Source organism: Marmota flaviventris, chromosome 1 (assembly GCF_047511675.1).
Source record: "Marmota flaviventris isolate mMarFla1 chromosome 1, mMarFla1.hap1, whole genome shotgun sequence".
NCBI classification, from domain to species: domain Eukaryota; kingdom Metazoa; phylum Chordata; class Mammalia; order Rodentia; family Sciuridae; genus Marmota; species Marmota flaviventris.
The window spans coordinates 209,005,487-209,077,575 of NC_092498.1; the positions used below are offsets into that span (position 1 = coordinate 209,005,487).

At 40.5% G+C, this 72,089-nt stretch overlaps 6 protein-coding genes and 1 pseudogene across 6 annotated transcripts in view; 6 read left to right on the forward strand and 1 right to left on the reverse strand.

Moving 5' to 3' along the window:
- The window catches only part of LOC114107825 (olfactory receptor 7A17-like), a 926-nt pseudogene extending 351 nt beyond the window's left edge, over positions 1–575 (forward strand).
- Positions 576–11,177: 10,602 nt separating this feature from the next.
- On the reverse strand, positions 11,178–12,146 carry LOC114107702 (olfactory receptor 7A17-like). The gene has a single exon (XM_027955067.2). The coding sequence runs from the start codon at positions 12,144–12,146 to the stop codon at positions 11,178–11,180; it is 969 nt and encodes a 322-aa protein (XP_027810868.2).
- A 15,071-nt stretch (positions 12,147–27,217) lies between these two features.
- Positions 27,218–31,410, forward strand: LOC139707743 (olfactory receptor 7A40-like). The gene is made up of 2 exons (XM_071619551.1): positions 27,218–27,249; positions 30,438–31,410. The coding sequence occupies exons 1-2, from the start codon at positions 27,218–27,220 to the stop codon at positions 31,408–31,410; spliced, it is 1,005 nt and encodes a 334-aa protein (XP_071475652.1).
- An 8,981-nt stretch (positions 31,411–40,391) lies between these two features.
- LOC139707747 (olfactory receptor 7A40-like) lies at positions 40,392–41,348 on the forward strand. The gene has a single exon (XM_071619601.1). It carries the CDS (start codon positions 40,392–40,394, stop codon positions 41,346–41,348), a length of 957 nt encoding a protein of 318 aa, XP_071475702.1.
- An 8,987-nt stretch (positions 41,349–50,335) lies between these two features.
- Positions 50,336–51,292, forward strand: LOC139707748 (olfactory receptor 7A40-like). The gene has a single exon (XM_071619655.1). It carries the CDS (start codon positions 50,336–50,338, stop codon positions 51,290–51,292), a length of 957 nt encoding a protein of 318 aa, XP_071475756.1.
- Positions 51,293–61,178: 9,886 nt separating this feature from the next.
- Positions 61,179–62,147, forward strand: LOC114107701 (olfactory receptor 7A17-like). Its single transcript, XM_027955066.1, has one exon. The coding sequence runs from the start codon at positions 61,179–61,181 to the stop codon at positions 62,145–62,147; it is 969 nt and encodes a 322-aa protein (XP_027810867.1).
- Positions 62,148–71,729: 9,582 nt separating this feature from the next.
- LOC114107700 (olfactory receptor 7A17-like) overlaps positions 71,730–72,089 on the forward strand; it is a 969-nt gene continuing 609 nt past the window's right edge. The window contains exon 1 of the mRNA XM_027955065.2: positions 71,730–72,089. This exon is cut by the window's right edge and continues 609 nt beyond it. Within this exon, the coding sequence (XP_027810866.2) occupies positions 71,730–72,089 (360 nt within the window).

Genomic DNA, 72,089 nt, shown 5'->3' on the forward strand with positions numbered 1-72,089 from the left:
ATGGCCTATGACCGGTTTGTGGCCATCTGCCATCCCCTGCACTACACACTCATCATGAACCCCAGGCTCTGTGGATTTCTGGTGCTGGCATCCTGGGTCATGAGTGCTCTCCATTCCTTATTGAACAGCTTAATGGTGCTGTGACTACCCTTCTGCACAGACTAAAAAATCCCTCAGTTTTTCTGTGAACCTAATCAGGTGGTCCACCATGCCTGCTCTGACACTTTCCTTAATGACCTGGTGATATATGTTGCAGCTGTGCTGCTGGCTGGTGGCCCCCTCGATGGTATCCTTCACTCCTACTCTAAGATAGTGTCCTCCTTCTGGCAATCTCATCAGCTCAGGGCAAGTACAGAGCTTTCTCCACCTGTCCATCTCACCTCTCTGTGGTCTCCTTATTCTATTGCACACTCCTGGATGTGTATCTTAGTTCTTCTATTGCCCAAAATGCACACCCAAGTGCCACAGCCTCTGTGATGTACACTGTGGTCACCCCTATGCTGAATCTCTTCATCTGCAGTCTGAGGAGTAAAGACATCAAGAGCACTCTGAAAACACTCTTTGAGAAACTATAAAAGCTCTCATTATCTTGGACCTTCAAAACTATTGCTAATTGCAAGGTTTGCAACCTCAGAGCAAGAAAATACAATATTTTGACCAGATTGTGGAATGAGACCTGGCTCCTATTTACTTTCTGGAATCTCCATTTCTTTCATTTTAACTTCTCCAAAAAATGTATGTAAATCACCTTATGAGATTTCTGCTCTGACATCTACACAGCATTCACTGTTATTTGGTTGCACACTCCTTCAAATTTGTTTTCCATCATGGGTTGGAAAGATTGGAAAATCTCATTTATTTATGGGACAACATGAATTTCTGAAGAATGGTTTCTTTTAAGGACATAGATCATATCAAGTTAACTTTGGTTTAATTGTACAAAAATACTTTGCCATGTGCTGTGCTCCTCAGGTGGAAAAATCCCACACTTGACAATGAAGGTCATGTGCATAGTTTTATCCTGGAGGATATGTGTAAGGATCAACAGTTTTATCTTGGGTTCATCATTCCTTTGTGCCTCACTGTCTTTGTCTGCTTTTCCTAAGAATGTGAGTTTTTAACCAATTCATTTTTTTAACTGGCAGAAGCTTTTCTTCTCTTTATTGGGATTCTGTTTTCTTATGCAGCTTGCTGTCTGCTGTATCTACGATTACCACGAGAAAAACCAGTTATGTAATCTCCATCTCCAAGAGAAGGCTGCAACAGAAAGTAAATGAGAAATAATAGGTTGATTTATCTCACTTCAGAATCAGAGAGGACCTTAAATGTGATGAGATAGACTTGTGCATTGTTTATTGTATTGCTATGCAAATATGAATTTTCATACTGCAAACGTAATCACTGAAGAGTGGAAGAGTACTCTCCATGTGTAAGGGGTTTTGCTCACTGAATATCGGTGAGCAATACTTATTTTCCATTTCTACTTGAAAATTTCTAGTTTTGTCTAGAAAAAAAATGAATCCTTCTGTTGTTCTAAGTGAGCTATCCACAACTTTCAGAATTTTTTTATAATAACTAAAGGGGTAGTGAATGAGCAATATCAATATCATCCATTACATGGATGTCCTTCATACTCAAGAATCACTTCAATCATCATGACCAGAGCATAAATTGCAAACAATCCTGGATTCTTGCCCAGTATTATGATAGCAGGCGACAGCTCTCCTGCACAAACATGCATATACTTTTACTGAATCAAGCTCAGAATAAGTCCTCCCATCTGGTCCTATTTGAATAAAGCCATTACATGAAACTGTCAGCATTTAAGAATGTTTGTTATTCAATAATATCTAACCATCACAATAAACAAAGGATACAGAACAGAGGGCATTTATAATAATCAGCTACTTCATTTTTTGGCTTTCACTATAATCTTTAAAGACAACATGCTTTAACAGTTTTATGCTAAAGGTCAGGTAACAACACAGATACAGGTTGCAAGGATGAGCACTTGGACACCTGTGCTGGACTGTCATCTATCATATCTAACATCCACCAAGGAGCTCTTACCTAGGAAAGTTCACACACACACACACACACACACACACACAGAGAGAGAGAGAGAGAGAGAGAGAGAGAGAGAAAGAGAGAGAGAGACATTCATTAACATGGTTCTCACCTTGCCTACTTGCTTGATGGAGGGTCCAGGAAACTTCTGTGAAGGGGAAAATACTTTCCAAAGTATTTTCACAGGCCAGAAGGTCTCGCACAGTAACTCAGCTCTACCATGAGGGTGGCAGCTGTCATAGACAACACACAGATGAGCAGGTGTGACTGACTCCAAATAAAACCTTACTTATGAAGACCAAAAGTTGGACTTGATGCAAATCAAAACCACAGTGAGATGCACTTCACACCTCTTCAAATGAACATAGGAAAACTAATCAATTTCACTGACAGAAAGAAAAAGTGGATCTGAAAAAGTGGATCTCATGGAAGCTGAAAGTGATTAGCAGGGTCTGGATGGAAGAGGCAAGAGGGGTAAAGGGTAGAAGTTAGTCAATGGATATGTTAAGTGGCAGGAAGAATTCTGGTGTTCTGCTGTATACTAGGGTGACAAAAATTAATAATATATCATATGTATTTTTAAAAAGCTAGAAGAAAAGACTTTGATCTCATCACAAAGAAATGATACATATTGCAAGTGAAATATGCTAATTATCTTCATTAATCATTACATAAAGTCCACATTTATCCAATATCATTGTATACCCCAAAATATATACAATAATGAGTCAATAACAACAAAATTAAAAATGAAAAAAGTAATAAAAAAATTTTAAAGGAAAATATCAATGTTGGTGAATTAATAATTTGGAATCCTCATCCATTATTCCTGGAAATGTAAATGTTACAGCTACTGCAGAAGGGTTTGGCAACTTCTCAGGTTAGACATAGAAGTGTTGTATCACTTAGCAATTCCACCTTGTGTGTATACACACAATAGAAGGGAAAACAGGGTCTCAAAAGAGACTTGATCACCAAGATCCAAAGCAACATTACTCACAGTAGCAAAAAGGTGAGAAAAAAAGGTGTCCATCAACAGACAACTGCATAAGCACAACGCTGTGTACTTAGGACAGAAGGTCAGTCAGCCAGGAGCAGAAAGGACCTTCTGACACATGCCACAGCCAGGGTGGATTTGGAGGCACCGAAGATCACCTGGGGAGTGTGTTGCTGTCATCTGCAGAAAACAAACCACCCTCCAAGTCAGAGTGTTTTCCTGTGGACAAAACCTGGGCCCCTTCATTGCAGACCTCAAGGTGTGTGGTTCTGACCCAGCTGTGTTTGCCCCAGGTGTGTCATCATTCTGGGAGGGTGGCTAAGGAAAAGGCCCCCACATGAGAGGAGCCCACCCTTCCAACACAGAAGAAGACAAGGGAGTGGCGGAATCCCCCAAGCCTCTTACAGCTTCTTCCCATGGAGCAGGTCATGTCTGCCCACATCCTATTACCTGATGCAGGTCACTTTGGCATTAGGCTTCTCCAGAGGAAGTGGACAGGTGACAGATGGAAACACAGGTTCAGATATGCCATGGACTCCCGTGATCCCAGAGGCTGAGTGTTTCCACAATAGTGTCTGCAGCTGGAGAGCCAGAGAAGCCAATCACGTGACTCAGTACAAGAAGCCAGAGGCCTCAGAACCAGGGAGGACAATGGTGCAGCAGCCAGTCCAGGAGGAGAGACACCAGGACCCAGAGGGATGCTGGGGCCAGTGCTAGAATCCAGAGGCTCTAGGAACTGGAGTCAGATGTCCAGCAGCTGCAGCAGGAGAGAATATACCTGCTCCAGAGGGAAGAACCAGCAGGGATCTTCCCCTTGTTCTGGCTTCCTGTTCAGTGCAGGGCCGGACTTCTGGATGGATTTGCTCATGGGGAGGGAGAGTCATCATTCTGTCCAGTGACTCAATGACAGTCATCTCTGGAAACACTCTCCTAGTTCAGAGACAGAGAAATAAAACTTACCAGTTCTCCTAGCATCCCTTGATGCACTCAAAGAGATACCCAAAATTAGCCACCACTTGACCATGTCCAAAGTCCCCCAAGAGGGATGTGCATTCATATCAGGCAAGGCAGGGCCAAGACCCAAAGAAGTGGGTAGGGTTGGACAGTCTCCTGCAGAAAATGGAGTAATATCTAGTCATAAATATAATTTTTCCGTGGGGCAGAATTAGAGAGGCAAACATTTTATATTTCCAGTGTCATCAAAAGTTTATGGATTATATTCTATGGATTTGAATGAGGAAAGATGAGAAGTAAGGGAGAAATAATTTGATGCACCAAGAAACCAGGTTTATAGATTTTTCCAAGAGTGAGACATAGTAAAACTGCTTAAAGCTGGGTGTGGTGGCACATGCCTAGCAGCTCTGGAGGCTGAGACAGGAGGGTTGCAAGTTCAAAGCCAGCCTCATCAATCAAGGGTTCAAAGCCAGCTAAGTAACTCAGTAAGACCCTGTCTCTAAAGAAAATATAAAATAGAGCTGGGGACATGGCTCAGTGCTCAAGTGCCCCTGAGTTCAATCCCCAATAAAATAAATAAATAAATAAGTCTGAAAACCCTTACTGTGCCTACTTGGAGCTATCATGAGTGGGCCAGGGATGGCACCTATGAGTCCAACACCACACAGGAAGGTGGACTCAGGACCTCAGCTGCCTGCCCGGGTCCTGGGAGGACATCCCCTCCACCACCCCTCCCTGTCTCCTAGGAGCAGCTCAATGCTGGACTCACTTCCTGTCCCAGGAAACCCTTATGATGTCACAGTGACCTGAGCCAATGAGAAGCAAGGTAATGATCACAATGGCAGCTCTCTGGAGCATATGCTGTGGGCAGGTCATTTCCCATGAGCATATGGCTTAGTTCACACAGAAACTCTATGAAGAAAGGGGCATTTTATAAGTTTATATATATGAGGAGCCAAGGTCAGTATGTTTGATTTCCTATCATGAAGGAAGTATAGAGGTAGCAAGAAGCATCAACTTGTTTTGGCAAAAGCTGAGCTACTGAGTCCACATCTGACCACATAAAATTGGAACAGAGCTGATGGAGGTGTTCATGGTGCAGAAATCCTCAAAATGCCTAAACCTGATTCTTATTCCACATCATACCATCCATGATCCCAAGTGTGGTGCACAGACCAGGATGGACTACATCAACATTAAGCCTTATTAACAAATTCAGAGTTTCTGGGTGACCCTAGACCTGCGAAATCACAAATCACAGTCTGTATTTGAACAAGACTCCCAAGCAATTCACATGCACATCAAAGATGGAGAAGTTCTGGTCTCCTGTCCTCAACCTCTCCCTTGTGAACTTTTGTGCTAGATAATATCTTTTGATGTGGTGTCCTGTCTCAAACAGGGTGTGGAGCATCCCTTGCTTCAGCCTGCTAGGTTCAGTACCAATTCCCAAGCTGTTACAATCCAAAGTTTCTCCAGACACTATCAAGTGTCTCCTGAAGGCATAATTACCCCTGGTGGAGCTCACTGACCTGGAGCAGAACTGGGAACATCTTGAAGAAGTTCCCACCAAAGATCAACTCAGGGAAGATGGATTAGCATTTTGAGCCACATTTCCACAAAGGTAAAATGAGCCCCTAATAGTAATGAATTATAATGGACACCTGTAAAAATTAAATGAGACTATAGTAGATTCCACCTTCAGTCCATGATGCCTTAAAACATCAAGTGTACCTCTTAGACATATCAAATGTTTCATAAAGGAAAGAGGAAATGACAATGCTTAATTTGTGATCCAAGCATGAACCTCCTAAGTGCTTATTAGAAATGAAGCTAAGAGTTGTAGAAACTTATCATGGTTTTACAATAAGTAAACACAAATCTCTCTCTTGATGAAAGGGAAAAGAAATTTTCTGAATACATCAGAAAATCAGGAGCTGTGTTCCCTCATAAGCCAGGGCTTGGGAGTCCCAAGTAATCTAGCAAAGTCAGATATCTTGGACTTTGGGGGAAATTGTTACCTAAGGATTGGGCAAAAGTGCTCTGGAGGTTAGACTTCTGGGGGAGAGGCAGGAGGGCTTTGTGGAGAAGGAGCAATCATGACTGGATACCCCTGATTTCTAAACTTCTCTCATGAAAACAGAGAATAGGCAGGACAATTATCCTTCTTCCCTGACCAATATCCCAGAGGGACATCAGGTGCACAGGGGTTGCAGAAACAAGAGGAGATGTAGCTAATGAGTGGAGAGAGGGAGCTATAAATTCACTGTTTCCCAGAGTTTTGCTGTTGACTGTTTCCTCCATGCAGGACTAATTGACAATGGGGGAAGGTTAAAGTTTAGGGCCCAGCACTCAGTATCCAAAGTTAGGAAGAAGGAAGAAGTTCTGTCGATCTCCAGAACAGCAGGGTGGCTCTAGTTCACAGGAACTCATTATATATTTTATGAATAAATAGAAAAGTCATTTAAGTCTCCAAACAACCAGCAGTGATGAGATCGAAATGTTAATTTCCTCATGAGATCAGTATCTATGTTTTACATGTATTGAACTATTCCATGGTACCCAAAACTATGTAAAATCATTACATGTTATTCAAAAATTATAAAAATTGCTTAAGGCAATAGAAATACTAACTATCCTAATTTGACAAATACACCATATATAATATATGTATATATACACACACACCTATATATAATTATCATATCTTACCTCATAAATTGGTACAATGATCATATTTTTTTAAATAAAACATTTTTTAAAGTTTACATCAGAAACATTGTTACAAAATAAAAAGCAAATGAAAAACTGGGGTAAATATGTAATATGTGGTATATTTTGGAAATCTGCCTCATCATAGCAACCATTTTCCAACTATATGTATCTGAGAACATGATATAAGCCTCACATATGCAAAATCAACTTTATTTTAAAAATAAAATTAAATCCAAAATATCAAACAGGTAGATACATACTGTTTCAAACCAATTATCACAAAAGACAACAAAAATGACCCAAGTGTATGAACCACAGATTTAGAAGAAGAAATGTGAGTGACTCATAAACATGAAAACGTGCTCCAGCTCATGAACGTACAAAGGAAAATCACATTGAAATATCAAGGCAAGCTGTGGAAACCTTACCTTGGTGTCTTCTATATTCCTGAGACTGCAGCACCCAGAGACAGAGCCCTTCTTTGAAGACAGAACCCCAGAAGCAGGAGTTTGTATCAGAAGCTTCTACTTCCTCTGAGCTTTACCACAATCATAAAGCTTCTCTAGAACTGATCTAACTTCAGGCCTGAGAGCGTGGCCTGGTTTACCCAGAGGTGGGCGGGAGCCTCTTCATCCTATCTGTGACCTCGAGCTTGTTGGCAAGTTACCAGAAGCTTCTGCTTCCTCATGAAGGAGTGACTAGGAACGTTCAGAGACCATTGTATAAGATGGTTCAGCAGTGCTAGCAAATACTGAGTTTAAAATGTTTAATGGCATGTAATGATTGCATGTGCTAATGTGTGCTATGTCAGCCCAGGCAGAGAGCATGCACTGATCAAATCAGGGTAATGAGCATTGCCATTCCACACCATTTTTATTCTTGTAGTCCTTACATGACTTCCAGCTGGATCCTCATGATTTATAAAATAAACCCTATCCCATCTATCTCCCTGGATTGTGCTTCCCGTTATCCAATCTACCATCTTCCCTGCCAACATTCCCAGCCTCTAGGTATCTCTATTTTAATTCAACACAGCTGTAGTTTAGATTCCATGGGGAAGAAAATACTTATGGAATTTCTGTGTGATTTCAAGGGACATCATACCCAAATCCTTCCATTTTTTCTGCAAATGCAGAATTCCATTTTTCCTCATGACTGTGTCTGTGTACACCACGTTTTTCTTATCCCTCCATCCACTGTTGGGAAACAAGGCTGGTTCCACACATGAACAAAGAGAAGTGTCCTGATAAACTTGGTGGGGCCATTGTCTCTTCTCTGTTAGGATTTCATTTTCTCCGTGTTGCTGTTACCATCAAGGATGAGTGTCACTGAGTCTGGATTCTTTTTCTATTTCAAAGTCTCTTCTTAATTCATTTATACTTTTCCAATTAAGGCTCTACTTTCAACCACCCCTGTCTGAATTTATACTCCATTCAACTAAAATTCACCCAGCTTTTCAGTCCATAACTTTATGAACATTTAATAGTACAAGAAAGACCCCAAAGAAAGTCCGGAGGAAGGAGTTGCTTTAAATTTTGTATAAGCAGAAGTAGTCAGGGAGTGGATGGAGGAGGCCAGGCTCTGTGGCCCTCAGGGTCATTCACATTTCTCACATGGCTATTGAAATGGCCCTTCACTGAGAAACTTCCTGAGGAGTGTCCCCAGAGCAACTTTCACACCCATGACCCTCAGACTGTAGATGAAGGGACTTGGTATGGGGGTGACCACGGTGCACAACACAGAGGCCTTCAGTCTTGGCATGGAGGAGAGAGTGGCTGCAGAACTGAGGTAGACTTCAAGGCTACTGCTACAGTTTGAGCCTATGGGTCCCCCAAGGCCTCAGTGTGAAAGGTGAGTCTCACAGATTGGTGCTGTTAGGCGGTGGAAAAACTGTAAGATGTGGGTCCAAGTGTTCAGTCCCAGGTAATTAGGGATGTGCCTTGAAAGGGAGCAGGGGACCCCTGTTGCTTCTTTTTCTGTTTAAACTCCTGCCCACAAGGTGAGCCATTTTGCTCTTCCAAATGCTCCCAGCCCTTAATGATGTGACCTTTGTCACAGGTGCAAAACCATGGGGCCAACCTATCAGGGACAGCAACCTCTAAAACTATGAGCCCAAATACACCCTTATCTTTATAAGTGAATTTCCTCAGGCATTTGGTTAATGGAAAGTGAACTCATTCTGCCAGTGCCAAAGCACAAGGAGACCACCAAGAGGTGAGACCCACAAGGGAAAAGGCTTTGGTCTCTCCCCTGGAAGATGAGATTCTCAGGGTGGAGGTGAAAATCTCAAATAAGAGAAGAGAGTCTCAGTAAGAGGCGAAACAGATTGTGTGACTAAAACTAAGCACATTGATGTTACTGGGGAGGTTGTCTGAACAGAGAAGCTCAAGACTGCGGGATTTCCAAAGTTGTGTGGAAGTTAGAATGTGTTCACTGATGTAAAAGCCATATTTCTAGGTCATATTTCCATCTGCACTGCCATCTCTCTTAACCTGTCGACAGAAGATGGGGCAATAACAATGGAAGGCTGGATCTCAGCGCTCCTTACTGTCCCAGATCTGTTGATTCCTTTAGCTAACTTTTTGCATTGACCTGGAAAACAAGTTTCTCGAGGTCTTCTGCACACCTCCACGGTCCCAGCCCGTCTAGAACGATGCAGAGACATTCACACTACGGGCTGGATGGCAGCCTCTTTGGTTTGATTGTTTTCATTAGCAGAATGTTCATAAGGGTCCCTGGAAGCGCAAGAGAGCTAGAGACAGCATGCAACCATACGGGCGGGGAGGAGAAGTCATGATCCCAAGGGGAAAGAGAAAAGGTGGACATTCAGACTCCTCGCAGTCAGCTATATTAGATAACTACTACTTCTTTCCTGTATAACCTTTAAACATCTCAAGATTAGTTGTCGATTAACATTCAGCAGTGGGAAAGGATGCAGAGATCCATGGGCCCTCCACTCAGTCTCCACAATGGTAACCTCGACATCAACCATGGAACACACCTCAGCCAGGATGCTAACACTGACAATGAGGAAATCAAATCAGCTGCCCAACGGGATACCTGTGTGCCTGTGTTTCTCCTGACTCGTTTCAGCCTAAGTGCCTATCGCCTCCCTGATAAAGAAAATGGGGCAAACATACACAATGCGGTACTATTTGGCCACAAAAACAGTGAAATCTTGCCGGGTGTGGTAGGGCATGCCTCTAATCTCAGCAGCTCAGGGGCTGAGGCGGGAGGATCGTGAGTTCAAAGCCAGCCTCAGCAACTTAGCAAGGCTCTAAGCCACTCTATGAGACCCTGTCTTTAAATAAAATACAAAAAAAGGGCTGGGGGTTCTGGCTCTGGGGTTAAATGCCCCTGAGTTCAGTCCCTGATACCAAAAAAAAAAAAAAAAATTGAAAATGAAATCCTTTCATTTTTACCAATGTGCATGGAACATTGAGCAGGTGAAATAAGCCTAACAGAGAAAGACACGTGCTGCATGTTCCCCATGATATGCTGAAGTCCAAAATAAACAGTCTACTTGAAACTAGAATAGCTACTGCTGAAAGTTTGGAAGGGAGTGGGCAGAAGGCGGATAACAGAGGCTGTATGCAAATAATGACACTGTGTGCATACGCAGTAACATGGACACCCAAAACTGCTAGTCAGACACAAAAAGATCAAATTATTCCATCAACTCAGGGATACTGCATTCCCTTCTACAGCCACATCCACCCCGCTTCCTCCCCGGTGCCTGACCCCCAAGGACCTCGCATCCATTCACATTTCTATCTCACTGTGCTGGAGAAATGCTGTCTAGAATATGAAATTACCTACTGAGAAAATGCTGGATCCAGTGCCCTGGGGTCTGATTTCCCTGACTGCAGCAGGCACTGTGGACACCGATCTGAGCAGAGGCAGGTCCTGATCACGAGCACGCAGCCATGGCCAGCTAGGAACAGGCTGGGTGTGAAGCCACGTTGTCAGGACGAGTGTGGAGGGAGCCACACAGGAAGGAGACACACAGAGATGAGAAAGTGTCACCACACTTTATTCCACTGTACATTACGCACATAGCCTGGGTTGTCAAATTGGGATTTTTCCCTTAGGAGTAAAACGTATGTTCATATTTAGTCCAATATTAGTAAAATCATTTGGAATAATTTATGTCACTTGAAATGAAATTATTCTTAAAAATATGTCCTTTGGGCTAAATAAGAATTTCTAAGTATTTCTGATACAAAGATGGAAATTATTTGGGGAAAATTAGAAAGCAGCACAATGGAGAGGAGAGGACTGGGTGTCAGAGAGTGGAGAGTACAATAAAGGGACATATGGAATGGAATTGCATGCAGAAGTTGAAATCAGGAAACAGAAACTTCAGGGATAAAATAGAATGACCAAGTTCTGCTTCTACCTTCTGGTAAGACCCCAGTTTCTGGCTCTGAGGCTCTGAGCCCTGAAATCACGGGCACTTCTTCAATCTCAGCACAACTGACGCTTTCACAGTTTCTCTCTCACAGAGTCTTCTCAGAGCACTCTTGATATCCTTGTTCCTCAGACTGTAGATGAAGGGGTTCAGCATGGGGGTGACCACGCTGTACATCACCGAGGCAGTTGCAGTGGAGTGTGAGTTTTGGGTCACAGCAGAACTGAGGTACACACCCAGGCTTGTACAATAAAATAAGGAGACCACAGAGAGGTGAGATGCACAGGTGGAGAAGGCTTTATACTTGCCCTGAGCTGAAGAGATTGCACGGATGGAGGAGACTATCTTGCAGTATGAGTAAAGGATGCCAGCGAGGGGGCCACCAGCCAGCAAGACAGCAGCAAAATATATCACCACCTCATTGAGGAAGGTGTCAGAGCAGGCAAGATGGACCAGGTGATTAAGTTCACAGAAAAAGTGGGAGATTTCCAAATCTATGCAGAAGGACAGTCTCAACATCATTAAACCTTGTAACAAGGAATGAAGAGCACTCATGATCCAAGACACCAGAATCAGCAACCCACATCGCCGGGAGTTCATGATGACCATGTAGTGCAGGGGGTAGCAGATGGCCACATACCGGTCATAGGCCATCACAGTCAGAAGATAGATATCCAGTCCTGCAAAGAGTATGGAAAATTGCATCTGGGTGATGCAACCTGCGTAGGTAATGGACTTGTTCTGTGTCTGGATGTTCACTAGCATCTTTGGGACAGTGTTGGAGGTGAAGCAGATGTCCACAAAGGACAGGTTAGAGAGGAAGAAGTACATGGGTGTGTGCAGGTGGGAGTCTGAGATGGTGGCCAGGATGATGAGCAGGTTCCCCAGCACAGTGACCAGGTACATGGACAGGAAAAGGCCAAAGATGAGGGGCTGCAGTTCTGGGTCCTCTGAAAATCCCAGAAGAAGAAAGTCTGTAATTTGTGTGTCATTTTCTGGACCCATTTAGTTGATGGAACTAAAAAAAAGATGAGAAAAGGAACATGATATGATTATGCACTAGTACCCTGACATACATGCTATCATTTATGTTCTACAGTCAACATGCAAATTTCTGTGTTTCATGTATGAATCTGCTCCCCTCCAGGGATCCCCTTGCCACTATGATTGAGAATTCCTATATCACTTTTAGCTTTTCCCCAGGAGTTTATTCAAAATTTTGAATTTTTTTCATGTATTGGAGGAATACAATTTAGTTTTGATCATATTCTAGGAACTTTCTAGGTGATGAAAGAGCACAGCCAATAAATAAATATTTTTTTTTTTTTTAGAAAACTCAAATGTTCCTAAGTCTGATGAGGGAGAAATAGCACAAGCCAATATATGAAGGAAGAGAACTAATCATGTGGCATGCAAGAGGAAGGGAAAATAAATGCAGCTGTGAGGGAGAAAGCAGAGATGGAGTGCTTGGGTGCTCAGGCAAGACAAGCAGATAGGTGACACTTGCAAAGAGATCCCCAGGAAGAGGGGGAAGGAGCCACAGAATATCTGTATAAGTGTGCACCAATGCAAAGGCCCCGTGGAGAATCAGACAGTCAGAGTCAACAGGGAGCCCATGTGACAAGCAGGATGAGCAAGAGAGAGGGACCCGAGCAGGTTTCAGAAGAACAGAGTGGCCTCGGTGGTGCTCAAGACACAGGGAGACTGTCCAGACGTTGTTGTGTTCACAATTTAAGTTGTCTGCCAAGGCACTTTGTGGGTGGGAAGGCACCCTGGTTTTGATCTGGCCTCTGCACTTTGAGTTATCTCTTAGAATGTATTGAGTCCAGGTCCCCTTTCTGTTAATTCCCCTCTAACCCCTAAAGACACACACACACACACACACAGACCACTTAAAGGTAAGCCATATGCTGGGTCTCCTAGGGCCGTGTTAATGCCATTCTCACCTCCAGCCACTCTGTAAGAAAGGAAAGGACACCAGGAAAGCTGTCAATGCCAAATGATCTTTCTTCAAATAGATGCACTAGTGATAGCCAGAAATTCCAGTTTATGAATATTTCATACACATGAAAACTAGGAGTTTCCTTTCAGTGTGGCCATTTTGATCCCCTGGGCATAAAGTGATACAAAACACCAGGTGGAGAGTGGCTCAGCGGTAGAGCACTTGCCTGGTGTGCAGGAGTCCCTGGGCTCAATCCCCAGGGCTGCAAAGGACAAAAAGAAAGGAGAGAAAGAGAAAGGAAGGAATATAAAAACCTGCTCAATAAACTGAGACGTGAAATGGCTCTGAGCAGGAAGAAGGCTCGTCACCTCTGTGGTCCCCCAGAGGTGATGGGGAGAAAACGACTCCCCACTTCTGTCATTTCAAGTCTTGCCTGCTTTCTTGAGGACTACAAATAAATAAAATTTAAAAAGCAAAAGATCAACAAGAGTCTCAAAAGGCAAGTGTTATCACATATTTTTGGCACCATGACACCTGTATAATAAGCAGATATACAAAAACCAAGGGCAAAGGTAAGAAAACAAAATAAAAATATATATATAAAGCACAAGAAAATTTGCACAAATTGATATGAAGCATTCCTGTGCCATTCGATATTGATTTGACTGACTGGAGTTTTGTTTCATTTCATTGTTTACTGATTCAGGAATAGTACATATCTAATGTATAGAATATGGAATTTCAATACCTATATACTGTATAATGAACAAATCAGGATATCCATGTCCATAATTAACTCAAGTATTTTATAATTTTATTTTGCTAAGATTACTGAAAACCCTCCCTTATAGGTTCTTGGAATTACTCAGTCACGCTGCTGTGGATAGAATACCAACATTATTTATTCCACTTATCTACCTGTAACTTTGTATCCATTAGTCAACTTTGCCTCCTTCTTATTCCCCTTTGTACCACCCCAATTCTGGAAACTTCTCTTCTTCTCTCCACTCCTGTGAGATCATAGTTTAAGATTCCACAGTGAAAACCAACTGGCATTTGTCACTGTGGGGAGAAAGCTAGACCCAGAAAGGAACTATGGAGTCAGGCTTAATGTGCACAGTGGCAGACAAGACAGGCCCCTTTCTTGATTTCTTGTGTGGTATATTTTCCATTTTATTTACAGCCTTTCAGTTTTGAACTCTTAAGACAAAACCAATGAGCCCAACTCAGTCTTGTTGTGGTCTTCATCCAACAAAGAGCTGTTAAGAGTATATGTTATAAAATCTTCCACACGTGAATATTCTATCTTTTACATTGAATAACACCCTGGCTAAGGCTTATCCCTGAGAGCATTACATCATGCACACATTTCTTCCATCACATTGTCCAGGATTGAGGATCAATACCCACAGGAACAGACTGCACCAGATTTGGTTGTGTGTCTGTGTTCATAGCAGTATGTGAATAGGCGTTCATGGTATAGAATAAAATTACAGAAAAGCAGAAGTTGTGGAGTAAACAAAAGACAGCAGGGGGCAGAGCAAGGTTAAACTGAGTGACTGAAAAACAACTGTATTTAAAAATTGAACAGAGCCTCAAACATTCAGTGAATGAAGATAGTAATACCAATAATTTCATAATTAAATTTGCAAAGACTTAGTTGTAAAAGAACATAATGAGGAACGTTCCTCAGGTGCTAAGTTAGTAGATTTGTTGAATGAACAGGGAATTCTGCCTCACTCTTTAGGTGGAATAAAAGACAGTCATATTTCTGTTTTTTTTTTTTTTTAGAAATCCTCGTATAGATAAATAATGACATAATTGGCTCTCTACCTGGAAGAAATGAAAGTGATCCCCTAGCTCACATATCTTACTAAAAATTAAGAGGAATTAAAGACCTCAATATGAAAGTTAGCAATATGTTTGAGAAGAACATCCAGAAAGTGTCATATAGTGTGGTGCATGCCTGTAATCCCAGCTCTGGGTGAGACTGGATTGGCTCTCAGGTGACCTTAGGTACACGTTCTCGTCTTCCAGCTTCTCTGATGCTTTCTGTAGCACCTTCTGGACTCTCAGACTCACCTGGGTGGGTTCCAAATGGAAGGTCTCCTCATGGAACCAAATTCCTCCCTGGCTGTTTGATGAGAGAGACAGAAGCTGTTTCAAGACAAGACGTCAGGGAGGGGTCAAGCAGGAGGTGAGAGGATCAAGAATTCAAAGCCAGCCTCAGAAAAAGTGAGGCACTAAGCAACTCAATGAGACCCAGACTCTAAATAAAATACAAACTAGCAAGTAGGGCTGGAAATGTGGCTCAGCGGTCAGGTGCCCCTCAGTTTAATCCCTGATACCAAAAAAAAAGTGTCATAAAAGTTCATAGATAGATAAAATTACCTTAAATAAGGCAAGAAACTCAGAAGTAATAAGATAGATTGTTCATTAAATAAAAAGTAAAACTTTTTATGGCCAGATGCACCCCTCCAAAACTCAAAGGAGAAACATCAAGTTAGAAAAATCCATTGAAATACTGATAACTGTAGAAAATGGACATTTGATAACAATAAGCTCATCAAAATTCTGCTCCATCTCAGAAGTAAGAAGTGCTACCCTTCATTCTGTGTCCCTCCTCAGCAATGCATCTTATTGTTTTCCACCTAATTGTTTGCAAAGGTCCTGGGACACGTGCTGCACTTACACTGAAACCACTCTGAGCCTCCATGCCCTCTTCTGATGGGGCTGCCTTTGCCCTCACCCCATGGTCATCAAGGACCTGCCTGGCATTGCTGAACTCTCTGTTCACTCCTCTTTTTAGCACAATAAATAAACACATCAATGAATTAATCAAATAATTCAGCAAACAATCTCATCAACCTCTCAGCTCCGGGCAAGAGCATTTGCCCAGATTGGCTCTCAGGCAACCTTAGGTACATGTTCTTGGCTTCCAGACTCTCTGATGCCTTCCTGCAGCACCTGCTGGGCTCTCGGACTCACCTGGGTGGGTTCTGGATGGATGGTCTCCTGATGGATCCTGATTCCTCTCTGGATGTTTGAAGAGAGAGACAGAGGCTGTTTCAAGACAAGACATCTGGAAGGAGTCAATCAGCAGTCCCCTGCCAGATGCAGGACTCCAGAGAAAGCAACCACATCTCCTCCAGTCCAAGGCTGCACAGGCTGGGGAATGAGGGCAGGGGAGATACTTAACAGCTCAGGGTGTCTGCTCATTAGGCACATTTCCAACGCCAAACACATCATTTCCCTGTAGGATGTTGTTCTGCACCAAAAGCAATTTTTCTTACAAATTCTGTCTCCCCAATATATACAGGGTACATGTCAGGGGAATAGTCTTTATTTCTCTTTCTCATGAAATCTCCTGCCTTCCAGAGATCTAGGCTCCTAACACCTTATCCACGACCAAACCTAAAGTTTTCTCTGAAGTCTAAAGGGACAAGCCTGCCCTGTCTCATGGGTCCCTGAAGCCTGACTTCTTTTTGTGACACAGCCCCTGATATCTCTAGAAAATTTAATATTTCTGTCTTCAACAAGGGGGTGAACTGAGATCCCTTGATAAAAAGCCAAGACAACTAGAATAGTTGGCGTCATGAAACTCTAAAACAATTGAAATTGTCATGTTTATAACCTGAGTTAAGAGCTGTCACGTAACCATGTATTTATAGGACACTTGATAATTCAAAAACATATACTTAGATCTTTTTATGCACACTGCCTTGTGATTTACAACTTATAAGAATTATCCTTTTATCAATTTTTAAATAAAAGTTCATTCCTGAAATGAACATTACTCTCCTTTGTTCCTATATGAATACGCAACCAGGGTAACAAGAACAGAAAGTTATACTCCCTGTATGTAAGATATGTCAAAGTACATTCTATTGTCATATGTAATTTAAAAGAACAAATAAAAAAGTGGTATTAGAATTTTAACAGAGGTGCCAGCAACACACCTGTAATCCCAGAGACTAGCCAGGCTGAGGAAGGAGAACTGTAAATTCAAGGGCAACCTGAAGAAATTACTGATGCTCTCAACAACTTAGACTCTGTCTCAAAATTTAAAAATAAAATGGAATGGGATTTAGCTCATGAAGAGTGCTCCTGTATTCAATCCCCAGTACCAAAAGAAAAATTTAAAATTTAATTATTTAAATGAATAATTTTTTAAAAAAAAAGAATATAGGGATTGTTTTAAGTGTATAGATTACTTTGTCTAGTATGGGCATTTTAATAATATCAATTATTCCAATCTACAAATACCAAGTCTCTTTACATTTATCTGCAAATTCTTTAATTTCCTTTACCAATCTTCAGTAATTTTCACTGCATAGTTAATTTAGTTAATTTATAAGTATTTCATTTACTTGGTTTTTGTTGCAATATAAATGGGATTGTTTTGTTTCTTTTTTTTTAGCTAGTTGTATAGAAATGCCAATATTTTTTGTATATTGATTTTGTATTCTGTGGCTTTGCAGAATTTATTATTTCTAACAGTTGAAGACATCTTTAGGGTTTTCTATGTATGTGATCATATTGTCTGCAAAATAGTAATATATTTAAATTTTCTTTCCAAAAGTTCATTCTTTGTGATCTGTTCTCTTGCCACATTCATACCTGGGGGGCTTTGAATGGTTAGGTGATCTGCCCAAATGGGCCCATAGAGAATTATGAGCTCAACAAGTGAATTTTAGAGGAGACAGAAATATTGAGTTCACTAACAGAATGGAAAGGCCACGAGGACAAGGACCAGGTGCCTGGAACATAATAGATGATCAATAAATATTTGGGCTCCACACACAGAAAATGAGGAATATTTAAGGAGATGCGATACTAATCACCCTGGTTTGATCACTGTACATGATATACACATCTTGTATTATCACAGTACCTATAAATGTGTATAAAATAAGTCAACTAAATATAATCTTCAAAACATGTCATATGCAAAGGGGAATTTGATTTCTCCTTTTCCACTTTGGATTCCCTTGTTATTTCTCTGGTCTGCCTGCTTTTGCTCTGACTTCCAGTATTATGGTGAATAGGAATCAGTGGGCCCTTTTTCTTAATCCAGATGTTAGAGGAAAAGTTTCCATCCTTTCCCCATTCAGTATGGTGTTACCTGTAGGTTTTTCATTGTATTCTTTATTGTTGAGAAATGTTCCTTCTTTACCTAATTTGTTGCATTTTATTGTAAAAGGGGTGTTGAGTTTTATGTTATTTCTGAATCTATCCAGCTGATCTGACAGTTTTTGCCCTTCCTTCTGTTGACAGGAGATTCTACATTTATTGATTTGATATGTTGAACCATCCTTGCCTTCCTGTGATACGTTTCCCTGGAACATACTGTATAATCTTTTTGATGTACTTGTGGGCTTGGTTTGCTGGCATTTTTATTGAGGACTTTTGCATTTATCTTCATCATGCATATCACCCTATAGTTTTCTGGGTCCTTTTATGATTTTGATATGGGATAATGTTGAGTTTATAGACTGGGGTTGGGTCTTTTATTTTTGGAAAGGTTTAAGAAGACTTGCTACTAGCTCTTCAAATGTTTGGGAGAATTCAGAAGTGACACCTGAATCTTCTCAGAGGGGAACTGTCTTAGTACTGACTCATTCTCCCCACTCCTTATCAGGCCATTCAGATTTTCTTCTATTTCAGATTTTCTATTTCTTCCTGTTTCAATCTTGCTGACATCTGTTTCACCTCCATCATGGTCCCCATGATGCTGGTGAACATCCAGGTGCAAAGAAGGGTCATTACCTAGAGTCATATCACTGGAGTATTTTTTTTCAGTTTTGGAACACCTGGACAGTTTAGGTATTACTGTCATAGCCTATGAGCACGTGGTAGCACCTGCCACTTCCTGTACCACCCTGTCCTCATGAACCCCAGGCTCTGTGCCTAACCTGCTCCTCAGTGTGCTGGGAGCCCTTCCTGAGAGTCTGACTGTGAGACAGATTTTCTACTGCACAGAAGTGGACATCCTGCACTATTTCTCTGAACTGCTCAGGTGCTCATCTTTCCTGTTATGTGTCTTTCAACAGTAACATTGTGACATGTATCAAGGGCTTTTATCCTCTTGCTGGGATCCTTTTCTCTAATGCACAAATTGTGGCTTCTGTCCTGCAGATCTCAACAGCAGGATGGGAGTATAAACCATTTTCCACCTGTGGTTCTCATATCTCAGTTGACTCCCAGTTCTATGGAACCTGCCTGGAGGTCTACCTCAGCTCCACATGGACACACGCCTCCTGGACAGGGGTGTTGGCCTCCACCCTGTACACCCTGGTCACCCCCATGGTGAACCCCTTCATTTACAGCCTGAGGCAAGGGACATGAAGAGGGCCCTGGGAACACCCCTGTGCAGCCTTCTGACCTTATGGTGACAGTGATACTGATGCTGTGCCTGGACAAGTGCAATCAAAGGTGATGGAATGTGGTGCTTCATGGTGTGGACTCTGCCTTTCCTGGCTGGGCTCCAGTGCAGACACTTTGCTTACGGTGCTTATTGGTCTTTTCCAAATATTTTTTGAAGATGGTCTTCAATTCTTTTGCCCATTTTGCATTTTTTTCCTCTTCAATTTGTAGGAGGATGCAAATTGTTTACCAGATACGTGTGCAGGTTTATATCTTTTTCTTTAGTCAACGGCTTCCTTTTCCACTCTACTCATTGAGTCATTTGAGGAGCAAACTTATGCAATTTTGATAAAGTCCAATTTTTGTCATTTAAAAATATGTTTTCTGTCTTTATTGGTGCATTATAGTTATGCATAATATTGGTGTTCACTTGGACACAATCACATAAGCATAGAATATAATTTGCTCCACTTCAGCCACCAGTACTCCATCAAGCCCTCCTCCCTCTCCTGTTCCATTTCTTTGCTCTATTGGTCTTACTTCCATTTATTTATGTTATTTTAATTAGTGTTTTTATAGATATAGAGAAATTTAAATTCACTGTGGTATATTCATGTATGTACCTAGCATAGTTTGTTTAATTTTATTCCACTATTCCACCCTCTTCTCTCCCCCTCCAATCTGTTTCTCTCCTTCACTGATCTCCCTCCCATTTTCAGGGAATCCCCTCCCTCCTTTTTTCCTTATTTTGCTCCAGTTTTTGCAAATGAGAGGGAAAAAAAAATTCCACTCTTGACATCTGGGTCTTGCTTTTTTCACTTAGCCTGATGTTCTCTAGGTCATTCATTTGAGTAAAACTCCACTGTGTGTAAATACCACATTTTCTTTATCTATTCAACTGTTTACAGGCATCTAGCCTGGTTCTATAGCTTGGCTAATGTGAATTATCCTGCTATAAACATTGATGTGGCCCTGTCATTGTAGAATACTTTGTAAAGAAATCAAAAGGAAACAGAAGGCGTTGCAGAGGCAGAATGGCCTCTTGTCCAAGTTGACAGCTTTATTTATACCAATAGGTTTCATTAGGTCACTGGTATCAGTAGTAAATTATTGTTCATTGTGTCCTTATGCAGGTTACAGAGCTAGCAACATTATGCAGCTTATTCCTCAGTTACATACCACAGTTGCAATGTGCAATATTAGGAGCTCTGTGTAGCTCTCAAGAAAGTCCATTGTTTAAAATTACTGTTATATGGACAGGTTCTGGTGCAGCGGAGCTTGGTGAAACATCATGGTTGTGTAACAAGAGAGTTTCTTTATTCCCAGGAGCTGTGTGCCTGAGATCAAGGTTGAGACTGATAAGACTCTAGCACAGAGCCTCCTTATGGAGGGCATTGCTACAGCAGTTAGGCATCCTGTGTCTGCAGAGAAATGTTTCCAGCAGCTAGGCATCCTGTATTTTTGTACAGAAACTTTCCCAGCCACCAAGCTTGCCACAGCCATGAAGTCATCAGAGACCACAATCCCAAACACAGAACTCTTACAATACTGATTTTAGATCTTTTAGATATATACTAAGGAGTAGGACAGCTGGATGGTGTGATGGTTACATTCTTAGTTTTCTCAAGAATCTCCATATTCTTTCCAAAGTGGTTGTGCTTACTTTCACTCCCTCCAACAACATGTAAGTGTATCTTTTCCCCACATCTTTGCCAGCATTTATTGTTTTTTATATTCTTGATACTTATCATTCTGATTGGAGTGAGATGAAATCTCAATATAATTTAAATTTGCATTTCCCTGATTGGTGAAGATGTTGAGACTTTTTTCTTATATTTCTTGTCCATTTCTATTTCTTCTTTTGAGAAACATCTGTTTAGTTCTTTTGCCCATTTCTTAATTTATTTTTTTTTGGTGTTAAGTTTTTTGAGCTCTTTATATGTTGTGGATATTCATCCCCGGTCTGAGCTGCAAGTGGCCAAGAACTTCTCCCATTCTGTAGATTCTCTCGACAAACTCTTTGTTTCCTTTGCTGTGCAAATGATTTTTAATTTGATTAAAATTCAATCCCACTTATTGATTCTTGGGAGGGGGGGAGGAGGGAAGGGAAAAGGGAAATACAGGGGAGTGAAATGGGACAAATGCTATTGTTAAATTATGTGCATGTCTGAATATGTAACAACAAATCCCACCTATGTACAGCTATAATGCACCAACATAAAATGTGGGAGAGATGTATTCTCTGCAATACTTTGTCAAGGATCAGATGACTCCATCTATGGGTTTGTCTCTGTGTCTTCTCTTCACTTCCACTGGTCTTCATGACTGTTTTGGTGCCACTACAATGCTCTTTTTATAATAACTATAAGAATTGTCAACGGTCAGGCAATCAGGGTAATGGGCCTCAATGAAGGTCTTCTTGAGTGTGAAGACCACTCCAGGAAACTAATCTTTAGAACCACTAATGGGCCCCCTGAGGCCTTTTACAAGTGTAAAGACCTTGAGACTTACCCTTGGGAACTTTCCAACTCCTTTGCCCCAGACTGGGGGAAAATGGAAGGTAAAGATGACCCTGATGGGAGTTACTGTAAGGGTTAAAACTCAAAGGCTAAAGGACACAGACAATAGTTTTGGTATTTTTTCAATGCCTGTTTAACATAGATTTTGGTCAATGCTCAGACCAAAAACCATACTCTCCCCTAGTCTAGCACACCAAAACCATTTTCCTGCTCTCAGGTCCCCTCCTGCATGGCAGGAGTTCTCTTCTGCTCTCACTCAAATAATTCCTACTCGGGTTGTTCTTGCCTTCCATTTATTCTTTAAATTTGTGAGACAAGAACCCAAAAGGAAATTGGAAAAGCCTGCAGTCTGCCCAAGCCCCTCTATCAAGAGAAGTGGGGAATCCAGTTTCATCTTGATAGGAAACAGACAGATGCACAAGGTTAAGGGAATAATTCTATAAAATGGGCCCACTCTGCTGATCCCCACCTGCTTTCTTTTCCAAGGAGCAATTTATCCTGCCTGGGCTAAGTGGACAGAATATGTCACATTCCTCAGCAAACTATGTGTTATATGAAGGAGACATACAGGCCCCAAATAATGTCAATAAGAGAAACTTAAGTTACTCTTAAGGGGGACATTTTGTAAGCCTTTTCACCAACCAGATCTTGAAACTCAGGGAGGTACAGGTAATGCCTTCTAACCATGAATCTATAAGAATTTGTGGCTAAGAATCCAATTAGAACCTGTCCGCATGGGCCAAGGTAACCTAGAGTTGTCATGACAATAGGGACATGTAATTCTGATGTCTTCCTGCTGTCAATCAAATGCAAGAAGTGGACATGAGCAGGAATCTCCGGAAAGCTCTCTGGGATCCCCAATAAAACTGGAATGCAGGAGAGGCACTCTGTTCCTCTCCTCTATGAGGGGACCCACTCTTCTCCTTTGAGAGTTTATTGAAGGATAGGAAAAGGGAAAGGGGACACTCTCATATAGATTACCATTTTACTTGTAAAAATTCATAGGTCATAGTGTGTATCCATATGTATACAGCTTGCAATTATCTAATCAGGCTGGTTACCATTTCCATCTTCCATTTTTTGATAATACATTAAATTTGTGCATATTTACAGGGTATAGTTTGGTTTCTCAGTATATAACATGTACTGGTAAAATCAGTGAGATTTCCATGCCCTTATCATTACTTTGTGTCTGGAACCTTCAAGCTCTGCTCTTCTAGCTATTTATAAATTATATAATAGATTCTTAAAAATCACAGGAGTCCCATGGTACTATAGGAAACTAGCACATATTCTGTTTAACTGTGTTTGGGTGCCTATTTTCCCTTACCACCACTTCTAGCCTGGTTTTAATGCCCATGTACAAGCCACAAACAAACATGTACACTGTGTGTCCACCTGACCTGTTTATTAAATAATTTAAGCACCATAAAGGGGTGAGTGGCTCAACTTTGCCTTGATAACAAACAACACCTCAGATCCCAACACTTCCATATAAAGAAAGAGGAGTCCCTACCACGTTGCATGTAGACTGAAGGCTGTGTGGCTCTGCCCCAGCCATGCTCTGCTCCATGTGCATCATCATTTGGGGATCACAGCTGAGGAACCATTCTAGGCAAGAGGTGCTCATCATCCTAATAGAGAGAAAGACAGGGGAAGTGAAGACTCTCATGACTCCTCAGCAAGGTGTGTCTCCCCACATTCTGTAAATTAATGTATGTCACATGTATCAGTCAGGGTTCTCCAGAGAAACCAAACCAGCAGACTGACACAGGATAGATGGATGGACAGATGACCGACGGATAGAGATATGGCTATAGACACAATTACAGAGGATGAGTATTTCTATAATGACATCTGCAAGCTGGAGACAAGAGAAGAAAATCAGATTACTTAGTCCAAAAAGCTGGAACTCTCAGAACCAGACAGAACAATATTTCAGGCCTCAGCCCTAAGGCTCAAAGCCCAAGAGCTTCAGAAGATTCTGGTGTGAGTCCCACCTACCAAATACTGAAGAAACTAAAGACTGATGTTTGACAGAAGCAGCAGGAGAGAACCAGCCCTGTTCCCAGAGGAAGAACAGAGAGAGTTGCCCCCTTCTGCCACTTTCCTGTCCCATCCTGGCCTCAGACATTTACATAGCGTGGCTCACATTCAGGGAAGATCTTTCCCACTCAGTTTGCAGACGCCACAACACTCCGTTCTGGAAAGAGCCTTCCAGACACAATTGGAAGGGATTTACCAACCCTCAACATCCCTCAAACCAGTCAAGGTGGCACCCAAATTTAATCATCCACTTATCAGAGTCTAGAGGCCCTCTGGGGACATTCAGTTGGATTAGATGAGACTCTGTCCAGGCCCAAAGCAGTTAGGTGGAGTGATACACTATTCCTAGAGAAACCAGGAGCAATAAGCAATTGTGAGGCATAAAACAAATGTTCTCAGGGCAAAAAGAGAAAAGATAAGACATTTCTGATGACATCAAAATTTGTGAGTCATATGGTCTAGATTTGCAAGAAGGAGGAGGAGGAGGAGGCGAGAAATCATTTGACACAACTAGAGACATCGGCTTTGCTGATCTTCCCAAGAGTGAAACGCAGTGAAGCAGCTTAGAAGAGATTGAAAACCCTTACTGTGCCTATTTGGTGCCATTATGAGTGGGTCAGAGACAGTTCCCATGCGTCCAACACAGCACAGGGTGGTGGACTCAGGCTCTGAGCTGCCTGCCTGGGTCCCCTCCACCACCCTCCCTGTCTCCTAGGAGTAGCTCAATGCTAGACTCATTTCCTGTGCCAGGAAACCCTTGTGATGTCACAGTCACCTGAGCCAATGAGGAGCAAGGTCACAATGGCAGCTATCTGTGGAGCATCTGCTCTGGGCAGGTCATTTCCTGTGAGCTTCAACCTATGGCTTAGTTCACATAGAAACTCTATGAAGAAGGGATAATCTACCCAGTTTGTATATAAGGAGCCAAGGTCTGTACATTTGATTCCTGTTATGGAGGACATATAGAAGAGGCCAGTGTCAACTTGTCTAGGCAGAAGCTGAGCTGAATCCACATCTGACCACCTAAGATCAGAACAGAGCTGATGGAGGACTTCATGGTGGAGAAGGCCTCGAAATGCCTGTGCTTAACTCTGATGCTGGACAACAGCCTCAGTGGTCAATAATGGAACCACCATGTGATCTGGCAATCCCTCCACTGGGTAGTCATCCAAAGCAAATGAAATTAGTACTTCAAAGAGATATTTGTACTTCCATATTCTTTGAAGCAATATTTTAAAAAGCAAAATCTGGATTCTACCTAAGTGTCCATCAACAGATGAATGAATAAAGGAAATGTGGCACAGGAAACAATGAAATATGATCCAGGCATAAAAATGGATAAAATCCTGTCATATTCAACAAAATACATGGAACTTTTTTATTATATGAAATTAGGCAGATACAGTAAGACAACTGCCATATGACCTCACTACGCAGAATCTAATTTTTTTGTTGTTGTTTTTTTGGCAGGGGAGGTACTAGATTGAACACAGAGGTGTTTTACAACTGACCCACATCCCCAGCCTTTTTTGTATTTTCTTTTTAGACATGATTTCACTAAGTTGCTTAGAGCCTCACTAAATTGCTGAGGCTGGAGTCAAATTTATAATCCTCCTTCTCAACCACTTGAGTCACTAGGATTACAGGTGTATGCCATTGGATCTGTCAGAAGCTAAAATATTTGAATCTATAGAACTGAATGTTAGAATAGTAGTGAGGAGGGTTCGGTGGATTTAGGAAGGGAAGTTTGTGAAGATGTTGGTTGAAGGATACAGTATTTAGTTAGGAGGGATAAGTGAGGAGAGATCTACTACTGCACACCATGGTAAGCACAGGTAACAATATGTTGAATCTTGAAAACTACCAAGAGTGAATATTGAGTGTTCTTTCCACAAAAATAAAAAACTATGTGAAGTAATGTGTATGCTAATGAGCTATATTTATTCATTCCAATATACATAACCACATCAAAAGATTATGATTTATGTCATAATGAATACAATTTTATCTATTTTTTAAAAGGTGATCAATATTAACTGGGCATTGGTTACAAATGTTCAATTTCTGCCACCCTGACTACCCAAACCATAATCTACATTCAAACCAGATCCCTGAGTGATATTGGAAAAGTTCTGGTCTGGAAAAGTATTTTTCAAATGACACACTGTTGACCTTGGAGCTAGATACTACTATGTTTTACTACTTTGCAAGATGCTGAGTGCCATCCCTGACTTCAGCCTACCAAGTGCAACTCCAACTCCCCAGTTTAACAACCCAAAATTTCTCCAGATATCACCAATGTCTCCTGGATACACGATCACCCCTGGTGGAGAGCCACTGCCCTGGAACAGGAGAACTGGAAACACCTTGGGTAATATTCATCCTTACTCAGGTCACAATATTTGGGAAAATCACTTAATTCATCTCTGTCCTATTTGTGCAAATGTAAAATAGGTCCCTAATACTATAGACCTCATATAATGGACAGATATAAAAATGAAATTGCAAGGATTTATTTGCAAGGATTGCAAGATTCTAACTTTAGCACACAGTACACAAAAATAACAAGTTTATCTCTTACAATCTCTAAATGTTTCACAAATGAGTTAATGACAATTCTTAATTTGTGTTCCAAACATGAATATCATAACTGCTTTGCCAGAAGCATGACGAAGTCAAGAGTTGTAGACATTTCTCATGGTTTTATACCAAATGAACATGGTTCTCTCCTTTGAAGAGGGGATAGAAAATTTCTGAAGTTACCAGGAGCTGTAATTACCCCTCTACAAGGCAGAGCTTTGGAGTTCCAATGAATGGGGAACCTCAGACTGTGGAGGATTTTGTAACTAGGAAATGGCAGAGATGCTAAAGAGGTTAGACTTCCAGAGGGCAGGAGGCTTCCCAGATAAAGAGTTAAGAAGACAAAATTCACCATAATTTCTAACCTTGTCTCTTGGGAATATGGAATGAGCAGGAAAATTTTCCTTTCTGTGCAGACAAAAGTCCCCAGGGAAATGAGGTGCTCAGGGAATGGAGTAACAAGAAGAAATGTACCTGATGAGCAGGACAGGGACCTATAAATAGATGCTCGGATGATATCCCACAGAGAGTAAACCAGTGCTTTACTCCTTCCTCCTGTCTTGTCTGGGGAGAGAGCTTTGTTTTTCATTACTAGCCATCCAGACCAGAATTCAGACTTCCACATGGAGACTTTCTTCCCAGAGGCCCCATCCAGGTAAGTCTAAGACCCCAGCAGGTTCTGTAGGCAAGACTCAGTGAGAATGGAAGCCAACAAATTTATGGGAGGTCACTGGAGAACCAACCCAGCCCAGCCCACAGCACAGAGTTACTGTGTTTGTTTCCCTACCTAATTGGTAATTTTTAGACTCTGCAATGCATGCATAGATCATGGTTGAAAATTCTATGATGGAAGGCTAATTGCATGAGACTGAATGAAGAAGTGGTATAAAAAATCTCACATAAAACTGAAACATATCCAAAGAGTTTTACAATTAGAAAATTGAGTATTAGGTATGGAGGAACATGCAGGGAAGTCTTTTTATTGTGAAGTGTATTTGATCCTGTTTCTTCATTCATTACAGGATCTGACTAATGGGTTGCTTAATAATATTAACCTTGCAACAACATCTTGTGAGATAGGCATCTCACAGTCTTTTCTCTTGGGCTGGGTATACACATAACCAAAATGAATTTTATTTGATAGGTGAAAGGGAAAACTAAACTACATTTTGCTGCAATGCTTTCATTATTGCTGAGGCTGAATAAAATTTATTTTCTTACTCTTTGCAATTTCAAATTACTTCTTCAAGTTTATTGTTTTTATCAGATCTTAGTGTTTTATTTTGTGATTTCATTTTTTTCCAAAATAAAATGAGTTGGAGGTTTATTTTTCCTCCTAAGTTTGTGCTTACCATTTAGTGTTTCTATAAATTCATGGATGTATTTGATGGAGGAGAGTATAACTCAAAGTTGAAATTTTGTGGACAAATCTGTTTTAATCATATTGCAGATCCAAATGTCCAATTGCTTTTTAAATTTTATTAAAAATTTTTAATTTTTCAATTTAATTTAATTTTTTAATTTCTTCTGCTTGGTTAGTAGAGTCAATTGCCTTTTATAACTTTTTCTTTGGCAGGTTCTTTAATTTATTATTTTCAGTTATATACAACACCAAGATACACCTTGACAATATCACAAAGCCTAGAACACCACCACCCCAATTCAGTTCCCAGTGCTGTCCCCACCCTGCCCCCACTCCACTGATCCCTCTTGGATCCATTTACAGTTTCCTTTTCCTTTTTATTTTTTTTTTTAAATTTGTGTCCTGAGGATACCTTTTTCCATCCTATGGCGATCTGTTTTCTCTTATTAGAACTTTTTGCTTTTGGGGATCGGTTCTATTTTTACAAGTAGCCATCATCTTCTAAAACATATTCTTTTGCAGTCATCCTAAGATTGCCTTTGTTTTACTCAGAAATATGTTTTTTTACCTAGAAACTTCATTATATTTAAGGACATCCCCTTTTTGTACAAGGGAATTCTATATAAATAATAAGCATCATGGGATTCCTGTCAGAAATCAGTGAGTCAATGCGCGTGGTGCATCTAGTCCATGTGCACTGTAAGAACTCATAAGGGGAGCTTTGAGAATATTTAATCATGATTCATCATCAGAGTCATGATAGCAAAATTATGGCAAAACTAAAACATATGTGTTTATTTTTAGCAAGGGTTTGAGGAAAGGGGAAACTTAGTGTAGATTTGTCAACTTTACACATCACCAACTTTCTGAATAGCCACCTTGAAATATGCATTGAAAACCAGCAGATTCAGCTGGCAATGTGGCTCAGTGAGAAGGGACTTGGCTAGTGTGCATGAGTCCCAGGGTTAGACCCCAGCACCTCCAAATAAATAAATCAATAAAATTAAAAACTAGCAGACTCACATATCCCTTTACCCAGAAACTCTATGAATTTACCTAAAATAATAAAGTTGGTGGTAAATAAATTTAAATTATACTCTGTCGTGGTATGTAATTTTTCTTATAGTATCCTCATCTAGTCAAATTGTGCCCAAAAGCTAACCAACAATGAGAAATCCACCTGGATCCCTGGGATGACTCTGAAATCAAAATTCTGCTTCCTTGCATGTACCTGAGATATCTAATAATGTCAAACTCAGATGCTTAGAGCAGAACGGTAGTGTCCAGGCAGGAAAGAAGAGGAAAGCATGGGCAGGGGATTACCAGATGTCAAGTGACAGTTATGTAAGATGTCTAATGTCCAGACCTCTGCTATGCAACTTAGTGCCTAGGGCTAGCAAGTGATATTCTGCATTTGACAATTTGCTATGAGGACAGATCTCATTTTCAGTATTCTAACCTCAAATGAAACAGAAAAACAAAGGCATGCTCTAGGAGGAGATGGATGTGTCTCTGACTTTCCTTGTGGTGATGGGACCACCTGGATTTACATATATCTGCACTCATCAGATTGCATATGTCTGCACTCATCAGATTGCATATGTCATATATGTATACAATGTAACTACACTGCAATAAATCAGGTTAAAACAAAAGTACTAGGCACAATATGTAGCAAGTGACCCTCTGCATTTTGACAATCCTCAAATTTCCACCATCTTAGGGAGTCCACCTTCCTCACCATCCTTAGACACAACCTCTCCTCCATCTCCCTCTTGCTTGTTCTGGCTGCCAGTGGCTCCCTTGTGAACAGTGACATGTGCAGCTAGCACCAGCCTCAGGATCTTTGTGCTGCTCACCTCTTCTGCCAGACACCTGCTTCTGAAGTTAACCTTGTGGCTTCCCTGCTGTTGTTTGAGGTCTATGTTCAAATACCATCTTGTCTTGCCAGGACCCTTTTAAAAACAGCACTTCATCTACTCTCCCTTTTAACTGCCCATGTTTTCTTCATTGCAATTATAACCATATGATATGTTATAGGATCATTTATTTTCCATTTTTAAATAATATATGAAAATTGTGCACATTTGTGGTGTGCTGTGTGAGCTCTTAATATATGTAGGTGTTTTATAATTTTCAAATAATTCTCTAAAACATGGAGCATTACTTTATGGTGAAACATTTAAAATAATCTAGCTCCAATGTCAAAAATAATGTATCCACTTCTTTTGGCATTACTGAATCATAGGTATATTCATATTTCAGCAACCATCCACATTGGCTAGACAGTGCCAGGAATATGGGAGAATGCTCTGTGCATTCCTGCAGGGCTTGAAAAAATGCTTATTAAAAGTATTGTATATGTAGTATTCATAAGTCCTTCAAGAGAGAACCTTGAATTCTGAGTCAGAGATTGCACATAGAATGTCCTGTGTAGGACCAGTTACAAAAATTAGTCATGATATTTTTCTCTTTTTTAGTGGTTATGTACAATACACGGAATCAAAAAATGACACAAAAATTTCAGAATTTCTTCTCCAGGGAATTTCAGAGGACCCAGAACTTCAGCCCCTCATATTTGGGCTGTTTCTCTCCATGTACCTGATGACTCTGCTGGGGAACCTGCTCATCATCCTGGCCACCATCTCAGACTCCCACCTGCACACACCCATGTACTTCTTCCTCTCCAACCTGTCCTGTGTGGACATCTGCTTCACCTCCACCATCATCCCTAAGATGCTGCTGAACATCCAGACACAGAGCAAGGCCATAAGATATGAAGGCTGCATCCTACAGATTTATTTTTTTACATTATTTATAGTGTTGGACAACTTCCTCCTGGCCGTGATGGCCTATGACCGGTATGTGGCCATCTGTCACCCCCTGCACTACATGGTTATCATGAACCCATATCTCTGTGGCTTGCTGGCACTGGCATCCTGGACCACGAGTGCCCTGAATTCCTTATTACAAAGCTTGATGGTGTTGCGGTTGTCCTTTTGTTCAAACTTGGAAATCCCACACTTTTTCTGTGAACTAAATCAGGTGGTCCACCATGCCTGTTCAGACACCTTTCTTAATGACCTGGTGGCATGTCTTGCAACTGTGATATTGGCTGGTAGCCCCCTCACTGGCATCCTTTACTCTTACTCCAGGATAGTGTCCTCCATCCGTGCAATCTCATCAGCTCTGGGCAAGTACAAAGCCTTCTCCACCTGTGCATCCCACCTCTCCGTGGTCTCCTTGTTTTATGGAACAAGCCTTGGTGTGTACCTCAGTTCTGCTGTGACCCAAAACTCACGCTCAGTTGCAACAGCCTCAGTGATGTACACTGTGGTCACCCCCATGCTGAACCCCTTCATCTACAGTCTGAGGAACAAGGACATCAAGAGTGCTCTGAGAAAACTCCTTTGGAGGACACCTGGAAAGGGACCAGTTGATCCACCCCAGTAGAATCACCTGTGAGTTCAAGGCTCCACGTTTTGGAAGTGAAAACCATTATTCTTTAACCAGACTGTATAATAAAATGTTGATCCTTTTAGTGTAATCTCCATTGCTTTGGAATCAATTTCCCAATACAATTAAAGTAACTGTTATACTAGACTTTTTGTACTTTGTGGTCTCTCAAATTGGTTTTCCTTGGTCACTTCCTACTTTCCCAAACCTCTTCCCACCCTTCCGTTGAAGGCATTTGGAAATTCCCACTCATATCCTATCATGGGACAACATGACCTTGAGGAATAATTTTCTCTCTCTCTCTCTCTCTCTCTCTCTCTCTCTCTCTCTCTCTCTCTCTCTCTCTCTCATTACACATGACAGCAGAATCCATTTTGATATAATTACACCAACATGGAATACATCTTAATCTAGTTAGGATCCCATTCTTGGGGATGGATGTTAGTGGGATTCTTTTTTTTTTCTTTCTTTTCTCTTTTTCTCCTAGTGCTGGGAATGGAACCCAGGGCCTCGTGCACACCAGGCAAGCACTCACCATCACTGAGCGAGGTCCCCAGCCCTTAAGAATAAATTATTTTCAAATAACAGTGCAACACATAGTTTTTCTTCTCTTTTTCTAAAAAAATGCCTTTGAGTCTTATGACATCAGTGAAACACTCCACTTAGAAACGAGAGATGTTCACACCCTCCATTGAATAGCATATGAACTCTGAGACCTCAGCTTCTCACTATGCTCATGTCATTCTTTTCTGTTCCTTCATTCTTCCTTCTTTTCCTTTTTCTTTCTCCCTCTCTTCCTTTTCCCCTGCAGCCCAAGGCCTTGTGCAGGCTAAACATCCACTCAACTGGGAGCTGCGTCCTGGCTCCCACCCCTGTTTCCCACATCACGATCTTCACTGTTCTTCCTGGGACTTCAACACACCAGGCTGCTCTCTAACTGGTCACTGGGTGGTGTTCCCTCTTTAGGATCCTGTTCTCTATTCAGCTCCACACACTGTCTGCCATCTGGAAAAATATTATCTGATATGCTTCCAAGTAGTCTATGTGGAGAGACAAACTGGACAAACAGATTGATTCAGTATGGCCCTAGTGTCAGGGAATAACTTAAATATGATAAGGCATAATTTTAAATGAAGTAAATTTTATTGCCATGGAAAATATTTCTTGGCATGTTCTGGCTCCACTCATTGAAGGGTGGGAGGTTTTCTTCCATGTGTGGTAGGGTTTATGCATTGGGTTTCTGGAGGGGTTGATGGACTTCACTCTGTTTCATTGAATTATCTTCCTGTTGCTACTTAGAATCCTCTAACACTGTCTACAAATACCACTATTCCTGTTGTACCAAGGGGCTTCCCATTTTCTAAGTTTTATCATAACCACTCTGGGGGCCATGAATGAATAATGTCATCCCATATCATCCCCTTTACCCACAGGAATTAATTTGACCTTAATGATCTTTTGCACACGAGAGCCTGAACTCCAGCCCAGTCATGTGATTAAGAGTCAACCATATTCCCATTCAAAGGCACATGTCCTCCACATCTCTTAATCAGCTGGAACCTCATTGGAGGCACTTTTTAATACAGGGTGTGAAACCAACTTACATAACAGATTAATTATGAATGATGTCATCAAGTGTCAGAACAAAAGTTACAATTGAAAGTAGCAAGTCCTTTTTCCCTTGGATCATTGTATTAGGTAGCTATTGCTATGGTAAAGTCATCCTAAAGCCAAATGGCTTAAAATAACACCATGCTTGGGCTGGAGTTGTGGCTCAGTGGTAGACTGCTCGTCTGGCATGTGTGAGGCCCTGGGTTCGATCCTCATCACCACATAAAAATTAGTAAATAAAAAAGGCATTTTGTCCAACTACACCTAAAAAATAATTTAAAAAAAAAATAGTACCATGCTCATCAAGTGGAAGAATAGGGTAGAGGGTGGAGAGTGAAGGGTGGAGGGTAGAGGGTGGAAGGTGGAGGGTGGAGGGTAAAGGGTGGAGGGAGGGTAGAGGGAGGGTGGAGGGTGAAAGGTTCAGACTCTCACGATACCTCTGCAAGGCGTGTCTACCCAGATTCTTTAAATTAATGTATTTCACGTGTATCAGTCAGGGTTCTCCAGAGAAACCAAATGAGCATACTGACAGAGGGTAGATGGATGGACATATGGCCGAGATAGAGATATGACTATAGAGACAGGATTGACTCACACAATTCCAGAGCATGGGTATTTCTAAATGTCCTCTGCAAGCTGGAGACCAGAGGAGCAAATCAGGTTAATCAGTACAAAAGGCTGGAACTCTCAGAACCAGACAGAACAATAGTTCATCCCCCATCCTTAAGGCTCAAAGCCCAAAAGCTTCAGAAGATTCTGGTGCAAGTCCCACATGCCAAATACTGAAGAAATGAAAGTCTGATGTTTGACAGAAGAAGCAGGAGAGAAGCAGCCCTGTTCCCAGAGGAAGAATAGAGAGAGTCTCCCCCTTCTTCCACTTTCCTGTCCCATCCTGGCCTCAGACATTTACATAGTGTGGCTCACATTCAGGGAAGATCTTTCCCACTCAGTTTGCAGACGCCACAACACTCTGTTCTGGAAAGAGCCTTCCAGACACAATTGGAAGGGATTTACCAACCCTCAACATCCCTCAAACCAGTCAAAGTGGCACCCAAATTTAATCATCCACTCATCAGAGTCTAGAGGCGCTCTGGGGACATTCAGTTGGATTAGATGAGACTCTGTCCAGGCCCAAAGCAGTTAGGTGGAGTGACACACTATTCCTAGAGAAACCAGGAGCAATAAGCAATTGTGAGGCATAAAACAAATGCTCTCAGGGCAAAAAGAGAAAAGATAAGACATTTCTGATGACATCAAAATTTGTGAGTCATATGGTCTGGATTTGCAAGAAGGAGGAGGAGGAGGAGGCGAGAAATCATTTGACACAACTAGAGACATCGGCTTTGCAGATCTTCCCAAAAGTGAAACATAGTGAAACAACTTAGAAGAGATTGAAAACCCTTACTGGGCCTATTTGGTGCCATTACGAGTGGGTCAGAGACAGTTCCCATGAGTCCAACACAGCACAGGGTGGTGGATTCAGGCTCTGAGCTGCCTGCCTGGGTCTGCTCCACCAGCACTCCCTGTCTCCTTGAAGCAGCTCAATGCTAGACTCACTTCCTGTGCCAGGAAACCCTTGTGATGTCACAGTGACCTGAGCCAATGAGGACCAAGGTGATGGTCACAATGGCAGCTATCTGTGGAGCATCTGCTCTGGGAAGGTCATTTCCTGTAAGCTGCAACCTACGGCTTAGTTCACATAGAAACTCCATGAAGAAGCGGGTATCTACCCAGTTTGTATATAAGGAGCCAAGGTCTGTACATTTGATTTCCTGTTATGGAGGACATATAGAATATGCCAGTGTCAACTTGTCTAGGCAGAAGCTGAGCTGAGACCACATCTGACCACCTAAGATCAGAACAGAGCTGATGGAGGCCTTCATGGTGGAGAAGGCCTCGAAATGCCTGTGCTTAACTCTGATGCTGGACAACAGCCTCAGTGGTCAATAATGGAACCACCATGTGATCTGGCAATCCCACCACTGAGTAGTCATCCAAAGCAAATGAAATTAGTACTTCAAAGAGATATTAGTACTTCCATATTCATTGTAGCATTATTTTAAAAAAAGCAAGATCTGGATTCTACCTAAGTATCTTTCAACAGATGAATGAATAAAGGAAATTTGGCACACGAAACAATGGAATATGATCCAGCCATTAAAATGGATAAAATCCTGTCACATTCAACAAAATACATGGAACTTATTTTGTTACATGAAATTAGGCAGATACAGGAAGACAATTGCCATATGACCTCACTATGCAGAATCTATTTTTTTGGGGGGGGGCGGGGGAGGTACTAGATTGAACACACCGGTGTTTTACCACTGAGCCTCATCCCCAGCCCCTTTTTTTTTTTCTTTTTAGACATGATTTCACTAAGTTGCTTAGGTACTCACTAAATTGCTGAGGCTGGCGTCAAACTTATAATCCCACTTCTCAACTTCTCTAGTCATTAAGATTACAGTTTTGTTCCATTGGATTTTTCAGAATCTAAAATATTTGATTCCATAGAACTGAAGGTTAGACTAGTAGTTAGGAGGTATGGGTGGATTTGGGAAGGGAAGTTTGCAAAGATGTTGGTTGAGAATACAATATTTAGATAGGAGGGATAAATGAGGAGAGATTACTACTGCACACCATGGTAAGCACAGGTAAAAATATGTTGAATCTTGAAAAATACCAAGAGTGAATATTGAGTGTTCTTACCACAAAAAATGGTAACTATATGAAGTACTGGGTATGTTAATGAGCTATATTTATTCATTCCAACATACATAACCACATCAAAACCATATCATTTATGTCATAATGTATATAATTTTATCTTTTAAAAAAGGTGATCAATATTAACAGGGCATTGCTTACAAATGTTCAATTTCTGCCACCCTGACCACACAAACCATAATCTACATTCAATCCCTATCCCTGAGTGATATTGGAAAAGTTCTGGTCTGGAAAAGTATTTTTCAAATGACCCACTGTTGACCTTGGAGCTAGATACTACTATGTTTTACTACTTTGCAGAATGCTGAGTGTCATCTCTGACTTCAGCCTACCAAGTGCAACTCCAACTCCCCAGTTTAACAACCCAAAATTTCTCCAGACATCACCAATGTCTCCTGGATACACAATCACCCCTGGTGGAGAGCCACTGCCCTGGAACAGGAGAACTGGAAACACCTTGGGTAATATTCATCCTTACTCACTTCACAACATTTGGGAAGATCACTTAATTCATCTCTGTCCTATTTGTGCAAATGTAATATAGGTCCCTAATACTATAGACCCAATATAATGGACAGATGTAAAAATGAAAATGCAAGGATTTATTTGCAAGGATTTCAAGATTCTAACTTTAGAACAGAGTACACAAAAATCACAAGTTTATGTCTTACAATTTCTAAATGTTTCACAAATGAGTTAATGACAATGCTTAATTTGTGTTCAAAACGTGAATATCATAACTGCTTTGCCAAAAGCATGATGAAGTCAAGAGTTGTAGCCATTTCTCATGGTTTTATACCAAATGAACATGGTTCTCTCCGTTGAAGAGGGGATAGAAAATTTCTGAAGTTACCAGGAACTGTAAGTTACCCCTTTACAAGGCAGGGCTTTGGAGTTCCAATGAATGGGGAACCTCAGACTGTGGAGGATTTTGTAACTAAGAAATGTCAGAAATGCAAAGTGGTTAGATTTCCAGAGGGCAGGAGGCTTCCCTTAGAAAGAGTTAAAAAGATGAAATTCACCATGATTTCTAACCTGGTCTCTTGGGAACATAAAATGAAAATGAAAATTTTTCTTTCTGTGTAGACAAAAGTCCACAGGGAAATCAGGAGATCAGGGAATGGAGTAACAAGAAGAATTATACCTGATGAGCAGGACAGGGAGCTATAAATAGAAGCTCGGATGATATCCCACAGAGAGTAAACCAGTGCTTTACTCCTTCCTCCTGTCTTGTCTGGGGACAGAGCTTTGTTTTTCATTACTAGCCATCCAGACCAGAATTCAGACTTCCACATGGAGACTTTCTTCCCAGAGGCCCTTTCCAGGTAAGTCTAAGACCCCAGCAGGTTCTGTAGGCAAGACTCAGTGAGAATGGAAGCCAACAAATTTATGGGAGGTCACTGGAGAACCAACCCAGCCCAGCCCACCCGACAGCACAGAGTTACTGTGTTTGTTTCCTTACCTAATTGGTAATTTTTAGACTCTGTAATGCATGCATAGATCATTGTAGAAGATTCAATGATGGAAGGCTAACTGGATGAGACTGAATGAAGAAGTGGTATAAACAATCTCACATAAAATGGAAACATATCCAAAGAGTTTTGCAACTAGGGAATTAGAAAATTGAGTATTCGGTTTGGAGAGACGTGCAGGAAAATCTTTTTATTGTGAAGTGTATTTGATCCTGTTTCTTTATTCATTACAGGATCAGACTACTGGTTGCTTACCAATATTAACCTTGCAACAATAGCTTGTGAGACAGGCATTTCACAGTCTTTTCTCTTTGGCTAGTTATTCACATAACCAAAATGAATTTTATTTGATAGGTCAAAGGGAAAACTAAACTACATTTTGCTACAATGCTTTCATTATTGATGAGGCTGAATAAAGTTTATTTTATTACTCTTTTCAATTCCAAATTGCTTATGCAATTTTATTATTTTTATCAGATCTTAGTGTTTATTTTGTGATTTCATTTTTTTTCAGAATAAAATGAGTTGGAGGTTTCTTTTTCCTCCTAAGTTTACTGTTTCTATAAATTCATAAATATATGTGACAGAGGGTATAAGTCAACATTTAGAAATTTTGTGGACAAATCTGTTTCAATCATATTGCAGACCAAAATGTCCAATTGCTTTTTTTAATTTGGGTAGGTAGCTCCTTCCCAGAGGGACTACCCAAATTAAAAGACCACAGTCTGATGTTCCCTATTCATTGGAACTGCAAAGCCCTGCCTTGTAGAGGGGTAACTTACAGCTCCTGGTAACTTCCCCTCTTCAAGGGAGAGAACCATGTTCATTTGGTATAAAACCATGTGAAATGGTTAGTAGTAGTCAATTGCCATTTATAACTTTTTCTTTTGCAGATTTTTTAATCTATTTCTTTCAGTTATATACAACACCAGGATACATTTTGACAATATCACAAAGTGTGGAATACTACTGCCCCAACTCAGTCCCCAGTGCTGTCCCCACCCTGCCCGCACTCCACTGATTCCTCTTGGATCCATTTATGGTTACCTTTTTTAAAAAATTGGTGTCCTGTGGATACCATTTGCCATCATATGGCAGATCTGTTTTCTCTTATTACAACTTTTTACTTTTGCGCATTGGTTCTATTTTTAAAGTAGCCATCATCTTCTGCCCTCTTGTGACACAAAATCTTTTGCATTCAGCCAAGATTGCCTTTGTCTTTCTCATAAATAAGTTTTGTACCTAGAAGTTTCATTACATTTATGGACATCCCCTTTTATACAAAGGAATTCTGTATAAATAATAAGCATCATGGGGTTCAGAAATCAGTGAGTCAGTGCCCGTGGTGCCTCTAACCAATGTGCATGGTAAGAACTCATAAAGGGAGTTTTGATAATAGTTTAATCACGATTCATCATCAGAGTCATGATAACAAAATTATGGCAAAACTAAAACATATGTGTTTATTTTTGGCAAGAGTTTTAAGAAAGGGGCACCTTCGTGTAGAGGTGTCATCTTTACACAGCACCAACGTCCTGAATAGCCACCCTGAAATATGCATTGAAAACCAGCAGATTCAGCTGGCAATGTGGCTCAGTGAGAAGGGACTTGGCTAGTGTTCATGAGTCCCAGGGTTAGACCCCAGCACCTCCAAATAAATAAATCAATAAAATTAAAAACTACCAGATTCACATATCCCTTTACCCTGAAACTCTATTATCTAATAGAGTTTTACAAAATAAATTATCTAGTGTTTTATAAAATAATAAAGTGGGTGGTAAATAAATTTAAATTGTACTCTGTCATGGTATGTAATTTTTCTTATAGTATACTCATCTAGTCATATTGTGCCCTAAAGCTAACAAACAAAGAGAAATCCACCTGGACCCCTGGGATAACTCTGAACTCAAAATTATGCATCCTAGCATGTACCTGAGATTTCTAATGACAAACTCTGATGCTTGAAGCAGAACAGTGGTGTCCAGGCAGGGAAGGAGAGGAAAGCATGGGCAAGGGATTACAGATGTCAAGTGACAGTTATGTAAGTTGTCTAATGTCCAGACCTCTGCTATACAACTTAGTGCCTAGGGCTAGCAAGTGATATTATGCACTTGACAATTTGCTATGAGGACAGATCTCATTTTCAGTATTCTCACCTCAGATGAAACAGAAAAACAAAGGCATGCCATGGGAGGAGACGGATGTGTCTCTGACTTTCATTGTGGCTATGGTACCACCATGATTTGCATATGTCTTCACTCATCAGGTTGCATATGTCATATATATATACAATGTAACTACACTACAATAAAGCAGGTTAAAACAAAAGTACAAGGGACAATACGTGGAAAGTGACCCTGTGCATTTTGACAGTCTTCAAATTTCAACTGTCTTAGGGAGTCCACCTTCGTCACCATCCTTAGACACAACCTCTCCTCCATCTCCCTCTTGCTTGTTCTGACTGCCAGTGGCTCCCTTGTGAATACTGACATGTGCAGCAATTACCAGTCTCAGGGCCTTTGTGCTTCTCAACTCTTCTGCCAGACACCTGCTTCTGCAGTTAACCTTGGGGCTTCCCTGCTACTGTTTGAGGTCTGTGTTCAAATACCACCTTGTCTGGCCAGGACCCCTATAAAAACAGCACCTCATCTACTCTCCCTTTTACTTGCCATGTTTCCTTCATTGCAATTATAACCATCTGATATATTATAGGATCATTTATTTTCCATTTTTAAATGATATGTGAAAATTGTGCACACTTGTGGTGTGCCTTGTGAGGTCTTAATATATGTAGGTGTTTTTTAATGTTCAAATAATTCTCCAAAAACATGTAGCATTCCTTTATGGTGAAACATTTAAAATAATCTAGCTGCAATGTCAAAAATGATTTATCTACTTCTTTCGGCATTACAGAGTCATAGGGATATTCATATTTCAGCAACCGTACACATTGGCTAGACAGTACCAGGAATATGGGGGATCACTGTATGCATTCCTGCAGGGCATGAAAAGTGCTTACTAAAATGATTGAATATGTAGTACTTATAAATCCTTCAAGAGAGAGACTTGAATTCTGAGTCAGAGATGGCACATGGAATGTCCTGTGGACAACCAGGTACAAAAATTAGTCATGACATTTTTCTCTTTTTTAGTAGGTACATACAGCACATGGAATCAAAAAATGACACAAAAATTTCAGAATTTCTTCTCCAGGGAATTTCAGAGGACCCAGAACTGCAGCCCCTCATCTTTGGCCTTTTCCTGTCCATGTACCTGGTCACTGTGCTGGGGAACCTGCTCATCATCCTGGCCACCATCTCAGACTCCCACCTGCACACGCCCATGTATTTCTTCCTTTCCAACCTGTCCTTTGTGGACGTCTGCTTCACCTCCATCACCATCCCAAAGATGCTGGTGAACATCCAGACACAGAGCAAGACCATAAGATATGAAGGCTGCATCATACAGATTTATTTTTTTACATTATTTATAGTGTTGGACAACTTCCTCCTGGCCGTAATGGCCTATGACCGGTATGTGGCCATCTGTCACCCCCTGCACTACATGGTTATCCTGAACCCATATCTATGTGGCTTGCTGATGCTGGCATCCTGGATCACAAGTGCCCTGAATTCCTTATTACACAGCTTGATGGTGTTGCGGTTGTCCTTTTGTTCAAACTTGGAAATCCCCCACTTTTTCTGTGAACTTAAACAGGTGTTTCAGCGTGCCTGCTCTGACACCTTTCTCAATGAGGTGGTGTTATATTTTGCTGTTGTCTTGCTGGGAAGTGTCCCCCTCACTGGCATCCTTTACTCTTACTCCAGGATAGTGTCCTCCATCTGTGCAATCTCATCAGCTCAGGGCAAGTACAAAGCCTTCTCCACCTGTGCATCCCACCTCTCTGTGGTCTCCTTGTTTTATGGAACAAGCCTAGGTGTGTACCTCAGTTCTGCTGTGACCCAAAACTCACACTCAGTTGCGACAGCCTCAGTGATGTACACTGTGGTCACCCCCATGCTGAACCCCTTCATCTACAGTATGAGGAACAAGGACATCAAGAGCGCTCTGAGAAGACTCCTTTGGGGGACACCTGGAAAGGGACCAGTTGGTCCACCCCAGTAGAGTCACCTGTGAGCTCAAGGCTCCAAGTTTTGGAGCAGAAAACCATTATTCTTTAACAAGACGGTATAATAAAATGCTGATCCTTTTATTGTAATCTCCATTGCTTTGGAATCAATTTCCCTATACAATTAAAGTAACTGTTATACTAGGCTTTCTGTACTTTGTGGTCTCTCAAATTGGTTTTCCTTGGTCACTTCCTACTTTCCCAAACCTCTTCCCAACCTTCAGTTGAAGGCATTTGGAAATTCCCACTCATATCCTATCATGGGACAACATGACCTTGAGGAATAATTGTCTCTCTTTTTTTTTAGTTACACATGACAGAAGAATCCATTTTGATATAATTACACCAACATGGAATACATCTGAATCTAGTTAGGATCTCATTCTTGGGGATGGATGTTAATGGGATTCTTTCTTTTTCTTTTTCCTTCTTTTCTCTTTTTCTCCTAGTGCTGGGAGTGGAACCCAGGCCTCGTGCACAGCAGGCAAGCACTCACCATCACTGAGCAAGGTCCCCAGTCCTTAAGAATAAATTATTTTCAAATAACAGCACAACACATAGTTTTTCTTGTCCTTTTCTTAAGAAATGCCTGTGAGTCTTATGACATCAGTGAAACACTCCACTTAGAAAGGAGAGACCTTCGCACCCTCCATTGAATAGCATATGAACTCTGAGACCTCAGCTTCTCACTGTGCTCACGACATTCTTTTCTGTTCCTTATTTCTTCCTTCTTTTCCTTTTTCTTCCTTCCTCTCTTCCTTTTCCCCTGCAGCCCAAGGCCTTGTGCAGGCTAAACATCTGCTCCACTGGGAGCTGCATCCTGGCTCCCACCCCTGTTTCCCACATCACGACCTTCACTGTTCTTCCTGGGACGTCAACAAACCAGGCTGCTCTCTATCTGGTCACTGGGTGGTGTTCCCTCATTAGGATCCTGTTCTATATTCAGCTCCACACACTGTCTACCATCTGGAAAAAAAAAATATTCAATGTGTTTCCAAGTAGTGTATGTGGAGAGAAAAACTGGACAAACAGATTGACTCAGTATGGCCCGAGTGTCAGGGAATACCTTAAATATGTTAAAGCATAATCTTAAATGAGGTAAATTTTATTGCCATGGAAAATATTTCTTGGCATGTTCTGGCTCCTCTCATTGAAATGGGAGGTTTTCTTTCATGTTTGGGAGGGTTTATGCATTGGGTTTCTGGAGGGGTTGATGGACTTTAACTTTACATTGTTTCATTTAATTATCTTCCTGTTGCTACTTACAATCCACTAACACTGTCTACAATATGACTCTTCCTGTGGCTCCAAGGGCTTCCCATTTTCTAAGTTTTACCATATTCACTATGGGGCCCATGAATGAATGATATCATCCCATATCATCCTTTTTCCCCCCAGGAATCAATTTGACCTTGATGACCTTTTGTAAAGGAGAGCCTAAACTCCAGCCCAGTCATGTGTTTCAGATTCAACCATATTCCCACTCAAAGGCACATGTTCTTCACATCTCTTAATCAGCTGGAACCTCATTGGAGTCACTTTTAAATACAGTTGTGTGAAACCAACTTGCACAACAAATTAATTATGAATGATGTCATCAAGTGTCATAACACAAGTGAAAATTAAAAGTAGCAAGTCCTGTTTTTTCCTTGGATCAGTGCATTAGGTATCTATTTCTATGCTAAAGTCATCCTAAAGCTGAATGGTTTAAATAACAGCATGTTCGGGCAGGGGTTGTGGCTCAGCGGTAGACTGCTCATCTGGCATGTGTGAGGCCCTGGTTTGATTCTCAGCACCAAAAAAATAAATAAGTCCATGTACACCTAAAATAAATAAATATTTTTTTAAAAAAAATAACACCATGCTCATCATTGGAAGCACAGGGTAGAGGGTGGAGTGTGGTGTGTGGAGGGTGGAGGGTAGAGGGTGGAGGGTGGAGGGTGGAGGGTGGGTGGAGGGAGGAGTGAGGGTGGAGGGAGGGTGGAGGGTAAAGGGTGGAGACTCTATGATACCTCTGCAAGGTGTGTCTCCCCACATTCTGTAAATGAATGTATGTCACATGTATCAGTCAGGGTTATCCAGAGAAACCAAACCAGCACACTGAGAGAGGGTAGATGGATGGACAGATGACTGATGGATAGAGATATGGTTATAGAGACAGGATTGACAGAACAATTCCAGAGGATGAGTATTTCGACAATGGCTTCTGCAAGCTGGAGACCAGAGAAGCAAATCAGGTTACTCAGTCCAAAAAGCTGGAACTCTCAGAACCAGACAGAACAATAGTTCATCGCCCATCCTTAAGGCTCAAAGCCCAAGAGCTCCAGATGCTTCTTGATGCGAGTCCCACATGCCAAATACTGAAGAAAGGAAAGTCGGGTATTTAACAGAAGCAGCAGGAGAGAACGAGCCCTGTTTCCAGAGAAAGAACAGAGAGAGTCTCCCACTTCTTTCATTTTCCTGTCCCATCCTGGCCTCAGACATTTACATACTGTGGCTCACACTCAGGGCAGATCTTTACCACTCAGTTAGCAGACCCCACAACACTCCTCTCTGGAAAGAGCCTTCCAGACACACTTGGAAGGGATTTACCAACACTCAACATCCCTCAAACCAGTCAAGGTGGCACCCAAATTTAATCATCCACTCATCAGAGTCTAGAGGCCCTCTGGGGACATTCAATTGGATCAGATGAGACTCTGTCTAAGCCCAAAGCTGTTGGGAGGAATGACACAGTCTTCCTAGAAAAAGCAGGAGCAATAAGCAATTGTGAGGCATAAAACAAATGCTTTCAGGGCAGAAAGAGAAAAAATAAGACATTTCTGATGACATCAAATTTTGTGAGTCATATGGTCTGGATTTGCAAGAAGGAGGAGGAGGAGGAGGGGAGAAATCATTTGACACAACCAGAGACATCGGCTTTGCAGATCTTCCCGAGAGTGAAACATAGTGAAGCAGCTTAGAAGAGACTGAAAAAAACCCTTACTGTGCCTATTTGGTGTCATTATGAGTGGGTCAGAGACAGTTCCCATGAGTCCAACACAACAAAGGGTGGTGGACTCAGGCTCTGAGCTGCCTTCCTGGGTCCCCTCCACCAGCACTCCCTGTCTCCTAGGAGCAGCTCAGTGCTAGACTCACTTCCTGTGCCAGGAAACCCTTGTGATGTCACAGTGACCTGAGCCAATGAGGAGCAAGGTGATGGTCACAATGGCTGCTATCTGTGGAGCATTTTCTCTGGGCAGGTCATTTCCTGTGAGCTTCTACCTACAGCTTAGTTCACATAGAAACTCCATGAAAAAGGGGAATCTACCCAGTTTGTATATAAGGAGCCAAGCTGTACATTTGATTTCCTGTTATGGAGGACATATAGAAATGGCCAGTGTCATCTTGTCTAGGCAGAAGCTGAGCTGAGTCCACATCTGACCACCTAAGATTCGAACAGAGCTGATGGAGGCCTTCATGGTGGAGAAGGCCTCGAAATGCCTGTGCTTAACTCTGATGCTGGACAACAGCCTCAGTGGTCAATAATGGAACCACCATGTGATCTGGCAATCCCACCACTGGGTAGTCATCCAAAGCAAATGAAATTAGTATTTCAAAGAGATATTTGTACTTCCATATTCTTTGAAGCATTATTTTAAAAAAGCAAGATCTAGATTTGACCTATGTGTCCATCAACAGATGAATGAATAAAGAATATTTGGCACACAAACAATGGAATATGATCCAGCCATAAAAATGGATGAAATCCTTCACATTCAACAAAATACATGGAACTCTTTTTGTTACATGAAATTAGGCAGATGCAGGAAGACAACTGGCATATGACCTCACTGTGCAGAATCTAATTTTTTTTTTTTTTGGCAGGGGAGGTACTAGATTGAACACAGAGGTGTTTTATCACTGAGCCACATCCCCAGCACTTTTTGTTTTTTTCATTTTAGACATGATTTCACTAAGTTGCTTAGGGCCTCACTAAGTTGCTGAGGCTGGCGTCAAACTTATGATCCTCTTTCTCAACCTCTCGAGTCACTAAGATTACAGGTGTGTGCCACTGGATCTGTCAGAATCTAAAATATTTGATTCCATAGAACTGAACGTTAGAATAGTAGTGAGGATGGTTGGGTGGATTTGGGAAGGGAAATTTGCAAAGATGTTGGATGAAGGATACAATATTTAGTTAGGAGGGATAGATGAGGAGAGATCTACTACTGCACACCATGTTAAGCACAGGTAAAAATATGTTGAATCTTGAAAAGTAACAAGAGTGAATATTGAGTGTCCTTACCACAAAAATGGTAACTATATGAAGTAATGTGTATGTTAATGAGCTATATTTATTCATTCCAATATACATAACCACATCAAAACATTATCATTTATGTCATAATGAATACAATTTTATCTATTTAAGAAAGGTGATCAAATTAACAGGGCATTGGTTACAAATGTTCAATTCCTGTCACCCTGACTATCCAAACCATAATCTACATTGAAACCATATCCCCGAGTGATATTGGAGAAGTTCAAGTCTGGAAAAGTATTTTTCAAATGCCCCACTGTTGACCTTGGAGCTAAATACTACTTACTATGTTATACTACTTTGCATAATGATGAGTGCCATCCCTGACTTCAGCCTACCAGATGCAGCACCAACTCCCCAGTTTAACAACGCCAAATTTCTCTAGACATCACCAATGTCTCCTGGATACACGATCACCCCTGGTGGAGAGCCACTGCCCTGGAACAGGAGAACTGGGAACACCTTGGGTAATATTCATCCTTATTCACTTCACAACATGTGGGAAGATCACTTAATTCCTCTCTGTCATGTTTGCACAAATGTAAGATAGGTCCCTCATACTATACACCTCATATAATGGTGAAATTGCAAGGATTTATTTGCAAGGATTGCAAGATTCTAACTTTAGCACACATCACACAAAAATAACAAGCTTATCTCTTTCAATCTCTAAATGTTTCACAAATGAGTTAATGACAATGCTTAATTTGTGTTCCAAACATGAATATCATAACTGCTTTGCCAAAAGCATGATGAAGTCAAGAGTTGTAGCCATTTCTCATGGTTTTATACCAAATGAACATGGTTCTCTCCCTTGAAGAGGGGATGGAAAATTTCTGAAGTTACCAGGAGCTGTAAGTTATCCCTCTACAAAGCAGGGCTTTGGAGTTCCAATGAATGGAGAACCTCAGACTGTGGAAGATTTTGTAACTAAGAAATGGCAGAAATGCTAAGAAGGTTAGATTTCCAGATGGTAGGAGGCTTCTCAGAGAAAGAGTTATGAAGTCAAAATTCACCATAATTTCTTACCTGGTCTCTTGGGAACATGGAATGAGCAGGGAAATTTTTCCTTTCTGTGAAGAAAAAAGTCCACAGGGAAGTCAGGTGCTCAGGGAATGGAATAACAAGAAGAAATGTACCTGATGAGCAGGACAGGGACCTATAAATAGATGCTTGGATGATATCACACAGAGAGTAAACCAGTGCTTTACTCCTTCCTCCTGTCTTGTCTGGGGACAGAGATTTGTTTTTCATTACTAACCATCCAGACCAGAATTCAGACTTCCACATGGAGACTTTCTTCCCAGAGGCCCCATCCAGGTAAGTCTAAGACCCCAGCAGGTTCTGTAGGCAAGACTCACTGAGAATGGAAGCCAACAAATTTATGGGAGGTCACCGGAGAACCAACCCAGCCCAGCCCACAGCACAGTAAAGTTACTGTGTTTGTTTCCTTATCTAATTGGTAATTTTTAGACTCTGTAATGCATGCATAGATCATTTTCGACGATTCAATGATGGAAAGCTAACTGGATGAGACTGAATGAAGAAGTGGTATAAACAATCTCACATAAAATTGAAACATATCCAAAGAGTTTTGCAACTAGGGAATTAGAAAATTGAGTATTCTGTTTGGAGAGACGTGCAGGAAAATCTTTTTATTGTGAAGTGTATTTGATCCTGTTTCTTTATTCATTACAGGATCAAACTACTGGGTTGCTTACCAATATTAACCTTGCAACAATAGCTTGTGAGACAGGCATTTCACAGTCTTTTCTCTTGGGCTGGGTATTCACATAACCAAAATGAATTTTATTTGATAGGTCAAAGGGAAAACTATACTACATTTTGCTACAATGTTTTCATTATTGCTGAGACTGAATAAAGTTTATATTATTACTCTTTTCAATTCCAAATTGCTTATGCAAGTTTATTATTTTTATCAGATCTTAGTGTTTATTTTGTGATTTCATTTTTTTCAGAATAAAATGAGTTGGAGATTTCTTTTTCCTCCTAAGTTTACTGTTTCTATAAATTCATAAATATATTTGACAGAGGGTATAAGTCAAAATTTAAAATTTTGTGGACAAATCTGTTTCTTTCATATTGCAGACCTAAATATCCAATTGATTTTTTTTTAATTTGGGTAGTTCCTTCCCAGAGGAACTACCCAAATTAAAAGACCACAGTCTGAGGTTCCTATTCATTGGAACTCAAAAGCCCTGCGTTGTAGAGGGGTAACTTACAGCTCCTGGTAACTTCAGAAATTTTCTATCCCCTCTTCAAGGGAGAGAACCATGTTCATTTGGTATAAAACCATGAGAAATGGTTAGTAGTAGTCAATTGCCATTTATAACCATGGTTAGTAGTAGTCAATTGCCATTTATAACTTTTTCTTTTGCAGATTTTTTAATCTATTCTTTTCAGTTATATACAACACCAGGATACACTTTGACAATATCACAAAGTGTGGAATACTACTGCCCCAATTCAGTCCCCAGTGCTGTCCCCACCCTGCCCCCACTCCACTGATTCCTCTTGGATCCATTTACGATTTCCTTTTTTTTTTTTTTAAATTGGTGTCCTGTGGATACCATTTGTCATCCTATGGCAGATCTATTTTCTCTTATTTTGCTTTTGGGGATTGTTTCTCTTTTTAAAGTAGCCATCATCTTCTGCCCTCTTGTGACACATATTCTTTTGCATTCAGCCAAAGATTGCCTTTGTCTTTCTCATAAATAAGTTTTATACCTAGAAGCTTCATTATATTTATGGACATCCCCTTTTATACAAAGGAATTCTGTGTAAATAATAAGCATCATGAGATTCCTGTCAGAAATCAGTGAGTCGATGCCCGTGGTGCCTCTAACCCATGTGCATGGTAAGAACTCATAAAGGGAGTTTTGATAATAGTTCAATCACGATTCATCATCAGAGTCATGATAGCAAAATTATGGCAGAACTAAAACATATGTGTTTATTTTGGGCAAGAGTTTGAAGAAAGGGGCACCTTCGTGTAGAGTTGTCATCTTTACACAGCACCAACTTCCTGAATAGCCACCATGAAATATGCATTGAAAACCAGCAGATTCAGCTGGCAATGTGGCTCAGTGAGAAGGGACTTGGCTAGTGTTCATGAGTCCCAGGGTTAGACCCCAGCACCTCCAAATAAATAAATCAATAAAATTAAAAACTACCAGATTCACATATCCCTTTACCCAGAAACTCTATTATCTAGAGTTTTACAAAATAAATTATCTAGTGTTTTATAAAATAATAAAGTGGGTGGTAAATAAATTTAAATTATACTCTGTCATGGTATGTAATTTTTCTTATAGTATACTCATCTAGTCGTATTGTGCCCTAAAGCTAACAAACAAAGAGAAATCCACCTGGACCCCTGGGATAACTCTGAAATCAAAATTATGCATCCTAGCATGTACCTGAGATTTCTAATAATGTCAAACTCTGATGCTTGAAGCAGAACAGTGGTGTCCAGGCAGGGAAGCAAAGGAAAGCATGGGCAAGGGATTACAGATGTCAAGTGACAGTTATGTAAGATGTCTAATGTCCAGACCTCTGCTATGCAACTTAGTGCCTAGGGCTAGAAAGTGATATTATGCACTTGACAATTTGCTATGAGGACAGATCTCATGTTCAGTATTCTAACCTCAGATGAAACAGAAAAACAAAGGCATGCCATGGGAGGAGACGGATGTGTCTCTGACTTTCATTGTGGCTATGGGACCACCAGGATTTGCATATGTCTGCACTCATCAGGTTGCATATGTCATATATGTATACAACGTAACTACACTACAATAAAGCAGGTTAAAACAAAAGTACAAGGGACAATATGTGGCAAGTGACCCTGTGCATTTTGACAGTCTTCAAATTTCAACCGTCTTAGGGAGTCCACCTTCCTCACCATCCTTAGAGACAACCTCTCCTCCATCTCCCTCTTGGTCATTCTGACTGCCAGTGGCTCCCTTGTGAATACTGACATGTGCAGCAAACATCGGCCTCAGGGCCTTTGTGCTGCTCACCTCTTCTGCCAGACACTTGGTTCTGCAGTTAACCTTGGGGCTTCCCTGCTATTGTTTGAGGTCTGTGTTCCAATACCACCTTGTCTGGCCAGGACCCCTATAAAAACAGCACTTCATCTGCTCTCCCTTTTACTTGCCCATGTTTTCTTCATTGCAATTATAACCATATGATATGTTATAGGATCATTTATTTTCCATTTTTAAATGATATGTGAAAATTGTGCACATGTGTGGTGTGCCTTGTGAGGTCTTAATATATGTAGGTGTTTTATAATGTTCAAATAATTCTCCAAAAACATGTAGCATTCCTTTATGGTGAAACATTTAAAATAATCTAGCTGCAATGTCAAAAATGATTTATCTACTTCTTTCAGCATTACTGAATCATAGGGATATTCATATTTCAGCAACCATCCACATTGGCTAGACAGTACCAGGAATATGGGGGATCTCTGTGTGCATTCCTGCAGGTCATGAAAAATGCTTACTAAAATGATTGAATATGTAGTATTTATAAATCCTTCAAGAGAGAGACTTGAATTCTGATTCAGAGATGGCACATGGAATGTCTTTTGGAGGACCGGGTACCAAAATTAGTCATGACATTTTTCTCTTTTTTAGTAGGTACATACAGCACATGGAATCAAAAAATGACACAAAAATTTCAGAATTTCTTCTCCAGGGAATTTCAGAGGACCCAGAACTGCAGCCCCTCATCTTTGGGCTGTTTCTCTCCATGTATGTGATCACTATGCTGGGGAACCTGCTCATCGTCCTGGCCACCATCTCAGACTCCCACCTGCACACACCCATGTACTTCTTCCTCTCCAACTTGTCCTTTGTGGACGTCTGCTTCACCTCCAGCACTGTCCCAAAGATGCTGGTGAACATCCAGACACAGAGAAAGACCATAATATATAAAGACTGCATCATACAGATTTATTTTTTTACATTATTTATAGTGTTGGACAACTTCCTCCTGGCCGTAATGGCCTATGACCGGTATGTGGCCATCTGTCACCCCCTGCACTACATGGTTATCCTGAACCCATTCCTGTGTAGCTTGCTGGCACTGGCAACCTGGATCACGAGTGCCCTGAATTCCTTATTACAAAGCTTGATGGTGTTGCGGTTGTCCTTTTGTTCAAACTTGGAAATCCCCAACTTTTTCTGTGAACTTAACCAGGTGTTTCAGCGTGCCTGCTCTGACACCTTTCTCAATGAGGTGGTGTTATATTTTGCTGTTGTCTTGCTGGGTGGTGTCCCCCTCACTGGCATCCTTTACTCTTACTCCAGGATAGTGTCCTCCATCTGTGCAATCTCATCAGCTCAGGGCAAGTACAAAGCCTTCTCCACCTGTGCGTCCCACCTCTCTGTGGTCTCCTTGTTTTATGGAACAAGCCTAGGTGTGTACCTCAGTTCTGCTGTGACCCAAAACTCACGCTCAGTTGCGACAGCCTCAGTGATGTACAGTGTAGTCACCCCCATGCTGAACCCCTTCATCTACAGTCTGAGGAACAAGGACATCAAGAGCGCTCTGAGAAGACTCCTTTGGGGGACACCTGGAAAGGGACCAGTTGGTCCACCCCAGTAGAGTCACCTGTGAGTTCAAGGCTCCAAGTTTTGGAGCAGAAAACCATTATTCTTTAACAAGACGGTATAATAAAATGCTGATCCTTTTATTGTAATCTCCATTGCTTTGGAATCAATTTCCCTATACAATTAAAGTAACTGTTATACTAGGCTTTCTGTACTTTGTGGTCTCTCAAATTGGTTTTCCTTGGTCACTTCCTACTTTCCCAAACCTCTTCCCACCCTTCAGTTGAAGGCATTTGGAAATTCCCACTCATATCATATCATGGGACAACATGACCTTGAGGAATAATTGTCTCTCTTTTTTTTAGTTATACATGACAGCAGAATCCATTTTGATATAATTACACCAACATGGAATACATCTGAATCTAGTTAGGATCTCATTCTTGGGGATGGATGTTAATGGGATTCTTTCTTTTTCTTTTTCCTTCTTTTCTCTTTTTCTCCTAGTGCTGGGAGTGGAACCCAGGCCTCGTGCACACCAGGCAAGCACTCACCATCACTGAGCAAGGTCCCCAGCCCTTAAGAATAAATTATTTTCAAATAACAGCACAACACATAGTTTTTCTTGTCCTTTTCTAAAGAAATTTCCATGAGTCTTATGATATCAGTGAAACACTCCACTTAGAAACGAGAGCCCTTCACACCATCCATTGTGTAACATATGAACTCTGAGACCTCAGCTTCTCACTGTGCTCACGTCATTCTTTTCTGTTCCTTCTTTCTTCCTTCTTTTCCTTTTTCTTCCTTCCTCTCTTCCTTTTCCCCTGCAGCCCAAGGCCTTGTGCAGGCTAAACATCCGCTCCACTGGGAGCTGCGTCCTGGCTCCCATCCCTGTTTCCCACATCACGACCTTCACTGTTCTTCCTGGGACGTCAACACACCAGGCTGCTCTCTAACTGGTCACTGGGTGGAATTCCCTCTTTAGGATCCTGTTCTCTATTCAGCTTCACACACTGTCTACCATCTGGAAAAAAATATCTGATATGTTTCTAAGTAGTCTATGTGGAGAGACAAACTGGACAAACAGATTGATTCAGTGTGGCCTGAGTGTCAGGGAATACCTTAAATGTGATAAAGCATAATTTTAAATTAGGTAAATTTTATTGCCATGGAAAATATTTCTTGGCATCTTCTGGCTCCACTCATTGAAGGGTGGGAGATTTTCTTCCATGTTTGGAGGGTTTATGCATTGGGTTTCTGGAGGGGTTGATGGACTTTACTCTGTTTCATTGAATTATCTTCCTGTTGCTACTTAGAATCCTCTAACACTGTCTACAAAAATGACTCTTCCTGTTTCTCCAAGGGACTTCCCGCTTTCTAAGTTTTACCATAACCACTCTGGGGGCCATGAATGAATGATATCATCCCATATCATCCCCTTTACCCTCAGGAGTCAATTCGACCTTTATGATCTTTTGCACAGGAAAGCCTGAACTCCAGCCCAGTCATGTGATTAAGAGTCAACTATATTCCCACTCAAAGGCACATGTCCTCCACATCTTTTAATAAGCTGGAACCTCATTGGAGTCACTTCTTAATACAGTTGTGTGAAACTAACTTTCATGACAGATTAATTATGAATGATGTCATTAAGGGTCAGAACAAAAGTCAAAGTCAAATGTAGCAAGTCTTTTTTTCCCTTACATCATTGCATTAGGTAGCTATTTCTATGTTAAAGTCATCCTAAAGCTGAATGATTCAAAAAACCGCCATGCTCAGGCTGGGCTTGTGCCTCAGCAGTAGAACACTCATCTGGCATGTGTGAGGCCCTGGTTCAATCCTCAGACCACATAAAAATAAATAAATAAAATAAAGGAATTGTGTCTAACTACACCTAAAAAATTAAATATATTTTTAAAAAATAACACCATGCTCATCAAGTGGAAGCACAGGATGGAGGAGGGAGGATGGAGGGTGGAGGATGGAGGGTGGAGGGTAGAGGGTGGAGGGTGGAGGATGGAGGGCCACCCTGAGCTCGGCTGGTCCTGTGAGTCTGTACTCTACTATGAAGTCTGCATTGTGTTTCCAAAGCTCACTTGTGGTGTGGAGGGCAAATACAGTGCAGCTCTGTCTGGAAATCATTGATGGTCAGTGTACTCCATTTGTACATGTAGGGTTAATCTCCTAATTTACAAGGAAAAAACCTAATTCATTAATGTGAACTAATTTAATGTAATTCTACTGTTCCTGTAGCTTTATGTGACACTTTGCTTTCATCCCAGTTAGAAAAGACTGCCCCACCCTCATTAAGTGTGACTAGCCTTATGTGCCCTACATTGTATCCTGAGATATACACTGCTTGATTTTTTTCTTTTAGCTAATTTATTAGAGAATAAATGACATATAATAACCTATACAGTGCTAAATTTGCTGAGTTACAAGAACTCCACAACAATAAAGATTATGCACAGCATGATTCCATTTGTGTGCAATTCAATAAAGTGCTCAAAAAGGTTTAAATGTTTTTCTATATAATTGTTAAAATCTGATATCCTTGATCCATCCTGTGGCTAGAACTGGAGGTCATTGTGTTAAGTGAAATAAGCCAGACACAGAAAGACAAGTCCTGCAAGATCTCACTCAAATGTAGAATCTACAAAATTTGATCTCAGAAGCACAGAGAAAATGATGGTTCCCAGAGACTGAGAAGAGTATATGGGTATCAGGGATGGGGAAAGGTTGGTCAATGAGTACTAAGTTATAGTTGGATAGGAGAAAGGAATTCTTGTGTTTTATTGCATAGTAGGGCAACTATAGATAAAGATAATGTGCTATCTTCTCAATATAAGAAATACAAAGGGCCAATAAATATGTGAAAAACAGTTCAACTTCCCTAGCAATTAGGAAAATGCAAATCAAAACTACGTTGAGGTTTCATCTGCAGTCCGAATGGCAATTATCAAGTAAAAATAAAAACTGGTGAGGATGTGGGGAAAATGTACATTCATACAGTGTTGGTGAGATTTCAACTTGGCACAATCACTCTGTAAAGCAGTATGGCAATTCCTCAAGACTAGGAATGGAAATACCATATGACCTAGTTCTCCACGATATTATCCAAAAGAACTAAAATCAGCATACTATAGTGATATAGCTACATCAAGTTCATAGCAATGTAATTCACAATAACCTAGTTACCAGGAATCTGTCAACAGACTAATGGATAAAGAAAATATGCTATATATACATGATGGGGTTTTAGTCTGAAATGAAGAGGAATGAAATTATGACACTTTTTGGCAAATGGATGGAACTGGAGAACATCATGCTGAGGGAAATAAGCCAGATTCAGACAGTCAAGGGTCAACTGTTCTCTCTCATATGCAGAATTTAGAGCAAACTAAGAAGAGAAAAGGAGGGGTGATGCTATAGTTTATATTTTAAGTGTCCTTTGAAAGCTCACATACTAAACAAAGCAAAAAACATTTAGAGGAGAAATGTTTAGGTTGTGAGATCCTTAGCCTAATGCCTAATTAGGGATTAACGGGCAGTAACTGTAGGCAGGTAGGATGTGACTGGAGGGTCAGTCACCACCCTCCTTCAAGGTGTATATTTTGTCCCTGGCGAGGAAGACACTCTCTGCTTCCTGATTGTCATGTCCTGAGTTGCTTTCTTCCATCCCACCCTTCCACCATGATGTTCTGCCTCTCCTCAGGCCCAGAGTTAATGGAGTCAACCATCTATGGACTGAGACCAATGAAATCGTGAGCTTCAAGTGAACTTTTCCTCCTCTAAAATTGTTCTTGTCAGGTCTTTTGGTTAAAGCTGCAAAATGACTGATTGAAACAGGTGACTTCATTATAATAGAAAGAAGATCTGTGGAGTGTGGGTGGTGGGGTAGAGGAGGAGGAAGGTGCAATGGGAAAGGAGAGAAATGGTGGAATGAAATTGACCAAGTTACACTATGAATGTTTATGAACAAGTCATGGTAAATCTCACCTTTATGTATACCAACAAAGCATCGATTTTAAAAACAATAAATAAATAGAAAGTAGACCAGTATAGTATGGTAAGGAGAAGGAGGGGAGGGAAAGGAAAGTAGTGGAGACTGAAGTAGAGCAAATGAAGTTCCATGCATGTATAATTATGTCAAAATAAATCCAAATATCATGTATAACTATAATGTACTAAAAAGAAATTAATGTGGATAAATTACTGATGACACCACATACAATTAATCATAAGAAAACTATGATCAATAATTATTTGCCCACAAACTGGAAAATTTTAAAAAATTAATAAATCCCTGGATGCAAATAATTTCCCATTGCTGAATCAGAAAGAAATAGAAAACAAATATGCCTGATAATGACTGAGAATAGAAGTCTCCTAAAGAAGAAAAGCTCTGAACCCAATATCTTCACTGCTAACTCCTAGCAAACATTTGAAGAACTAATAGCAAGTCTGCTCAGACTTTTACAAAAAAATTGAAACACAGGAACTCCTCCAAACTCATTTTACGTGGCCATCATCACTCTGACACCAAAACCAGATAAAGACACAGAAAACTATAGGGCGATATCCCTGGTGAATGTACATGTGAAAATCCTCAATAAAATACCAGCGAACAAAATCCAACAGTACATCAAAAAGATTCTACCACACAATTGTGTAAGATTTATCCCAGGGATGTGAGGATGGTTCAACATATGCAAATCAACAAATGTGAAAATCACCTCAACAGAATGAAGGACAAAACTACCTCATCAACTCAATGGATGCAAAAAGAGCATTGGATAAATCTCAACATCCCTTTGTAGTAAAAATTCTCAACCAATTGGTGTAGAAGGAACATTCCTCAACACAATGAAAGCTATGTATAACAGAGCCAAGCTGACATCATGCCGATTGGGCAGAAGTTGAAAACTTTTCCTCTAGGACCTGAAACCAGAAAAGAATACCTCCTCTGACTACTCATTCATCCTAGTACAGAAAGTTCCAGCCAGAGCAAATAGAAAACAGAAATAATCAGGGCATCCTGATTGGAAAAGAGGAAGTCAAATTACCCATTTGCAATGATATTTTTTAGAGTTTATTTTTAGCTGACACAAAGATCTATATGTATGGGGTGTAGTTAAAATTGATGTGCAGTGATCAAATGAGGGTTGCTAGCACTTCCTTCCCCTTAAACATTTATACTTTCCTTGCATGTTAAGGCAAAATATCTATTAAGCACCTTTGTTCAAGGCAGGGAGTCCCTGCCCTTGTGCAATTTCTATTCTGTTATGGACTGAATGTGTCTGTCTCCTCTAAAATTCTTATGTGGAAGTCCTAACTCCCAATGAAATCACTTAACCATTCTAAGCCCCAACTGCATGATTGTAGAATAAGGTTCTTAATAGCATGAACACAAAGAATGGCCTGTAATAAAAATTGAAATGAATTTTGTAAGTCACTAATCTTAGGACAATGTGCATAAAATAATCTAAAGATATCTTTTTGAATTACCAAATGCTGAATAAATATATGACCAAATGATAGATCATGTTATAAACATGATATTTTTGCTTGTTTTGGAGGGAGATTTCACAAAGCCAAGGATTGCAGAAGTCATGGTTTTGTGTTTAGGGATCACAGTTAACTCCCTAGTTGAAGAGAGGAGTAAGAAAGTGAATAGAGATATCAGGCTTGGTAGTCCCCATACGTGTCACAAGGGTTTAGGGACCCAGGTTACCTAGTCAAGACAGCATCATCCAAATTAGACCTTAGAGAAAATGTCAAGTCAGGGCTGAAATTGGTGTTAGGATTTTAGCTCTCTGGAAGGCAGAAGAGTTCGTGGAGAATCATAATAAAGCCTGATCCCCCCTGAGATATAATTTGTTTGTCTTGAGAACACAGCATAGGCAAGAAAAATCCCACAGGGAAATAATGTGCTCAGGGTTGGAACAAGAGAGAAATGTGCCTAATGAGCAGACACACGGAGCTGTAAATATCGCCCCTTCCTTTGTCCCTTGTCATGTGTGACCTTGTTCTGGATGGGAGGTGGCTGTTTGTCTTGGAGTCCTGTATTGGGCTCTGGAACTGCTGCTTGAACCCTCCCTGCTGTCTTGTCCATCCATATGGCTTCAGGCTCCACGGCCAACCATGCAGGGAGGAATTTGAATTTCCACACAGTTAGTGACAAATTCCATTGAGTAAACACATCCAGGTGAGTCTTGGCTCCCAGAAGGTGCTGTAGGAAGATGCTAAGAGACTGGAAGCCAAGAATGTTTACCTAAAGTTGCTGAGAGCCAGCCCAGCCCAGCACTGAGAGGCTGGGGTGGTTGCTTACTGGTTTGTCTGATTAACTGGTTGATGTATTTATTCACCATGCAAAACAGAGTGAGCCCTGAACTCAGCAATGTGAAGACAGTGAGGTGATGGCCCCAGAAGACGTGTTAGAAGTAGGAATGAGTGGACTGAAGTGATTTTCAGTGTAAGTAAAGCATATGTCCATTAGGTGGAAAAGAGGAGAGTGCACTACCTGTAGAGAGAGAGTTTAGCGAAGGCACTTTCATCTCTGTGATGGGGCATCATTTTGATTGGCATGTGATTATCACCTGCCCGTTTTTACAGTTACCAGAATTTCAATGGAATTTTCCTGTCTGGTGTTGTTCTTTTGTCTTTGAGAGTGATAGATTTCAGCCATAATCATTTTTAAAATTTTATTTAGTGACAAATTCCTATCATCTATTTCTGAGTTTCTTGACTTGTACAAGATGATTTTAAACTTTATGTATAGTGTTCTTGGTGTCCCTCTAACCTGTGCTCTTTAATTTCATATTGTAGTCTTCAATTCCTCTGAAATTTTTTAAAGTATGTGAGGTAATGGACCAAACACTTTTTCTTCCAGCTCGTTTATGCCAACTTTCATTCAACTAGTCAAGCTTTTCCAACAAAATTGAAATATAATCTTATCCTGTGCTGAATGTTCTTATACACAGAGGCAGGATTCCTTGTTCATTCAACAAAGATCAACTGAATTCTGTACATGCCTCAATATTCAGAGAATATTCTATTATATTCTCTTATGTTTAGCTCTTCACCAATATAACTTTACATCTATCATGACAGCATTAAAATGTTGGTTTTATAGATCTTTTTTCCCTTGATGCTGCACTCAATTTTGTTTAATTCAGTTGTTTTTAAAACTACTAAATTTAACCTGGTTTTATTCTCCTGACATGCATTTTATTTCACAACTCTGCCTCTCCTTTTGTTTTGTTGAAGATAATGCAGACATATCCACATATGGCTGTAAAAAGAAAGAGGTGAACCAAGCAGGTAAGTCTCATTTCAACCTTGCATCCAAATGTCCAGACAGAGTCCAGTGTGGTCAATGTGTGTGTGATGGAATGCCGTCAGCAGGACACACAGGCAGGATTGGACTCCATGCCGAAGGACAGACTCCTTGTAGTGTGTGTGTGTGTGGGGGGGGGGGGGTTATAGACTGTCATCTGGGGCAGCCTTGGTCAGGTGAAGGTCAACCAGGACTAGGCGGGCCCACTGGATTTGCTCAGAGTTCAAAACTGAAAGCCAAGGAATAATTCAGAAAAGATTTCACATGAGAAAATGGAAGGGAGGGGCGCTTCTGCCTCACGGGCTACTGTCCAACTGGAGTTGTTCTGGGTCTGGCTTAATTCACAGATCAACAAATACCGATTGGTTTTCACTGTGAGATCTAAAGAGTTGATCTCATAGAAGGAGAGAATAGAATCATCATTTCCAGAGATTGGGGAGAGGAAGGATACAAAAAAGGGGAGTCTGAGCAGCCAGGAGAAATAAATTTGGCAATTTTATCACATAGTTAACAATGATACATTGTATATCTCCAAACAGCTACAAGAGAGGGTTTTGAATAATCTAAGCACAATGAAATTGCAACTGTTTGATGTGGTGGATATACACATGGCCCTGAATTGATTGTTACAGGATGTGTACATATATTGGAACTTCACTTTTTACCCCATGAACTTCTGTAATTATTATGTGTCAATGAAAGTTGAAATGAAATACAAACACCCCAATTAGTCAACTCAATATCTAATGGCACAGGAAAACATGTCCTCTACTATTTCATACAAAAACTGCACATTTGTTGTTCTTCATGCATTTCTTTTCTGTTATTTGACCAGATTTTCTGTATTTCCTCCTTTCTCTCTTCTTGCTATGCTGGGATTGAACCCAGGCTGTCACGCAGGTGAATCAAGTGCCCCATCACTGAGCTTCATCTGATGCCTGATGTGTTTTGTTCTGTTTTGGTATTTCTCTATGAAGCAAGCCAAAGACCCCCACGCAGGAGACCCTTACCATAATTAAGCAGAAACTCCCACCATATTTGTGACATGTAAGTTCCTCTTCTTTTCAGAAAGCTTCTTACACAGGATGTCAGGGAAAACTTCTGTATGCAGAGGATATTGTGCTTAATAATTTCCTCTTTTTGTAAATACCAGGTTTGCAGGAAAAAAAACTTGTGGGACCTCTGGTCTAGAGGATGGAACAAAAGCACTTGTCATTCAAAACGTCCAAGACCCTCATCCCACTTGGAATAAAGTTCAAAGAATTTCCAAAATCTTTGTCCAGAGAATGTTTTAGGCAAGAGCCCTCTAATGACTATGGCAGTCAATAAACCTGCTTCCTGAAAATTCCTTGGCTGGCCATGTACTCCTTCCTGCTACTCTGTCCTTTGTGGATATCTGCTTAATCTCCACCATCATCCTAAAGATGCTGGTGAACCTCCAGACACAGATCAAGTCATTACCTTTGAAGGCTGCATCATACAGATTTATATGTTTTTTACTTTATTTGTAGTGTTGAACAACTTTCTCTGACCCACATCATCTAAACACAGAGTAGAAAATAGCTCTAGCAAAAGGAAGCTCAAATAGGTCAGGTGTTGGGGATATTCACAAGCTGGAACTTTAGGGTACCTTTTGCACACCTATGTAAAGAAAGGTGATTTGATATCAACAGCTTAAACAAGGCCCATTCCTTTCTAATAATGTGACTGGGAGTGAGAAGAACAAAGTATGTTGTGTGTTTAAAGCAGGGTGGTGTGTGTATGTGTGTGTGTTCATGTGTGTTTGTTCTTAGGGCTCAGAAGAGGTTTGACCAAGAGGGACCTGGGCTCAGTATTCTTGCAAGGGGCAGATGAGTTACACCACAAAACAACAACATCTGAGTCTCATGCTGTCCTGAACCTCAACAGCACCGAGACCCCCTCTGTTCTTCATTATTCTCTGACACCCACTCACGTCCCTCTCCCTCTTGCTCATCCTGCTCATCACACTGGCTGCCACTGACCCTGAACATCTGAATCCAGCACCTCCCCCGGGGCCTTCGCCTGCGTACCCCTCTTACAAGGCACACATTTCTGCACACTGTCTTCCTAGGGGTTTCTTTGCAAGTGTCGCCTCTTGTCTTGCCTGAAGCTCCAGGACAAAACAATGCTCCTTCTCTCTCTCCTTCAAACATGCTTTTGATTTTCCCTCATAGTAACTATTAATGCATGACACGTCACACGAGGGTTTCCTTTCCCTATTTACCTTTGCTCTCCTTGGCTTGTATTGCTCCTCCCTTTTTAGATTTAAGAACCCTTCTTTTTTTCAGCACTGATCATTGACTGTTGGAACAGTGCCTGCAACGTGATCATCACTACATTTTATTTCTCAAATGCACCAAAGAAATTCAAATACATAACCTCTTGGGGGAAAAGCTGAGAGTCAGACGATTGTTCCAGTTCAGAGAGGACAAGGGTCCTGTGAAGGAGAGCAGAGTCACACAGAGAACAGAAATTTACATCTTGCCTATAGAACATGAAGGACAGCATTTCTTCCAGGTTCGAATTGCATAACTGTGTCATGTCCATTTTTTTTTCTTTTCTTATTAGTTTCATCAACCAAATGGGTCCAGAGAATGACACACAACTTTCAGAATTCCTTCTGCTGGGATTTTCAGAGGACCCAGAACTGCAGCCCCTCATCTTTGGCCTTTTCCTCTCCATGTACCTGGTCACTGTGCTGGGGAACCTGCTCATCATCCTGGTCACCATCTCAGACTCCCACCTGCACACGCCCATGTACTTCTTCCTCTCCAATCTGTCCTTTTCTGACATCTGCTTCACCTCCACCATCATCCCCAAGATGCTGGTGAACATCCAGACACAGAGCAAGGCCATTACCTACGCAGGTTGCATCACTCAGATTTATTTTTTTACATTATTTGTAGTGTTGGACAACTTCCTCCTGGCTGTGATGGCCTATGACCGCTTTGTGGCCATCTGTCACCCCCTGAACTACACAGTTATCATGAACCCCCATCTCTGTGGCTTGCTGGTGCTGGCATCCTGGATCATGAGTGCCCTGAATTCCTTATTACAAAGCTTGATGGTGTTGCGGTTGTCCTTTTGTTCAAACTTGGAAATCCCCCACTTTTTCTGTGAAATTATCCAGGTGGTCCACCTTGCCTGCTCTGACACCTTTCTTAATGATCTGGTGATGTACCTGGCAGCTGTGCTGCTGGCTGGCTGTGCCTTTGCCGGTATCCTTTACTCTTACTCCAAGATAGTGTCCTCCATCCGTGCAATCTCATCAGCTCAGGGCAAGTACAGAGCCTTCTCCACCTGTGCATCTCACCTCTCTGTGGTCTCCTTATTCTATGGCACAGGCCTTGGTGTGTATCTTAGCTCTACTGTCACACAAAACTCACACTCCAATGCAGCAGCATCCGTGATGTACAGTGTGGTCACCCCCATGTTGAACCCCTTCATCTACAGTTTGAGGAATAAAGACATCAAGAGCGCTCTGATGAGACTCATTGAAAGGGTGACAATAAAAGGGACATTTGGCCCAGGGCTGGACAAATGCCCATAGTTGAAGGTCAAAGACTCAGAGACAGTAATTGTGATTCTTTGATCAAATTATAGAAGTAGAATTCATCCTTTCTATTTGGCTGTGGAAATTTATGCTCTTTAACTAATTTCAAATTAAATTTAGTTAATTTCCTGTATGCAACATAAATAAATTTCTTATGAAGTGTTGCCTCTCCCTAGTAGCCTAGATATTTCCCTTTGTCATTTTTCTACTTCTCAAAATTTCCCATAATATCATTATAAATATTTATATTTTTGTATGTCATGGGTTAACCTGTATTTCTTAAGAATAATGTCTTCACAAGTGGCATATATCATACCAAGATTTTTTTAGTTGTTTTAATTTTAGAGAGTCATGAGTTTTATTTACTCCTATCAGGAAAACACACTTAGCAACTAAGGCTATTTCTGAAATTTATGGAAATGTCTATTATTCCTTTGATGACCACTGCTTTAACTTCCCTTTTAAGGAATATAAATTTTAACATCCTAGCAGGTTTTAGAAATGGCCATTGGGTTTTGTTCTTCCCATAGGATGATGGTTTGTTTTTAACTCACTGTCCACAGTGTCAACAATCTTCACTGGTAAAAATTAATTATCAAGGTCTGACTCTAGTGGGATTCTATGGGTAAAGACAAATCTGAACAAATAAGTTGAATCCTTGTAGACTTAACGTCAGAGATGAATGCAATGAAGCAAATTTCAAGTCATGCACTGTATTACTCTGTGAAAGATTTATTTTGCAAGCTGTACATTGACTCACTGATGCTTGAAAGATTGGCATTTCTGTGGAAAGGGGTTTGTTCATTGGAATGAAAGGCAGGTGGCATCTTTTATGGGGTTTTTTTGGTACTGGGGCTTGAACCCAGGGGCACTTAGCCACTGAATCATATCCCCATTATATCCCCACCCCTTTTTAATTTTTATCTTGAGTCAAGATCTCACTAGGTTGCTGAGGTTGGTCTCAAACTTGCAATCCTCCTGCCTCAGCCTCTTGAGTCACTGGGAATATAGGCATGCATCTCCATGCCCAACTATCTTTTATGTTTTATTATTAATTTACCTATTTCTTCTTGAACACTTTCGATGCTGCCTACAAATGTGACTCCTTCCATTGCACCAAATTGTATATTTCACTTTCCTAAATTTTATTGCAATCATTAAAAGATGAGATAAAGAACAACATCATCCATTATCAACCTTCTTTATTCTCAGTATTTCCTTTAGTCTTCATGGTCACAGAATGGCTCAAAAAAAGTGCCCCAGTTCCTGCCCAGTCCTGTAAATCAGGGCCCCACATTTTTTCTGCACACACCTACTGGTTGCTCTGCAGGGGATCTCAGTGTAGTCACTTTATTAAAAATATTTTTTTAATTATAGGTAGACACAATACCTTTATTTCATTTATTTATTTTTATGTGGTGTGGAATATTGAACCCAGTGCCTCACACTTGCCAGACAAGTGAGCCATAACCCCAGTAATCACTTTTTAATACAGTTATCTGAAGTATACTTGGAAGGCAGAGAAGTTGTGAATGATGTCTTCACATATTAGAAGCAATGCCAGAGCAAGTAGCAGAAGACAATTACCAAGGGTTTCTTCTGTTTGATTATGTTATGGCTTCAGTTTCACCCCCTTAACTACACAGCTATCAGCTACTGCCACACATCCACCCCTCATAAAACGAAGTGCTTCAGTACAATGCCATCGTGATTGAATGGAACCATGTGCTGGAGAAAAGTCCTAAAGGCTGACAACGATTTGGACCAACAGGGACCTCTATTTATTACTAATTACCTGAACTCAAATACTATAGTGGTTTTATTCATAAATTTCTGAACTTGGAAGCAGACAAAATGCCTTTCATAGGTAAATGGATAATCAAACTGGGGTGCATCCATACACTGGAAAAGTCATTCTTCAGAAATAGAAAGAAATGAGCTCTTGAGTCTCAGAAAGAACTGGGGGAATCTTAAATTTTCATTGCTAAGGAAAGAAGCCAATCTCAAGAGGCTACATAGCAAGTGATTCTTATCGCATGGCACATGGTTTGGGGTGCTGATCAGTGGTAGAGAGTTTGCCTTGCACACAAAGGCTCTGGTGCTCTCTCAAACACTACAAAAATAACAACAACAACAACAAGCAAACACACTGAATAAAAAGCCAAAACTTAGGACATTCTGGAAAAGACATAACTGTAGAGATCTTTAAAATAAAATCAGTGTTTGCCAGGGATTTGGGGAAAATAGCGAGAGATAAATAGGTGTAAATGAGAATTTTAGTATAGTGAAGGTATTTCACATGACACTGTAATGGTGAATAAATGTCATTGTATATTTGTCAAAAGCCAAAGAGAGTACAACTTAGAGAGCAGACTCTAATGCAAACTCTGCACTTTAATAATAATTATAATAGTAATATCAATTATAATGAATATTGCGCAAAGGCAGCCAGTGTGGTGAGAGGGGTGAGCAAGAGGAGGGTGATGAGAGATGGTGACAGAGAAGGCTGAATGTCAAGGCTGACTCTGTATGATGAGGATTCAGGGAGTCCCTCAGGCCAGGTGTTATTGCATTGACACTTTATTAAGATGGCTATAAATGTGTCCTATCAAGTGAAAGACACCCTTCCCTAACTCCATTTGTTACCTTGAGCTGGCCTGAGTAACCTCCTGGAATATATTGAACCCAGGTCCCCTTTCTGTGAAACTTGTTCTCATACTTAATCACACACACACACACACACACACACACACACACACACACACTGCATATTACTCTCACTTCCACCACTATAAGGCTCTCTTTCCCTTAAAGAATGCAAAAATGGTACCCAGAAAATCTGGTTCCTACATCTCTTATGTATGAGTGAATTTGGATTCCGTCTTCTGTGGCCATTTTCTGCCATATTTTTTAAAACCAACTGTAAAAAAATCTGATTAATAAACAATAGAAAGGAATTAATTAGACCGGATTGGGATAGGAAGGTCTAATAAACTCAGGTATTCCCTGAGACACTATAAGCAACAGAAGGTTTCCTAATTTCCGGATACATTCCAACCATAATCATATCATCTTGATGGTAAGAAGAAATCATGAAGGAATGATAATAAATGTATGCAGAAGACAAATGCAATGATATCTTTTTTTTAGATCAAGATATTTACAGATTGAACATTTCAAGATTAAAAAAAGAGAATAAAACAAAAAGTTTTAAAACAATTAAATATACAAAAAAGCCACAAAAGTTATGCATTACTTATATAAGAAAGCAGAGAACTTGGGCTTTTTTTGGTGCTCATCCCATATTTATTTTACCAAGTAGTTTTTTATATGATCCAATAGAAGATAAGGCAGCCCCTGTTTCCTCTCTCCTTTTTATTTTAATTGCAACTTTCATGTATCATTATCATTTTCATGTATCATTTTACTAATATCTATAAACCTTATGTCCTTTATTCCATGCTAGACTACAAGATCAATTTGCTATGTTAATCCAACCTTATCTATATCTATATTAACCTACTTGCTTATAGTGATCAGGCCACACCATAACATAACCTCCTTTTTGACAAATTGAGCAGGCACATTCCAGTACTGGATCTGTTCCTCTTCCAGTGGACAAAGACCTCCCTAAACCATATTATGTAAAATTCTATATACACCTATTGTGTCTATATCCTTCAAAACTGATAACATTTTTTTTGTATATTTATCCTTGAAGACAGTAAACATGCACATGATGGATCCATTGTTCTCTCTATTCTCCAGGATGAGAGGGAATTCAACAATTTTGTTAACACTTGTATTTTTACAAAAAACTTTGTAAAGATATGCACACTATGTACAAAATAGTAAAGAAGTTTTCCAATAAACATCATGGAAGGGGAAGACATCAGGTTAATACAGTGCTTCAATGTCCACCAACAGATGAATGGATAAAGAAAATGTGGTATATATACACACAAGAAAGTATTATTCAGCCATAAAGAAGAATAAAATACTGTCATTTGCAGCAAAATGAATGAAGCTGGAGGATACCATACTGAGAAAAATAAACCAGACAAATTAAGGCAAGTGACAAGTATTGGGTCCTCCTTCTCATATATATATAAACTAAAAAAAATGTTCTTTTTAGTTATACATGACAGTATAGTGTATTTCAATATATTATACATACATGGAGGATAACTTCCCATTCTTGCTGTTGTACATGATATGGAGTTTCACTGGTGTTGTATTCATAAATGAACATAGGAAAGTTATATCCAATTCATTCTACTGTCTGCTATTCCCATTCCCCCTTCAATCTTTTTATTCCTCTTTGTCTAATCCAATGAATTCCTATTCTTCCAGGCCCACACTTATTGTGAGTTAGCATCCACATATCAGAGAGAAATTTTGACCATTGGTTTTTTTGGATTAATTTATTTAATTTAACCTGATAGTTTCCAGTTTCATCAGTTTATTGGCAAATGCCATAATTTCATTTTTCTTTGTGGCTAAGTATTATTCGATTGTGTATATATACCTTATTTTTTTATTCATTCATCTATTAAAGGGTACCTAGGTTGGTTCCATATCTTAGCTATTGTGAATTAAGCTGCTACAAGCATTGATGTGGCTACATCACTGTAGTATGATGATCTTGAGTGCTTTGGGTATAAACCTAGGAATGGTTTATATCCATTGTGTGCATGATTACTGTCTTCAAGGATAAATATACAAAAAATGTTATCAGTTTTGAAGGATAGAGATATCATGGTGTATACAGAATTTTACAGAATATGGTCTAGGGAGGTCTTTGTCCACTGGAAGAAGAACAGATCCAGTACTGGAATCTGCCTGCTGGACTGAGTCAAATGGTGGTTCCATTCCAGGAAAGATCTCCCATGTCTTTGAATAGGCAGAATTAATATTGTCCAAATGGTCATACTATGAAAAGTGAAATAAATATTTGATGCAATTCCTATTAAAATTACAATGATATTCTTCATAGAAATAGAAAAAACAGTCATGAAATTCATTTGCAAAAATAAGAGGCCCAGAATAGCCAAAGTAATCCTTAGCAATAACAGTGAAGCAGGAGGCATCATAATAGCAGACCTTAAGTTATTCTACAGAGCTATAGTAATAAAAAAGAGCATGGTATTAGCATGAAGACAATGGTACATAATAGAAGACCCAGAGACAATTCCACATAAATACAGTTATCTTATACTAGAAAAAAGGCACAACAAACATATTTTGGAGAAAAGGTACCTCTTCAACAAAAGGTGCTTGGAAAACTGGAAATCCATATGTAGCAAAATGAAATTAAACCCCTATCTCTAATTCTGTACAAAACTCAACCCAAAGTGGATCAAGGACTTAGGCATTAGTCCAGAGACCCTGCACCTGCTAGAAGTAAAATCAGGCCCAAATCTCTACCATATCAGCCTAGGAACCAAATTTCTCTACAATACCCCTAAAGCACAAGAAATAAAATCAAGAATCAATAAAAGGGATGGTGTCAAACTAAAAAAAATGGTCATAGAAGAAGGATTCCCAGGACTGGGGAGAGTGCAGGAGGCAAGGTGAAGAGAGCACTGGTGGAAGAAGTGTGGCTAGGCATGCTCAATGCACAATGTATGCCTGTGTGGGAATGTTACAGTGAACCTCCCTAATGTGCATGATTGACATGTGTTAAGAATAATAATTTTGAAATAAAATGAATGAAGAATTGACCATTGGTAGTTCATTAGCTTAAATGAGTCTTTTTATGTTGTATACATAGATCAAAACATCACATTTATCCCATAAATACACACATCTTATTTTTTAAAAATATAAGGGACTAAACCTGCACTGTATTGTAAAAAAATATATTTTTAACTGAATCTGCAGAAAACAACATATAATTCTACCTGTGGACAAACCATCTTAAAACTTAGGAAAGAAACTCAGAAGAAAGAAGATAGACATCTATGTAACATAGAAGATGTTTAAAATTATGGACAGAATTATTTTTTTCAAAAGACTACAGAAGAATAACAATCTGTAAATATCTGTTGAGAAATTCTGAAGACTGGATTAAAACAGGTATATAGAAATAATCAGCCAATAAAAATAGTGACCAGGTTTTTGGATATTTGCTCCAAATCAGTAGAAGTTTAAGAAAACAACTAAATTGTCTTTCAAACTTTCTGGACTGGAAAAAATTTTTTTAAAACCTGTCACATTACTAGATTGGAATTTTTTAAATAGTTACCCAAGGTGGATGCTAAATTTGCTAGAAACATCAGAAGGTTTTTGGGAAAACATCTGGAGATGGTTATAAATTTGGAAAATATAGATTTTTTTTTAACTTGGAACTTCTCAGCCTCAGCACTGCTGAGATTCAGGGCCAGATTTCCATGTGGTGGGCAGCATCCCCTGTGCTCCAAACCCCCTCCCCAGTGTGCAGGAGATTCCTCTGGAAGTCAAGAGAGCTTACAGAAAAGTAGTAATAAAAATGATTCATTTGACTTCTAACCTGGTCACAAGGGAAGAGAAAAATCACAAGAATTGTTTTCTTTCTGCCCAGACCAGTGCCCAACAGGGAAATCATACTCAGAACTGTAATAACAAGAGATAAATGGGCCTAATGAGCAGATATAGGGAGCTGTAAATATCTCTTCTGCTTGAGGGACAATAGTCCCTCAGTGTGTGCAACCTGGGGATGGACAAGACCTGGTGGTTGCTTTTGATGTCCTAAATCTGGTATGGCCACCAATACTTCACTTCTTCCTTCTGTATTCTTTGGGGACAGAGCTTCTGTCTCCATCACCAACCACCCAGGGTAGGACTGAAGCTTCAAACAGAGACCTTCTTCTCAGAAATCCCCATCCAGGTGAGCCTGGGCATCCTAAACAGGAAAGGTTTAGAGAGAACCAAAGTGAGACCACCTAAGATCAAATCCAGCTTAGTCTAGTGACAAGAAATGGCTGTGCCTGTCTGCTTGTTTGACGAATGAATCATCATTAATTTATTCATAGGCTAAAATAAAAATATATATATATGTTAGACTCAGCAACACTGGAATGATTATTCACAGGTCAGTAATGGGAACAGAAGTCCAAATGGTGGACTGTGGAGGGAATGGGAAGTACAGGGCACTGTTACCAAAACTGGGCCATATTCAAGATTTTTGGTTAAGGGGGTAGGAAAATTGAGCAAGCAGGAGGTATATGAAGATTTTGCAAAAATAATTTCTTAATATTGGGAGCATTGGGTATATTTTTGTCATTAAAAATATCTGGTCAATGTGTGGCTTGCTAATTCTGTTTTAGGACCTGTTGATGAATGACCACTCTGCATTTTTTTTTCTCAAATTGAGTTGCTGCATATGCTGATGCAAAGAATGTCTAATAGGTGAAAAGCATACAATTATGAGCTTTTTTTTGTAAGTTTTCCCTTTCTCATGAGGCTGCATATATTGTGGGTTTGTTAGATATGAGGTCTAAAAAAGAGGTCTGTGCAAACTCTTTTCTCTTGTGTGGTAGATGTGCAGGTTTTTATTCCAATGGATGATTGGATTCTTTCAAACATAAAAAGTGGAAGGTTCGTTGGTTGGTTGGTTGGTTGATTGGTTGTTTTTTAGCCAACTTTGCTGTTCACTATTTTGCATTCTTTGTATTTATAGACCTAGTTGGGGAGAATGCATCAACCTTTAACATTTATCACTTTGTCGTGTTGGGAGTTTTCAAACTGCTGTTTTCCAGTCTTTATAAAACACGCAACCTTCTGCAGCAAAGTGTAGCCACACGGCTGTGCTGCAGAACATTAGGACTCGCTCCACCTCTCTAACCATAGCTGGGTACCTGTTCTCCAGCCTCCCTCTGTGTTTCTTCCCTCCCACTTCTGAGCCTCTAAAGATCACTATCCGACTCTCTACTTCTGTGAGGTTGACTTCATGAATTAGAAACCTACTATCCCCAATGCACCAGTGAATAGACTAACATTTATAATCCCTCTGTTGGCTTCAAGTTCAAGTAGCTACTATTTGATCCATACAATATTTAAAACCTGGTTATCTGATTCTGGAAGTTCCATATTTAATATTATGCATAAAATCCCTTTCTCATTTCATCTTTACTACTGTTATACTTTGTGTATTTCTATTGTCGATTTTCGGTTGAGTCCCTTCTCTCATTTTTGCAATTTGCTGGTGTCTCCCCTCTCTCTCTCAGATAACTTGGGCTTTGCTGCCTCCCTGCTCATTCTGTGCATGAAGAAGAGAAAAGCAAAGCCGGCAAACCTCCAGCACCAAGGACACCCTCCTTCACCAGAGACTCTGGGGACCCCAAGTGTTGTGAGCATTCCTCATCCCTCACACCCCTCTCAGCACTCTCTGTTTACTGAGCAGAATATTGGCTTATGTATCCCTAAATCCAGGGCACAAATGGTCATATGATGATTTGCACACCTGTGGGAAGCATACCCTCTGGAATTTGAGGACTCTGTCTCTATTTTAAGGGGGAATATATTCTGATGTTGACAGCTGTCTTGCAATCCATTCTTCTAATCAGTATGGCAGAGACTGAGAAAATATGCAGTAGCATTGACTTAGGATGCACCGTGGGAGGTGGTGTGTGTGTGTGTGTGTGTGTGTGTGTGTGTGTGTGTGTCTTGTGGGGAGTGAGCAGAATGAGGTGGCTTGAAGTTTCATATTCCATAATCTAACTCATCTACAGATGTCCAAATGTGAACCAGATGACAGAAATAAGGAGGGATGTAATTAGTTTGAAGGATGCCTTTGAAACCAGACCAAGTGCAAGGCACAGCATGTGAAAGAGGAGCCCCTGCATGATAATGTTTCATCAGCAGTGAGACCACCTCTTCCTCAGCCCCCTGGCATCCTCTCTCATCACACTCCCTGGCTCATCCCCCTCACCACACTGGCTTCCTTTTCAGACTTGAGCACCTGGCACAAGCACCTTTCTCGGGTCTTTGCACTGTCTGATCCTCCTGTGGGAGACACACTTCCTCAGTTTACCTATGGATCCTGCCTGTCTGAGGTCTGGGTTCAAATGTTACCCAATTACTGCTCTTGCCTGGCCCCCATAAAATTAGCACCCACCATCCTTCCCTTTCTTCTTGTGGCTTGTTTTTTCTTTAGCATAATTATCTCCATCTGAAAGTTATGTGGCTGTTTCTTTACGTGCTTGCATTTGTCCCCCACCATCAGACTGTAGGAATTCTTGTTTTTCAGCATCTCTACCTATTCCCTAAATGGCCCCAGGAAGGTGGTGGGCTCTAAGTACATGCTTCTCAAATGCCAATGGACTGTCTCCACAGCACTGTAGGAGAGTGACTTCCTGGATAAGGATGGACAGGAGTAAATGCATAAGATGGGGAATCATCCAAAGGGGACCAGGTCCTACATGAAATACACAAACCAATGTCTTGATCATAAAATGCAAATCATGGCATTTCTATGGTTCTAATTATCTATCTGTGAAAATTATATATGTCATTATTCTCCTTAATGGTAGTCACATCCTTCAAACTCAATATATCCCTCCTTATTTCCAGCATTCATCATTTTTCTCTTTCCACCAGATGGAACCCAGAAATAATACACAAATGTCAGAATTTCTACTGCTGGGATTTTCAGAGGACTTGGAACTTCAATCTCTCCTGTTTGGGCTTTTTCTGTCCATGTACCTGGTCACTGTGCTAGGGAACCTGCTCATTATCCTGGCCACCATCTCAGACTCCCACCTGCACACGCCCATGTACTTTTTCCTCTCAATCTTGTCTTTTGTGGACATCTGCTTCACCTCCACAAGCATTCCAAAGATGCTGGTGAACATCCAGACACAGAGCAAGCTCATTACCTACTCAGGCTGCATCACACAGATGTACTTTTTATTGTTTTTTGCAGGGTTAGATGACTTCCTCCTGGCTGTGATGGCCTAT

Excerpts from the sequence above, each read along its gene's own strand:
- LOC114107702 (XM_027955067.2), bottom strand. The coding sequence starts at position 12,146 with ATGGGTCCAGAAAATGACACACAAATTACAGACTTTCTTCTTCTGGGA.
- LOC139707743 (XM_071619551.1), top strand. The coding sequence starts at position 27,218 with ATGGAGACTTTCTTCCCAGAGGCCCCATCCAG. Across the intron at positions 27,250-30,437 it reads TTCCCAGAGGCCCCATCCAG|TGGTTATGTACAATACACGG; the intron begins GTAAGTCTAAGA and ends TCTCTTTTTTAG.
- LOC139707747 (XM_071619601.1), top strand. The coding sequence starts at position 40,392 with ATGGAATCAAAAAATGACACAAAAATTTCAGAATTTCTTCTCCAGGGA.
- LOC139707748 (XM_071619655.1), top strand. The coding sequence starts at position 50,336 with ATGGAATCAAAAAATGACACAAAAATTTCAGAATTTCTTCTCCAGGGA.
- LOC114107701 (XM_027955066.1), top strand. The coding sequence starts at position 61,179 with ATGGGTCCAGAGAATGACACACAACTTTCAGAATTCCTTCTGCTGGGA.